At 45.7% G+C, this 71,367-nt stretch overlaps 3 protein-coding genes and 1 long non-coding RNA gene across 8 annotated transcripts in view; 2 read left to right on the top strand and 2 right to left on the bottom strand.

Annotated features, from left to right (window-relative positions):
• AGTR2 (angiotensin II receptor type 2) overlaps window positions 1-755 on the bottom strand; it is a 9,380-nt gene extending 8,625 nt beyond the window's left edge. Inside the window, exon 1 of the mRNA XM_074834654.1 lies at window positions 647-755. The gene's annotated coding sequence lies outside the window, so the exon portion shown is untranslated. The remainder of the gene's footprint in view (window positions 1-646) is intronic.
• An 8,978-nt stretch (window positions 756-9,733) lies between these two features.
• Window positions 9,734-11,250, top strand: LOC141927892 (uncharacterized). Its single transcript, XM_074835262.1, has one exon. It carries the CDS (start codon window positions 9,734-9,736, stop codon window positions 11,018-11,020), a length of 1,287 nt encoding a protein of 428 aa, XP_074691363.1. The 3' UTR covers window positions 11,021-11,250.
• A 6,928-nt stretch (window positions 11,251-18,178) lies between these two features.
• Window positions 18,179-71,094, bottom strand: PLS3 (plastin 3). 5 transcript variants are annotated; one of them, XM_074834648.1, is made up of 17 exons: window positions 71,047-71,094; window positions 40,150-40,236; window positions 32,582-32,745; window positions 30,050-30,179; window positions 29,503-29,635; window positions 28,190-28,271; window positions 27,377-27,542; window positions 26,068-26,210; window positions 24,720-24,746; window positions 24,514-24,609; window positions 23,794-23,989; window positions 23,086-23,164; window positions 22,309-22,423; window positions 22,056-22,189; window positions 21,039-21,162; window positions 20,313-20,437; window positions 18,179-19,492 (listed from the first exon to the last, which is right to left on the bottom strand). In XM_074834648.1, the coding sequence occupies exons 2-17, from the start codon at window positions 40,214-40,216 to the stop codon at window positions 19,360-19,362; spliced, it is 1,914 nt and encodes a 637-aa protein (XP_074690749.1). In that variant the 5' UTR covers window positions 40,217-40,236; window positions 71,047-71,094; the 3' UTR covers window positions 18,179-19,359. The 5 variants fall into 5 exon arrangements, with proteins under 5 accessions (XP_074690749.1, XP_074690750.1, XP_074690751.1 ...); XM_074834649.1 differs by lacking the exon at window positions 71,047-71,094 and adding an exon at window positions 64,334-64,447; XM_074834650.1 differs by lacking the exon at window positions 71,047-71,094 and adding an exon at window positions 51,309-51,364.
• LOC141927567 (uncharacterized) lies at window positions 51,472-52,262 on the top strand. Its single transcript, XR_012624521.1, has 2 exons — window positions 51,472-51,590; window positions 51,964-52,262. It is a non-coding gene; the product is annotated as an uncharacterized LOC141927567 (long non-coding RNA).
• Window positions 71,095-71,367: the final 273 nt, after the last annotated feature.

The raw sequence follows: 71,367 nt of genomic DNA, 5'->3' as shown, positions 1-71,367 counted from the left end.
GAGTCGGGTAATGATCTCTCATTTAACAGAAGGCAACTGATCATTTCAAACATATTTTTCTGTATTAACAGTTGAGATAAAGCTTATCATTTGCTCAATGTAAAATATGCAATATGCTACTTTGAATATACTGACAAAAATTTAATTTTAGTTATATTGTCTCAACAATGAAAATTCAATAGGAGAATATTAATGTACATTTCTGCAAAGTGCCGGTATTTAAAGTCACAAATACTGGATCACAAGCCCACGCTCTGTAATCAAACAGGTCTTAAACAAGAGGAAAGCTTTTTGTTTGGGGATGACGATTCAGGAGAGGGTCTGGAGCCCCATCTCACCCTTAATTCTTATGTTCTGAAACCCTCACTTTAACCTACAGAAGCTGAAATCTCAGAGCTAGTCACAAAGCATTACATACCTGACTTACTCCTAATAGAGGGACCACGCCATAATTAATTTTAGTTACATTACTGAGAACAAGGTTTCATTGACACACTCCCCCCCCTCAGCACACAAAAAACTGGTGGCTTAGAATCTGCTTCTAAACTAGTCATTCCTGCTATTACTTAAGATACAATGAGGCATTTTATCACAAATTGAATCGAATCAATGGAAATTATGTTCTAATAGCAGATAGAAAACATACCTCTCAAAACTCACAATCGTCTGGTTGTAGCTCTAGAATTCTGTGCTCCTTTTTTCTGTTTTCCTTCTAGCGAGTATCACCACCAGCAATCTGCTCTCTCATATCTTCCGTTTTCCCACTGGGAGACTTTAACCTACATAACTTGAGAACTGAAGTATGAATGCCTGCCAGCTTCTTTTCCTTTTGGAAGCAAAACAGTTTGAGAACCCCCCTTTCCAAGGCCACGTGAGCGCATGCAGTAAATCAGGAGAGAGGAACAGACAACTGGGGGGAAAAAAAAAAAAAGAAAAGAAGAAAGAAAGAAAAAGGAAATTCACACAAATATCTCTGCGGTTTTCTACAGCAGCTCTTGGGCCCACATGCAACCTCCTTCTGTCCCCGAGGTGTACATGCAACATGTGCGAGACTCCGTGCAGGGATTCATGCATCTCTGAGGGCAGGGGGATTCCCATGCACTCTATGGAGTCCCTGCACTTGCTAACACATTTGAGAGTGGAATAGGCTGTTAGTCCTGGCAGAGCTGGTCATAATGTGAACACACACACACAGAAAGTGGAGGAACATCACAGCATTCACACCAGCATTGCCCGTGTAATGGGGCTGATCCAGTCTCCCAGTTAATAGGACGGGAAAGCCACTGCTCAATCCTCGCAAAGCCATGCACGCTGCTCGAACTGAGGAGGGCAGCAGGACAAATTCATGTGGCAGAGAGCAGGCTTGGCTCTGAGGCTGCACTGGGGCAGCACACGAGCAAAGCAAGCAGATTGGCAAGGCTGCATGCTCATGTCAACTTCCCGTTCACACAAAACTGAGTTTTTACATCTGTTTATTCTTCATGTCACACACTCCACCTGGCCCCAGCCTCCTCTCCCTGGAAGGAGCTCCAAGGGGACTCCTGGAGAATAAGCACTGGGGCAAAGTAAGCATCCATAAGCCTTAAATATTTTGACCTGATACCTTGAGCGTGATCTACTCTGCAGCAGCAGCCCATCTATTGGGGATATGTGTGCTGTGCTACCCAGGCAAGGCTGCTCGTGCCAGATGGAAAGCAACCACAGAAGTCCATGCCACTGACGCGTCCCTTTGCCCCAGCCAGGTACTGCGGGCTGGCTGTCCATCTCCAACCAGGACTGGACTCAAGCTCATCCCATTCTTTGAAAACTGGAGGAGCCTTGCAGTGAGGGGTATCCAACTGTGGCGACTTGGGGGAGCCCCGGTGTCTGCCCTTGCTCTGGGACTGTGCAGCACATCAGAGGCAACAGGCATCACAGGCTCTATAACCAGCCCTGATTACACCAAAGTGACCCAGAAGAGAAATGAAACAGGGAAAATAGCCTTTTACCAGCATATTCAGAGAACAAAGGGCTGAGCATGTTGTGGAGAACAAATTCACCTTTCTGCCCAGCTTGTCTTTGATGCAGAGCTGCAGAGTGTGCTGGAAAAGTTCATCAGCAAACTCATATACATACCCTGGAGGACAGCACTAAGTCTCAAGGCAGGGAGAGGTGTCCTGGGCAGCTTTTGGCTTTATCTGCCTCTTACCAAGAGTCCCATTTCTGGCATTTTCTGTGCAAAAGGAGACTGAGTTATTTAAAGAAAGGGAATCCCACGCAGCATTTCTATTTATCACAGTGCAGCTGATTTACTGCTTCATGAACACAACAACAAAGTGGTCACTGGTCAGGACTGTCAGGCTGCAAGCACACACAGTGCCTGTGCTTGGGGCAAACACTGGAAGGGAAAGAAAGCGGAAATAGCTCAATGAAATGATATACTGAGAGCAGATAAAACAGAAACAGACCCAAACATCACAGGTATTGTAAAGGAGGGTAATACCAAATCACTGCACAGGATGGGAGACCTCATCTGTCCCAAAGGCTCAAGCACTGCATGTCACAGCCAGAGTTAGACAGCATAAATATCAGCACATCCTTGTTATTTCAAGATATATATATATATATGAACTTCAAGACACATATATTAACAATGCACAGATTCACCCATTCTGTAGATGTTTAGTTTGATTTTGGGGCATCCCTTCCTCTTCCTTTTCCCACTCATTCATCCCCACCCTCATTTGAGGTTGTCATGGAAAAGGCAGAGGAGGAGGGGAGATACCCTGGAACCACTGAAATTTGCATTTCTCAACAAAAAATAAAGAAAATTTGTAAAGGAAACAGTAACATCCATAACAGCTTGGGGGCTCAAAAAGTCAAGACTTAACCAAAAAGCTTTAAGATGAAGATTTGCACTCAGTTCCCACATACTACAACCACCACAGGACACGTTGTTTTGTTCAAGAGGTGTTGAACAGGTGATACACCTTCTAGGGGCACACTGCAGAGACTCTGTTCTTTCTTCAAACCAAACATCTACCAAGCAGGTCAGTAGGAGCACATGGGATGTGCAAGTGCAGAGGTCACATGTCCTACTGCAAAGGAGAAGAAATGCCTTTTGCCACCAGTCCCCCCCATACATACCCTCCCTGGGATCCGGAGGACTGCTGGCTCTCAGGTGAGTGACCTGAGATGTCAGCACTCACTCTGATCCATACCCATTTAATTTTTTACTAACACTGTGTGACAGGACACCCTCAGCCAGGAATTCTTGCTGCTAGTTGCTGCGCACACAAACAGCGGGTGAAAGATCTTGCTCCACCCCTCATCACACATCCAGCATACTTTGTAAGCAGAGGAAAAAGTCAAATGCATGAGAATGTTATCTTTGCAAAGATAACAAACACAGATTGTTTAGATTCAAATATAGTTTTCTTTTCCAGATGCACTTTTGATCCTCATAGATACGGACTGTGTCTATTCTGTTCTATCTCCAAAACTGAAACTTTGTGCTGGGTTCATATCTCTTCGTAGACAAGAGATAGGCCTGATGAACCTGGTGCAATTCTTGCCCCCTCCAAGTGCTCAATGCATCAATTCCTTATCTGATCCCAAGTTCTCATTCTATTTAGCCAATGTAGAAAACCCTTTCCTCTTCTATTTTCCCCACTATTTCTTTCTTCCTCCCACTATTTCTGAGTGTTCCCTGTACACAAATGGCTGTGAAATGGCAGGTACACCCAGTATGGACACCCAAGCTGTCCATGCATAAACCAGCCTTGTGTCATGTAGTGCTGCAGCTGAGCTAATGCCCCCTGAACTTGAAGGACATGTCTGTCCAGCTCCACAGCCAGGCTGGTAAATCCAGCACATGGATCTACTGCGTCACAGCTCAGCACACAACTCGGCACAGGGGCAGAGTCTTCAGCCTTTTTACTGTTCATCTGGCTGCAAAGTTACAAAAACTGGGAGTTTTCACCACAAGAAGACCTGTTTGCTAATAAATGGTGAGGAGTTAGTGCTTCCTGGGACATGTATTTGGGGAAGGATATTATGCGTGTCTTTTATACCAAAAAAAAAAAGATAAATCACAATTAAAGAGAAGCAAGAAATTATGCTGTATGTTCACATGCAGCCCTCAGGTTTACCTTTCTATCCTCAAGCCCATGCACCTAAAGAGGTCACTAGAAGTGTTTAAAAAAGAACCCAAACGCCCAAAAAACCTGAAACAAAAAACCCCCCACACACAAAACCACCACCACTACCCCCCCAATAGCAACTTCTAATCAATTGTGCAAATTGAAAAAAAAAAAAAAAAAGAAAAAAGATTCATGCCATCCAAGTCCTAGGTCTTGGTTTTTGCAAGGAAGTGCTGCTGTCAGGGATGGAATATTCTGAACAGGCAGCGTATCCGACTGCGCCAGCAGACTGTCAGAGCCAGCTCTTGAGGTTAAACCTTGCCAGCCTGCCAAATCCTCAAAGCAATGTGGGATGCAGATGTAGACTGTATTCATGGGCTTGATTTGTTCCTTTTGGAGAAAGCAAGAGGGGAACAAAAAAAAAAGCTCTCATAAATGTGCTCCCCAGGATGCATAACCCAACGTAGGTCAGTATGGCTCTGACACCTTTGGTGGTGATTTACAGAAGGATCCCCTGACTCCCAGGGCTGGCAGCAGGAGCTAGGAATCCAGCGCTCACACACTGCTGGGGGAGCGATGATTTCCATCGTGCTGGCTGGCGCATTTGCCTCATGCCAAACAACAGGCCTTTTGCACACTCACTGAAACCATCCTGCCTGCAGCTGGGTTACCCCAGCTCTCCATAAGCTTTTATATGCATTCCTCCTTCCCCCATTTGTTTGTTTAAGGGTTTCTTTAAGCATTAATTGCTCAGTCTTGCAAATAAGATTGGAGTATCTGTCTACCTCATCCTTCCCCAGGCCCAGGAGAAGACTGCTTTCTCTCAACCTTTTTGGGGCCTTTGGGAGGAGAGCAGTTGTGAGCAGCGACCAGTTGAAAATTGGTGGCTGAGGCAGTGAGCCCTGCTCACACCCAGCATCTGTGGTTCTTGCCTTGGCATGCTGGGTCTTGATGCTGTCTCACATACCTCTGAAGCATGATCAGTTCTGACAGTGGGTGTCAACCCAGTGTTTTGGCCAGAAGGGAGAACTACTAGCATTTTTAAAGGGGAGACCCTGGTCAATGTTTCACTTTCACTCCTGAAGCCACGATTTCATGTGGAAGCACTGAGCAGGCCTGGAGAAAGCCCTGCTTTTTCACTTTGCAGCAGCACAGCAGTGAACACAAGGGCCACACAGACACAACCCATCAGAGTACAGAGAGCTCTGGACCCATTCTTTGGGTCTTCCATGTTGGAAGAAGTCGTTTTTGAAGCAATTCAGTGTCTAGAGTGTGGCAGAGACAGTTCTGAGGGAAGAGGGACACCCTTTCCACCTCCAGCATGCAGAAAAGTTTTCCAAAGCATTTCTTTTATGAGATGTTTGTGTCTAGCCGATGCACTGCCAAGACTGAGATTATCCTCCATGACATTGTTTGTTCAAATAATTGGCCGTAAGCATTTTACAAGTTACTAAAAGTAGTAAAGAAAACAAGCACATAGTGACTTTGAAAACATGCTGCACCCGTTGCTATTAAAGGCAGTGAGTGCACATGCACCCTGGCACTGCTGCCTGCTCTCGGGGGGAGCACCACAGCACGCCTGGCCTTGCTGAAGGCAGGAGGACTTGGCAAGAGCTCCATTCCTGAGTGCTGCACAGCTCTGAGCCATGACCCCAAATAAAGATAAACCACCAGGCACCAGGGCTTGACCACAACAGGCATCGAGCCTAAATCCCGCAGACACTGCTATGACCAAAGCACAGCATTTCAGCAGTTGAGACCTGCTCAGCCAGATGGCAACAGGAACCTACATTCAGCTTTCATAAAGAACAATTTTTCATCACAGGTAATTTTCTCCTGTTCACTTCTCCCAGACCAGTTGCTGTGATGAGCAGCAGAAGTCAAGACACTGATGCTCACAGCTTGTGGGAGAGAGCTCCCTCCTGTCTAAATTCTGCTTTGTTAGTATTAATATATCTGTATATAACCTGGCATTTAAAGGATGTGGGAACATACTTCACATTTCTTTTTAGGGTCTCAAAGTGATTTTTTAGGAAGAGCTAGGACTCTGGCCAGTTTTAGAGAGCTACAGAGTACCCAGGGGGGCTCTTTCCAGAGATCCTTTAAAAATAAAAATCTTCCTTCCTTTGCTGTTTTGAACTATACTCACTGCAAGCATTATTTCCCACTTTTTAAGTATCTCTGTCAGGAATGTCTCTTATGTACCAAAAAGGCTGAGATACACATGAAAGAGAGTTCACAAGCTAGATAAAGCTTTGGGGAAGTCAGAATATTCCTGACATTCGGGTATTCAAACTCACTTAATCCTTCTTTTAATCAACAAAGCTATTAAGTGATTCTGCTCACCCCACCTTTTCTCACCAGAAAGTTTAACGAAAGCAAACCTTGCTCCTGTAACTCATTAGACCAGCAAGACCATCCCAAAGTAGATATTTAGACTGCTTAGATCAAACCTCAATCCTGTAGAGAATACAGTTCCTTAGAATCTACACTGTTAGGCAAAGCTCTTGACATCAGCTACAAACAATTTCCGAAGTGGGTGTGCTGGGCTATAAATCCCAAATGTCAGATAAATCAGTGACTGAAGAAAAGACAAAACACAATTCATGGTCATGCAATGGGTGGAATACATTTTAACAGACGACCTGCAGTGGCTCAGCCTTTCCATTTAACCCAGAAGGATGAGCCACCTCAGCCAAAACACATGATGCGCTTCAGAAAACCCTCCTAGCAGATGGAGTGAGACAACCAAAAATCCCTGCATGCAAAGAGCTGAGCCTGGAAAAGGCAGCCCAAGAGCTAAAGTGCTCATAATTGAATGGACCATAGTGGGAAAATATTTGTTAAAAAAGCAGCTAGAGAGGAAAATCAATTGGTAGTTCTTCTCAAAGACCATGTCTTTTCCTTGTCTCTGCAGCATCCGATGTGGTGGTGACGCTGGCTACTGCTGGCTGCAGCGATGGTGCTCAGGAAGCTGAAGCTGGACAGTCAGTGCTGAGTGCTTCTTCCAGAGGAGCCCTGAGCACTGCAGCACACACAGGATGTACCTGTGATCCTTATCTTGGATCAACACTTAGCCCCCAGCAAAGGTTTAGCTCTCCACAGTGAAGTGTGGAGCAAGGATACACCACTGCATCGCTTCCACCCCAAGGGCAGCTGCAACCAGAGCTGCCATCAGTAAGTGGCCCAGGCAGCAGCCACAGCCAAAATCCTGGCAAGAGCAGCTGCCAACCCCTGTGCATCATGGAATCGTTACAGGGAGCAGCTGGAGTTGCCAAACCCATGACAAGGTGTAAAAAACTGATCATTTCGATACTTTACAGGCTTCTTTGGGCCTACAAACTCTGAAGCAAGGAGCCATTCTGCAGCTGTGTGGTCCTGTTTCACTACTGTGTTTTAGTCCAGTTAAGCAACATGTGGCAATGACGATCTCCAAGAGCTGCATGCTTTTGCCCTCTGAAAATTTCCAATATGAAATCAAGGAGAATTAGAGAGAGCACTGGGCTTAAATAAGGGCTAGAACATGACAACACTGCTGGAATTACAACCAGAAATAAAGCCTGTGGAGAATAAAAAGGACACCAGAGCAAGTGATCCATCTTCTTCAGCCTGAGCTACATAACTTCAGCTAGAGGTGACACCATTCCTAGCAGACACAGAACAGCTCACCATCCTGCACAAAGACCATCAGAAACCTGTCTGTCACAGGGGTGCACAGGCAAAGTCGTGGAGCAATGGATATTCACAGCTGCGTTGCTGCAGGAGGTAAGAGCAGCTATGGAGATCCCAGCAGCGGGACACTCCTCCCAAGTAATGTCCTCAAAGGAGCAGTCCCAGCTGAGCCAGGAATACGGAAAAAGATTCACCCACCAAAACCTTCAGCATAGCCCCAGACGTGAGTAATGGATGGAGTGAGCATCATATGCTTCTATCTTCCTCCAGGGCTCCCAGAACAAACCCCTTGGCAAGGTGCCGTCACTGCTGCTGTCAGGGTGAAAACCAGCTTTTGGCCCCTAGTAACACTGTGGCAAAGCCTGTCTAACTAAATAAATGATGTTGTTTACAGCTGGGAGATGGTCTCCGTTACACAACACAGCCATCCCAGCCAAGCTTTCAGGGAGAAGCTATTCTTTGGGGGGTTGTTGCTTGAAAAAATGAAGAAGAAAACAGAACTAGCTGAAGCCAACACAGCAATTTAACAGCACAGGAAACTTAATCTGCTTCTGCAGAGAAAAAAATGGATCTGCAAATTTGTCCAATTCATGCTTACCATTGGGCATATCGTATATTTGGGGTTTTAGCCACTGTCTGGACAGAGCTGGCAGAGCAGGGGAGAGAAAGGAAACTGAAATCTGTAAAACATGAAAAAAAAAAAAAAAACCTGAGACAGGCTAAGAAATTAAGAGCAGGGAAATGCACCTGAAGGGAGGGGACTGAGAGAAGGTGCTTCAAACGCATCAAAGACAGGAGAACTCCAGCAGAGAGAAGTGAAGGGGAAAACAAAAGAGTGAGAAAAAACAAGACAGGCAACTGTGTCACTGGTTGCCCTGCTGACACATCAGCGGCAAGGCCAGGTCTAGTCCTCTTGGCATTGTAAGCAAAATAATCTGCCTGCAGATTGCTGGTCCCTGCCTGGCAGTTGCATCAATCAGCTCCCCAATTGCACTTTTCCTTTGCACTCTGGATATAGAATAAAAACCAGGTTGGGCCCCAAGGACATGGGTTTTTAGGGACCCAAGCCCATCTCTGGCTGCTCAGTGGTATCTTCAGACCTGCTGGACACAGGCAGCACCCTGGGAAGGGCAGCATGCCCTTGGGGTGCCCTGCATTTCGCCCACGGGGATCAACTTTTACAACTCAGAGACGGCTCAGGGCTTATCCCAAGAAGAGGTTCCACCAGGACACAGCACTCCCCCGCACATTCCCGGCTGTCAGGGAGCATGAGGCTCGCCCAGCTCCTGACAGTCCCCTGCAGAAGAGTCACAGCCATCGATTGACAGGGCTGTGCTGAGGGCTCAGTCACAGCTTCGCTTTCCTCAGCATCCAGATCACAGCCTGAGCCCAGGGCATTGGCCAGCATGTGCAGCCACACCGGGGTGAGACCCCCCCATCTCACATCCAGACGGCAGAGCCACTCTCAGCTGCCTTTGCTGAAGCCCTAACTGGAGAAAAGTACAAAAATCTCTCCTCAAAACAGTTTTTTTGAGCAAACTGCCAAGCAGATTCTGAGAACAGTGATCAACCCAGGAGCAGGACCCTCTCCCAAACAGATCCTGAGGGAAGACTGCTACCTGCTGCTGTTTGCAGAGGGCAGGAGGTGGGAAAAACCACTGTCTGGGCGTGATGCTCGGCTGAGAAATCTCCCTGCCTCTCAGTAATACTCTTCACAGCAGGGCAGCACTTAATCGTCTTTTATCTGCCTAAGGACTTGATCCCCATTGGTCTGCAGCAGGAAGAACCAGCTCATTTATTTTCACTGTGCACTAAAAGAACAGCCCAACTGTCTCTGCAATGCTCGCAGTTCACCTATCCAAAAGGTACATGCTCTTTTTCTTGCCTTCTTCTCTACTATCTGTCAGGTATTAGATGTGGTGGCTGACTTGTGGCTGGTCATGTTCTTTCTTGTTATGTTTATATTTATTTGTGCAGCAAAGGCTGGGCTGAGTCTGAATATCTCTGATTCATGCCCAAGCATGTGCAAATGTTCACCTGAAGATATTATCCACTGTAGCAGAGCCGGACTGAGAGCCCTCCCTGAAGAAATAGCAGCATCTACCATCTCTCTAAACCTCTCCAATAATTATTTGCGGATTCTCACCACCAACACCTTCAGAAACCTGACTTTCCTCCACAGCCTCTGGCTAGATGGAAACAATCTGACTTTCCTGTCCCCAGGGACCTTCCACACTCTCAGCAAGCTGCGAGAGCTGCACCTCAGCAGGAACTCACGTCTCACCTACCTGCACGCAAACACTTTCAGAGGACTATTAAACCTCATCAGCCTGGATTTGTCCCACTGCAATATCTTCGAGATCCACCCACTTTTATTTTCACACCTGTCATCTTTAGAAAGACTCAATTTAGCCTCCAATAACATGCGGTATTTCCCACAAGCCTTTAGGAACCTCTCCAGCCTCACGAAGCTGTCCCTGGAGGGCAACCACATAGAAGCCATCGGCAGAGATTCCCTGAAGGACCTGGAAACCCTGCACGATCTGAATCTCAGGAAGAATCATATATGGATCATTCAAAATGGTGCTTTTACAAAGCTTCTCAGATTGAGCATGTTAAATTTAGGACACAACTTCATTGCTGATTTGCCTAATCAGCTTTTCGATGGATTGATCCAGCTCAAGACCATGCACCTGGAAGCCAACAGAATCACTGCAGTCAACTGCACCTTCAGACATCTGCTGAGCTTGAGAAACTTGTACCTGAACAACAACCAGATCTCCTCAATCTCAGACTCTGCTTTCTCATACTTAAACAAGCTGCACTTCCTTCACCTGAGCAAGAACAACCTCAGTTCCCTCTCTATCCACTTGTTTGCTGAACTGCCAAAACTGAAGTACGTGTTTTTATCCCACAACCCCTGGAAATGCGACTGCAGGATGCATTGGTTCTGGCAGTGGACCACAACGCACAGGGGAGTGATCGAAGGGCTGGACTGTGACTTCCTGGGCCCTCACAACATGACAGCGCTTGACGTCCCCCATCAAGGGGACCTGACAGACTGCACAGTGCCACCTGAACTGGCAAGCGAAGACAAGTGCAGGGTGGTTGAAACCAGCATGGCTCCCAGGCCCCCTGCTCTCCCCAGCAAGGTCATCCTGCTGGCACTTGTCTGCCACGCATGGTATTTTGCAAGGGGATGGGACACCTCTGTGGTCACATTTTGACAATGTTTAAATTATAAAGTGCAGGCCACTTATTTTCTCACTATTTGTTTGTGAACAATGATTTTCATTACAGGTGGGTTTTATATGGAAATAGAGGGATTTTATTAAATAGGAATAAACGCTTTCATCATGGGCAATGCTCAACTCTGAAATGCTAATATCAAAATTCGATGTAAAAGTTCACACGCAGAGGAGAAGCTCACATTATCAAATTAAGGGCTGGGGCTTGTGCTGGGTGACGTGGGGCCAGGAAGCATGGCCCCACCACAGCCTCTGTCCTCTCTGTTTCCTGACTGACCACAGCCATGTGTGATCTCTCGGGGAAGTGCTCAGCCTGCACTGGGGATATTGTGAGTACTGCTGAAGAAGGAATAAATTGCACATGTTCCAGCACATCTGGAGTCCCTAGAAAAGGCTCAGTCCATCAGCATCTCTGTGAATGTGTGATAGCTTCCCACAGCTGGCACAGGAGGTGCTTTGCTGTTAGAATATAGGACAGTGTTGGAGGAGTGGGCAAAAACGTCACCAAGTAAAACATTTTATCATTCAGCTGCTCCTCACAGTATTAAGCCTCAGCTAACGTGGCTCTGCATTTACCCCTGCAAAGAGCTCATTTATCTCGGGGATGGTCTGTATGAGTTGTGTCTCCCTGCATGTTGTTGACGAGCTCTGGCATGGCATCACACCAGTGCCATATCCCCCGAGTCACCCCCAGCTGCTGGGAGACACTGATGGGTCATCATGATGCCTCCATCATAGTGGCAGTCACCTTTCTTTTCTCCCTCACAAAGATTAGCCTTCTCCATCCTCCCAAAGGGAATTTTCCATTTCTGTGGGTATATTAAAAACAGCTCAAATCCTGCTGCGGACTACATGATGCTCCATTAGAAAGCTCTCATGCCATCCATGTGCTGCATCAGAGCCATGAGCAGTGACATGGCCAGGGATGAACTTAATTTACAGTAGTAATAGTAGTATAAGAGCCAAGGTTAAACTACACCCCTTTCTCTTCAGTGATTAAACACTGATCTCCATCCTCACCTTCCTCCTCCTCCACACCATCACCTGCACAGCCACTCCAAACATCCCACTCAGTTCTGTTAAATTGGCAAATAAGCGTCCCGTGGTGGCACACCAATGCAGAGAAGTCATGCAAGCTTCAGCAGCACAGGTTCAAAGGCACAGCCTTCCTCAAGCTGGTACAGAATCGTAGCATCGTAGAATAGTTTGAGTTAGAAGGGATCTTTAAAGGTCATCTAGTCCAACCCCCCCTGCAATGAGCAGGGACATCTTCAACTAGATCAGGTTGCTCAGAGCCCCATTCAACCTGACCTTAAACACTTCCAGGAAGGGGGCAGCCACAACCTCTCTGGTCAACCCGTTCCAGTGTTTCACCATTCTCATCATAAAAAATGTCTTCCTTATATCTAGACTAAAATTTACCCTCTTTTAGTTTAAAACCATTACCCCTTGTCCTACCACAACAGGCCCTACTAAGAAGTTTGTTCCCATCTTTCTTATAAGCCCCCTTTAAGTATTGAAAGGCCGCAATGAGGTCTCCTTGGAGCCTTCTCTGAAGGCTGAACAATCCCAACTCTCTCAGCCTGTCCTCACAGAAGAGGTGTTCCATCCCTCTGATCATCTTTGTGGCCTCCTCTGGACCTGCTCCAACAGGTCCATGTCTTTCCTGTGCTGAATGTTCCAGAGCTGGACACAGCACTGCAGGTGGGGTCTCACCAGAGGGGAGTAGAGGGGCAGAATTGCTTCCCTTGGCCTGCTGGCCCCACTTCTCTTGATGCAGTCCAGAACACAGTTGGTTTTCTGGACTGCAAGTGAACATTGGCAGCTCACATCAAGCTTTTCATCCACCAGTACCCCAAGTCCTTCTCTGCAGGGCTGCACTCAATCCCTTCATTCCCCAGCCTATATTGATACTGGGGGTTGCCCCAACCCAGGTGCAAGACCTTGTCCTTGGCCTTGTTGAACCTCATGAGGTTCACATGGGCCCACCTCTCAAGCCTGTCCAGGTCCCTCTGGATGTGTCGACTGCACCACTCAGCTTGGTGTCATCTGCAAACTTGCTGAGGGTGCACTCGATCCCACTGTCTGTGTCACTTACAAATATATTAAACTGTCCTCGTCCCAGTATGGACCCCTGAGGGACATGACTTGTCACTGATTTCCATCTGGACATTGAGTGGTTCACCACTACCCTCTGGATGTGACCATCCAACCAATTCCTCATCCACCAAATAGTCCATCCATCAAATCTGTATCTCTCCAATTTAGAGAGAAGGATGCTGTCGAGGACCATGTCAAAGGCCTTAGAAAAGTCCAAATAGATGACATCTGTAGCTCTTCCCTTGTCCACTGATGTAGTCACATCCAGAAATATTAAGTATTTTTGGATGCTTTTTCCTTTGAAAGATTATTGACTTGCAACATGTTCCTGGCCAGATGGCACACCTTGCTGGGCTAAACCTCTGTCTCACACAGAGCCCCTTGCAAGGAGAAATCCATCTGCTCTGCAGGAAGCACTTCTCGATGCTGGGTTGCAGGAGGAGCCCCGCAACTTCCAGAACCAGCAGCACCATTTGCTGGTGCTCAACGAAGGTGTCTGGTGTTCACAGTAACAGCGATGGCAAATCCTCTCCTTCAGGCGCCAGGCGCAGTCAACGCTGGCTATTTGCACTTGCCACATCTGGATTTCCTGCAGAGATTAAATTGCACCACAGGTAGAGCGAGTAAATCTGCCTACGGAGACCTGTCCTGCAGAATTAACATGGTCTTCCCTTGGCTTTGGCTGTTAGTGCACAGAAGATATGATCTGCACAGACAGCATTTGTGCCTCACAGTGTCTCTTTGTTTTCCACCTTTGGGAGACTTCAGGAATTTTGTAATTCCTAAAGCCACAGTGAGCAGAGCCCCTGCCGACCACAGCTGCCTCCTTGCTCTGACCTTGCCATCAGCCATGCAGGCTGGTGGCAGCACAGCCAGGTCTAAGGAACATTGTTCTTTACAGCTCCTTGCCTTTTTCTCCAAGATGCTTTCAGTGATTATTTCTCATCCGACTTCTAAAAGCAAGAACACCTAGATAACATTGCAGAGAGATGACCAAATTTACAGCAGTTATCACTGTATAAACACTTGCCACAAGATGTGCCCAGAGGTTACTGAGCTCTCGCAGAAGGAAGCAACAGAACATGCACCAGACACACCACATCTGTCCTTGTACTTAGAGGAATTATCCCAAACTGGTAAGAGGTAAGAGAGAAATAAGCCTTTGCTTAGTGCTGGAAACACACAAACCAGCACATTTTGACAAAGGGAAACCTGCTGTGGAGTGCAGAGTAAGACCAACCTTTGCTGTTGCACCAGTGAAGGGACAGACTGGGGCTGCACAACAAAACCACACATGCTGTGTCCCTGGCTTTCAGATGTGTGATTAGATTTGTGATTAGATTTGTGAAAAGTATTTGGTGGTCGATAAATTTTAGCTTACATTTTGTTTGTGTTGTTTCACCATTTTGTTTGTGCATTCAGCACCATCCTTATTCTCCTCAGCTTCACATACTTTGGGAGGTAGTTGAAAAAATCTCCAGTGTTTCTTGCCTTTGCATTCCTCTCTGCCATCTATCTGCAATACAAAAAGACAGAAGTAAAAAACAAGCAAACAAAATCCTCAGCAATTTTTAAAAGATTTTTTCCATTGAAAAATATAAATTGGTGAAAAGTTTATATGAAGGAGAGCCTTGTCTCCTCTGGTGCTTGCAGAAAATATTCCTTCCACTTTTACGCCACCACCTGGTTAAACACTGAACAGGAGCACAACTAGATTGCTTCTGTGCTACGATGATGCAGCGATAGAAACACTTAACAAGTTGTACACAACACACTCGGGAAGAACATGTAGTTGCGTTTTTTATCCAGAAAAAATGAAACTTGCAAGGAATACAAGAAAAACTTCCATCAAAAAACCACAAGCCTGAGGAAGCATTCTGGGCTTAGAAAGATATTTGAAGGCGATCCTTGAGATTAAGGACAACACGCACTCACAAAGGCAGCTGCAAACTCAGCTGTTTATAAAAAATAAATTTCAGCATGAACAAAGATGAGACTGCTAAAAACCCTTGGAAACAAAAGCATGTAATTGAATAAACAAAACCAAGTAATTGAATAAATGAAACCAAACAACTGAATATGAAAGAGCAAAAATACTTGCAGGAATAAAGAAATATGCTAAAGCTTCTGTTGGAAACTTTAGAGTGTTTGACAAAACAAAAACTAATTTGCAAGTTTGCTTGCCAGGGGCTTTCTTTTCAGAAATCACAGAGGTTTGTTCTGCCTGCCTTTCAATGGACCTTCACTGCGAGATCTCTGCTTTCCTTTGACCCAAAGTTTTTTGTTGAGTTAGCACATTTCTTAAATACATTCAACACAAGAAGGAGATGCTTTCCCATTCAGTAATTGAGAGTATCCATTTTTCCCCCTTTAACCTGGCACCAAGAGGCAAAAGAGGCAAGAAAGGGCAGATGCACATGGTCACTTCCAAAATCCAAGAATTTTGATCTTATTTATATCATACCTCCAGCCAGTGCTATAAATCACTAGACCACAGTTTCAGTGGGATGGATGTGACTCTACTTACGGTATATCGCTCCATCTTCAGTGAAAAAATATGCAATATCCTGTGGGAAGCTTTGTTTACATATTTTCTTATGAAAAAAATTGTACCAGTGGAAAGTTCCCAGCTGGCTGTATGTGAGGCTTCATACAATAAACCACTGGGAGGGTTTGCTGACACTGCCAGCACTCTGAGCAGTGAGTGCTCCCAGCCAGTGCCATCGCATCCCATGCCCTGACCCCCGCAGCAGGCAGGACTTCTGCATGTCTCCTCCCAGGTGCACCAGCCTCTCTCCAGCTCTCTGCCAAAATTCCTCCCTTTCACCTGCACCAATTTCATCCCCTACATCCAAATTAAATCCCTATCACTCAGCTAGCCCTCACATAAACTCATCTCTGAAGCCCACACAAGGCATAATGGTACAGAGGAAGCTGCTGCTTCAAATAAACATGTTCCTCCTTTGCTTTTAATGGAGAGTTCCCAGCAGCACCAACCTCTCAACACGCTTTGAAGGACCAGCACCTAATAGCAAATTTACATCTGGCCATTAAAGATGAGGAAAGATGGCACATGGCACTGCAGGCCGGAAGCAGCAGGAGGGGCACAGGAAGATTTCTGAACAGAGAAGTGAGGCTGAGGAGGCAGCGGCATCTCACTCTGACTGCCATTTTCAAACCAAGCAAGGAAAATTGATATATATGTAACATTTCAAGCGCTAAACCCAAAAGATTATCTAAGAAGCTGCATCTCCACACTCTCCTGTCCCAAACTTATAATTCCCAAAGCATCACGGCCCTCCACATTTTCAGGCATTAGTGATTGCCCATCCTCCACACTGCAAACTGCCCCCACTGGCCTCCCGACCCTGAGCAGGTCAGCCCACACCCCAGTACACACAGGGGCACAGCCTGGCCTGCCCTGGGGGCAGCCCTGGGGCCAGGCTGTAGTACTGAGCACTTGCCCCTGGACCTACCACTTGCATCCAGCCTCAGCCTTCACTCTCTTGCTCCTATGTTAGACACATTCACTGCCTGCTACTGCACAGGGGACCCACGCATCTGGCCACTAAAAAAAGCTCTCATGCGTTGGGAGCTTCTACGGCACAACCTGTGTGTTTGCAGCATCACCTGCACCCCCGGGGACTCATCAAGCACCCACAGACACCCACACCACCCCACTGCGCTGACCAGGCAGAGCCTTGTGGGCCTCAAATAATCTTGCTAATATGATTACACTTCATTACCCAAAAAACCCAAAGAGGGGAAGAAAGGAAAGCCATGCGATTCTTACCATGGGCTCCAGATGATCTGTGTAACATCTGCTTCAACAGAATTCCAGCAGGATCCACTTCTGCAGTGATTTCTCATGGAGGACAAGGTCACAGTAAAAGAGGCTTGTTTTTGTTGGTTTTTTTTTTTTTTTTTCCCCTCATTGCTTTAAAAAGCAAGGATACAACCATGTACGTGGTTCAGAAGCACTGACAACATAGCATTGGAACAGAGCTCCTTCACACCATAGGATGGTTTGGAGCATGGATGGGGAATGACATATTTGGTAGCTGGGTTCCCACACACATCCAAACATTTGGCTTGTGGGAATTTTGAAGTGACTTAAGCCCACAGCTGTGCCACCTTGTTTGCCCAAGATGATGCCCAAAGAGAAGGCCGTGCATCAGCCTATAATCTGGGTTAATGCACAAACTCATCCCCATTCCATCAGCAGACAAACTTCAACATGCCTCTTGCACAAAACACACCTACCTGTTTTCACCACTGAAAACAAAACAAAAAAACAAATCATTGCAGACAGGTCAGGAGGGGGACAACCCAGACCAGGTTTAGAGTTAAGGTCACAGAAGCTTGTTTATATGACACCAGTCTCACACAAGTTGTTCTTGACTTCTGTGCTGTCAGGCCAACTGCTTTGGCAAAGCTCACCAGACACCCAGGCTCTCACCCATGGGTTACATGAGTGAAGGAATTGGTGCGTTGGGATCACCACGTCCCTCCAGCACCCACAGCCCTGTTCCAACCTTGCTGGACACAGCAAGTAGGCAAATCTCCCCTGCAACAGCCAGGGGCTGCTGGGCATCCCCTCTCCCCACCATGGCACCCCAAGACTCAAACCACACCAGACTTGTGTCAGCTGCCACTACGCTCCCAAACCTGGGGTTTCTGGAAATGATCCCAGATGGCATGTCCCTGCCACAGAGAACAACTGTTCTTCCCCCTTCTGGGTTTTGCCCTAACGGGGCTCTTCCCCTATACTCACAGACACCATCTCTGGACATACAGTAAGACTTCAATAGCAAGGTTTTACAGAAGCCACCATAAAGGCAAAGCTTCACCAAAACACAGGTTAAGAATAACTGCACTGCCAGTGCCCATTTTGAAAAACAAGAGCTCCTCAAGCACACCCCAATTCTAGGGTATCTTACAGATCAGTGAACCTCGTGCAAAAAAAGATCAACCAAAGCAAAGCTAAAAGCTGACAACAGGCTGCCATGCTGGGTCATTGTAAATAAGGAGAGAAGCACGTATTTAAATGTTTTTATTTCAACTAATGCTTTGCCACCATATTACATCACTTTGAATAGCTTGGAATAGCAATATGATCTCAAAATATAGCAAACAGCTTGCCAAAGCAAGATAATATTAAATCCTATGGATACAGCGTCTTCCTTCTTTGGCGACAACGCTTCCTTTTATCTGTAAAAATAGTTTTATGTTCCAGCACATTTGCTGTTCAGTTTATTGAACCCTGCTGCTTTTAACATTTGCCTCTTCCCTGCACAAAACCTCCCCACAATGTAGTATGGTTTTATATCCAACAGCATTTTAAATAAAAAAGTTATATTTTTCATGCAGATTTTTGTAAAAATTATTTTCTAGGTGCACAGAACTGAACCAAGATGCATACAAAAATGCATTCACTTCCATTCTCAGGTGTAAACCTGTGCCATCAGCAACATGATATCATGTTATTGCGAGAGGTCCAAGGATGGTGGTATTCTCATATATAGTAACTTTAAAAAAAAAACCAAAACAAAATAACCAAAAAACCCCTTTTTATAAGCAGCAAGGGAAAAACCTGCCATGCTTTATCTGTAATCAAAATAGTTAGATGTATAAAAAAAGCACCATGTACAGAGAATACCAGAGGAAGATCCATCTTCCTAATTACACATTTCCCATTTAGCATTGTGAGCTGGCCTGCAGGTCCCAACTTGTACTGTAGCTTTATTTGCAAAGTAAAGGAAGTGGTCAAACCTAGAATATGCTTGGACCATATGACAGAAATTAAACTGGATTGCAGAGAGAAGTTAGATTTGTTTCCATTACAACTCATACCAACCATCTTGTAGCCCTCAGGAGTAAAAAAAACACGCACCAAGTATCTGAGAAATAATGGAATGAAAACAGCTCCAGAGCAGTATTGCAAGATGCAGGTCTGTTATGAATGCATTTCTGTGAGCTCTTGGCAAGTTAAAACTTTCCTTTGGGAAAAGAGCATGTCTGTTGGTTAAAACTCCTCTCCCTGAGAATTTTGGTAAGAGTTTGTCTTGCAAAGCAAAACAAAGTCCTTTAAACTTCAACAGTTCCTAGGTCAACAGCATTTCAACGTGGTCACAGCTGTTCTGCTACTCATGCACCCAGGGTGGCAGGTTGGGTTTTTGTTGCATTTCGGGTTTTTTTCTTTACATGGATCAACCCTTTTATACTCGCTTCATTCCTCTGCCCATCAAGCAGGCAAACACGGTCATGACCATCTTCGGTTTCACCTCCACAAGATCTTCTGGAAGAGCATAAACTCTGGCACCAATTCTTCTTGCCATGGACACAGCATACCTGTTCACCACCAAAAGATGAGTGGGTCAGCACCGAGACTGCTACCAATAAGTGACAAGTCAGTTCCTGCCCTATACAGCACAATTTCAGCTATTATCCTCTTAAGATTCAAGATGTGCAGAAGTATAATCACACCACATTTGTTTGATTTATAAATGCTTTTTTGAACTTTTGTTGTATTCCTTTTCCACAGTAAAGTGTCTTTAGTGTAAATTGACCTTTGAGTGTCAATTCCCCTTTAGCCAACAGTTAAAAAAAATTGTATTTGTTAGGGCTAATAGCCAGCATGTACAACCAAGGATTAATCAGCTAACAGTTACATTTCCTCTTCTGTTTGCTCTTTAAGAATAATCAAGTAAGACTATTATCTGCGAGAAACTTTGCTGACATTCTGCCACTGCAGAACAGTCACAGAACATGCATTTCAAAGGCATGTTTTAATAGGCATACTTTAAACTTGACAACCTATTGCAATTCAGTGAGACATGAGACATACAAGGGTTCAATTTCAAAACCCTGAGCCACCAGCTGAGCACTTCATATGCCTGAACAAACATAAGAAACAGAATATCATTGCTAAGAAATGCTTGGGCTGTTCTGCATTTCTCTCAACAAGCAAGAGTCCAGCCAACTACTCCCTCCAGCGTTACGGGTAAGGACAGCAATTAGATTTCAAGAAGTGCTGCCTGTCTAAAAGGTATGGTGTCAAGAGATTGAAAACCACAGTAATAAACTGTGGTAAAAACACTTGTACCATGAGGCCCGTGCTTAGAAAGTGCACTCTTTCCATGCAAAACAGCTTCTGAGATAGCAAACTTACTTAGCATTATTTTGTTTGTCATCTTCCGATAGATGACCAGTCTTTACAAGGTCATAGTTGATACAACCAGGCTGTATAGCATCAATTAAATCCACAACTGCCAAACTCGTGCTGATAGTCTTGTCCTAGAGATACAAGAACAGACAAGTAAAGATGAATGTCTAATCCTTAAAGCATACTTCTCACCTCAATTCAGCTGCTCTGCAACATGCAACACAACAAGCTTTAAACAAGCTATTTCAAAGCAGCAGTGTTGGTGATTATTCCCAGCTGGACCACAGGGAAAACCAAACTGCCGCTTCTCCTCTGGTAATAGCACAAGATTATCACTCCAATTTACTGCAATTGCTCTGAAAATACTAAGCAGTAACCAATGTGGAGGCAGCAGGTCTGCCCTGCTGACCAGACCCCAAGGGACAACACTCACCTACAAATGCTCGCCAGCTCCAGCCCCTGTGCTTGCCAGCATCTCAGCCCGCACCTCTGCCCCAGAGCCCAACCACCCTCCCATTTTCTGTCACCCCATCAGCTCTCACGTCCCACCACTACACACCACCACAGGCAGTCCTAAGAAGTCTCCTCTCTGCTAGTTTGAAACAACTTTGTTCCCAGCACAGACTGAATCCTGTCCTGTTTAAACCCCTAAGATGCCTCTGCTGTTTCTCCAGCCAAGGAAATACTTTTTGGGCACCCATCTCCTTTGAGATGCAAGAGGGGAACCTGCACCTTGAAGTTCTGGATGGAGGTGGACTTGCCAGCTTCTTTCAGGGTCTGGTTCACCCAGCTGACTATAATGTCATCATTAGCTTTCTGACCATCACCCAGGTCCTCGAGGACATTCAGCGTGTACCTGAGAACCAGCAGAGAGAAGATGATTAGGCACAGAGTCTGGGCAAAGCCCTGGTGAGCGTGCAGTCAGGATGAAATGTGAGCCCAGTGCAGCTTGGAAAGTCTTTACATAAGCAGAGCTCAGACTTCAGACTTTTTTTTTTTTTAAAAAAACTCCTTTAGCAAAAAGGAAGAATCATCTATCTTACCTGAAGTGTGATTTCTGTTAAAGCATTAAGTCTTTCTTGCCTTTCAAGTCCTTTAATATGAGCTCATAAAATTGCCTGGGCTCAGGACTCTTGTTAAACTATTTCACCACTGACTGTTTGCTCCACAGGGGTAACACATTACCCACACAAAAGTGTGAATCAACTCACAAGTTAGCATTCTGAACTCTAATGCCAAAGAAGGAGCTACCATACAGCTATTTTGCAGATATCTATTTGCATCATCTTAGAACTCTTCAGAAATAAGTAAGAAAAAGGACGGTCAACTTTATCTGTTACTAAGTTTCTTCTTTCCCCCATTCCAACGCAGAAGGGGGTTATAAAGCAGCCCTGGAATGTTTCTCTCTCAATTTCCAATTAAAAATTAGAACATGAAAGTTGTGTAAATGTTCCTGACTAGGGTTTCTGCACGTAGACCTGACTTAAGCAGACGAGAGGTGATCCTGGTCAGCAGGATGTTCACATATCCACCAGCGCATTCTTTGGAGGTCTCTGCTCCAGCCTCCCACGTACAGCAGGAAGAGCTCTGACACAGTTTTGTCCAGCTGTGTCTCAGAAACCCCCCAAGGACAGAGCATTTACAGTCTTTCTGGGTGACCTCTTCCAGCACTGCAGTGCTCTTGTAGCAAAAAACTTTCCAAACTCTGTACTCCATTCACAAGTTTTACACATTTGAGACAGGTCCTACCTTCTCATCAACTGCCAGACTAAGGCTAGTGTCAGCGTTGGGTTTCCATCATTCAGATCCTGTCCTCCAATGCCAACCAGCGAGAATTTAGCTGGATGCTTTCCCAAGTCTACAGCATAGTTACAGTTTTCTAGCTGCACAGGAAAAAGAGTTTAAACAGAAAATCATTCACAAATACACTCACTTGACTGGAAGCCTCAAACAGGAATTTTTGGTGTCCATGGCTCCTTTTAAAGTCTTCTGAAATACTCACCTTTTTCATATTTGCTCCAAGCTTAGGGTACGGAGGCTTGTTAACCTTATTCCAGTCAACAGGAACTTTGATCTTTTCATATAATTGTAGTATTACCAGTGCATCTTGGAGATCGCTGAAATGGAAAACATTGATTAAACATTGTTTCAAGGTTTAAATGCACTCTGACTTTGTCACACCATGAATAATTACTACTCTTTACAGGTTGTTGCAATTTCAACAACCCTAAAAAGAAAAAAATTCAAAACATTTTGTAGTTTTCAAGGCAGGAGAAATGCTCCAAGCTTAATATCAGCTAGCTACTGAGCTAAAGCACGTTTTAGCATGGTAATCAGCAACAGATCCATGGACAAATTTTGCTACATAAAATCCAGAGATAGACAAATCTCTCCACTGACTACCAGGACCCAGAGTATCTTGCTTCCTAACTACCATGTCTTGGTTAAGCCCTAAAATTAGGTGACAGGGAATTTAGATCCAGTTGCTCTAATGCAGTCGCTCAAGCAGATCTAAATGTATTGGGATCTCAGGGTACCAATTTACACAAGATAGGGGAAAATAAACAGTCTTCAGCCCTTAAAGCCAACTGCTGGTGTGCCAAGCGCTGGCTCAGAAATCCCTAAACTACAGAGTGCAGGAAGGGTACAGTAGCATCTCCCACTCCCTACCATCACCGTTTCTCGAGCTCTTTGCTCAGTACTGTGGGCAACAGGACACTGGTGTGGGCACATCCCTAGTCTGCTCTAGTCAGGTCTCTCCCAAGAGCCTAATGCTTACCCGTAGAGGTGATTTACATGGGGGTTCACGCCAAGGGAGTTCATCCAGTTGCGGAAGGTCCGTTCCTCACGTGTCTCTCCTAGATGAGAGAAAACAGGTTCATGCAAGCTCAAAGCTACACAGGGTTTTCCACCTTGCAAGGTAGGGAGCTTTGAGCAGCATAGCTCATTGATTAGGTTTTCTAGCAGAAAAAGGATATTTTTTCTACTATAATTTTTGCAAAGGAAGAGGGTTGCCTTGATATCTAGTTTTGGATATCAGTTTGATTTCTCCAGGTCTCAGAAGAGCATGCCTTTTGCACTTTCTGCAAGAAAAAGTAGCAGGAAGGTCTTTCACACAGGTGTTGGCTATCTGGAAACCAAGCAGCCAAAGCCCTAATCCCAGTTCTGCCAACAATTAGTGCTGCGATGAACAACTTGCTGCATTAATGAGGTGCTCCTGCCCATGGCAGGAAATAGCAAAACTGGCATGGGGACTGACAGGCTGCTGGCAGTGCTCTTACAGGTTCAGGCTCCACATCAGGGTCAGAGCAGCTGAACAGGCTGGCAAGTAGCCTTCTCATCTGTCCCAAACCACTGCAGCACTGAAGCCTCAAATCATAGGTGTTAATCCAATGGAGATACCTCCACTGGGCACAGCCTCTTGTGACACAAGTGTTTACTTTAGATATTTCTCTCCTGCTCATTTTGTGACTGATACTGCCATCACCTTCCAGTAGGGTCCAGTCAATGTCCTGGTTTTCCGGCTTGGTAAGTGCTGGGTACTTGTTGAACAGGTTGGCAACGAAGGCCAGGTTCAGTTTGGGATTGCCACTGACCACATCGGCCGGTGTGACGAACTGCCGGCAGCCAAGCCGATCTGCCTGCTGAAGCATGTACTCCGCTCTCCGCAAGTCATCCTTTTCCTGCCAGGAATGCAATGGACAAGGGCTGTCAGGGAAGAGACAGGGCTACAAAGCAGATGGGAAACTCCTGACTGGGACCTGGGGCAATGTCACAACTCCACCCACCTTCATTAGGCATCAGCTGTTAATCAAACAAAGGGATGAAGCATGCAGGTTAATCCCTGCTGCTGTGGATAATTGTCCCGGTTTGTCTTGATATTTTTCCTAGCACGGTACTTTCCAAGTTTATATACTTTCCAACTTCTATGCTTTTTGAACTTAGTGGTTCAAAAGCAGAAGTCAGCATGCTCCCAAATGGACCAAAACTACAAATGATTTCTCAATCATATGTGTTACTTGGTGGGTAGTGATCAGGCCTGCAACAGCCACTTATTTAGCACATACCCAAGGTGCACACATGCCCACTGACACTTTACATGCTCTAGAAATAAAGATACCAGGTTACCTAGATGTCATGGGGCTATTATAGGGTACAGGTAGTTCGTGACTGTACAGCATGAGGACATGACAGCCTGAATACTTACATTGAAACCTGACATGTTAATATCGATTTGAGGCTCTCCTTCTTTCTGCCCTTTAGGTGCAATTTGATTGAGGAGGTGGAAATAAGCTCTGGAATCCTGAAATGGATGAAAAAGATAATTCAGGTCTCCCATAACAGTGGATACACCATAACAATTCATTTCAAGATCATCTTTAACAAGTCACTGTGCATAATTGGTTTATGTACCTTTACTGAATTACCAAAATCTGTAAGCTTAAAAGAGAGCATAATGGCAGAAATCCAGGCAGCAGAAAAGAAAACAGAAAGGAAAAAGGTTAGAAACATTTAAGATTAAAACTATGGGTTTTAACTGTTCAAAAGCTGCCTTTGCTGCAGGCTCTGGTGTCACAGCCTTCTCTCCAATGGCTGGAGGAGGCAGTGACTCCATGCTGCTCACTCTTATAGCCCCCACACCCAGATGCCCCAAGACAGCTCTAATCCCTTAACAAGGCAGTCATTCCTACTACAGCAATGATGAAAATGGCTTAGCAGAGACAAAGTCCAGGCAAAAAGCTGATTACAAGAAGTCTGAACGTTTTCTCCTGTGCTTGCCCATTAGTTAGGACAGCTTAAAGAAGGGAGGCCAGGGATGGTCACAAACTAGGAGGAGCAAATAGCCACAGTAATTATTTACCAACTACAAGTCCTTTTAGTCCTCAGCACTAAGAAGGACCTCAGCATATGGGTTGCACCAGACAAGCCAACAGCTATCAGCAAAGCTGTAAGTAATTTTGAAGTTGGAAATAAGACTGACCATGTGTGTGTGCTGGGCTCCTCCATGCACCTCAAATATTATTTTTTTTTTCCACCTCAACAGTGCTTTAACCTGGAATCCACTTCAATCCCCTTTCTCCTCCTCAAAACTGCTGGCCATGTGAATAAGCTCCAGAAACCTGCTGAGACCAGTGCCCCAAAATCCCATATTGACCAGGAGTTGCCACCCTCCATTTCTCACTAGTTCTGAGAGAAGAGAGCCACCCCCTCAGATCTGAAAAATAGCTGTAAGACTACCTGCTCCCATTTCTACTCAGCCAAGTGTAGAGAGTAAGAGGTCTTGTTTCCCTTCCTCTCTCCAACCCATGACGTTTTGGATGAAATACTATCACCTGCCAAGAGTGTGTGGAAGTCATACACTCTTCCAGGGATGCAGTTAAGCATTTTATCCTGCCTGGCCAAGCTGCATGCCCTTGAAAAATTATTTCCATCAAAAAAGATGGATTAAGAACATTTGAAAACACATGAGTAATACCGGTTTCCTACTTGATTGAAACATGCATTAGCTTTGCAGCAGGATCTCACTAGCACTGGAGGAAACAGACAGTTCAACACTGGGCTCAACCTCATGGCAAGAGAGAACAGCACTGCAGTACCTTAAATATACCGTCCATAAAGCCCCTGTTAAGCCCACTCAGTGTTTTAAGGTTAAGTAAGGTCCTCTCCACGGATGAAGGGCCTCATTTACACATGCAAACACAGCCCTGGCCTGCTCCCAGCCTTTTCCCAGGCACGTGCAGGCCAGGAGAGCTCTCAGTACCTTGATATCTGAGCTGAAGTTATTGATTTTGTGCCAGCCTGCGTTTTCCAAATGGAAGTTGGCCCATCTTAGGAGCAGCTCTTCTGGGGATAGTTTCATAAGGTCCTCCAGATTTTCACCATCACGAAGTAAGGCAGCCAGTGCTAGAACAAAAATGCTTGTGAGGGGAAGGATGGAGTTTTCAAGAGGCAAACCTGCATGCCAGAACTAGAGCTGCAGCAACATTTCAGGGGGAGAAGGGAGGGGACAATACCAACTACTGATTAAATCAAAATACACTGGTTATTAGTGGAGTTTTTCTGAATTTGTTGTTACATAGAGAAGAGTATGAATGATGTAGAAAACTGTGTGTAAAAAATACTTTCAAATTTCTTGTATAACAAAATTCTCTGGATTTTACATGCAGTCTTTTAAGCTGATGACAGTAAGCTAAATGTAAACATACTTCTATCTCAGTGAAAAAGTGTTTCCAAGCATTTTCGTAGGCACTGTTATAAAAAGCCAGAGAAACCAAGATAAGCACCCTTTCAGCTGGTCAGTGCTTCCTTTGCCATGAATTTTCAATCTAAGCCAATCTTACCACTTCATGATTGGGAAGTTTAAAAACACTGAAGCCCCTCCATCCATCTGGGTGCTCTGACAGCCCATGCAGGAATAACAGAGCTCTTTGAATAATTTGAAAAGTTTAAATTTTGGAGGCTGTCGTGCAGGACCAAGCAAGCACAGAGGGAGACTTGCAGCACCACTCTCCCACTGCCAAAAATGAAGCAAGAGCTCAGCCGCATCACTGACAGTAGCGAGGAGGATTTCAGGAGAACCAAGTCATTGCAAACACATTCCTAAAGGGCTGAAGCCCTCTTTTTTTTTTTTTTTTTTTTTGAGGAAAATGTGCAGTTGTCTACAATCCTAAAAGGATGCAAGCAGCTTTTGCCCCCTCCCAGCACCGTTATGCACCTATGGCCAAAGCACACTGGGAAAGCCTGCCCAGCTCAAGGCATCTCAAAGCAACATGCTCATTCACACCGCAAGGCTTGAGCCAAGATACATCTCGACTTACAGACCTGTGCTCAGCCAGTTCTCCAAGGCTGACACATGTTACCAGGATGGCACAACCCACCTGCCTGAACCTGCTTCAGAGCTATACACAGGCTGGAGAGCACTCAGCTTGGCACATGCCCTGATGAACCCGAAGGCAAGCACCCCCCTTTCAGAGAGGAGGGGAGGCAAGAGGCAGCAATGGGGCTGGAGGTGACAGCGCAAGCAATGCAGTGTTCATGCTTTAGAAGTACTCATTTATAGTTTCATTTACCTTCATTTCTGCTGAGCTCGATGTCAGCGAACAAGCCGATCTTAATGATCTGCCAGAGAAGCCCAAGGACCAGGTGGGGTTTCCCTTCCCTCAAGTCCTCTGCACCAATATTGACAACATGACACCCGATGGCAGATGCAGAATTCAACGCCAGGTTCAAGTTCTCCTGCAAACAGCACAGCCGAGTGAGACACAGCCAGGGGAGATGTTGCTTTGCCTTTCATCCAGCACCAGCAAGGGTATTTCCCCGCCTCGTCCTTGCTCCAGCAGCAGCAGCTCAGAGGAAACACTCCTGGCTGCTCTCTGTCTGAAGTTTTTAACAGAGCTGTGGTGGCAGCAGGCTGAATCAATAAGAACTGAACTAGGCACCAGGGTTTAATTTCAGCCTCTGCTATCCAGTTTCAGCCTCTAAGTGAGTCACATCTAGTGGTGTCAACAAGAATAAGGCTAGAGAAGTGTTAAGTTATACACACAGGCATTCTTGCAAAAACAACCTGTCGTACTATGAAATGACGCATAGATAGCCAACGCCAATAACCATATTGTTTAAAAAAGACAGTGCTGTATATAATCACTGCATCAATATCAGGTGTGTGTAGCATTTCAGCCATTTTACCCATTTTGTTAGCATTTTTATCTTTTGAACTCTACCCACAGCACTGCCAATTATGCGCAGTACAAAACTGCCTTTAATAATTAAACGCAATTTATAAAACTTGCTCCTTTCCAGAGTTCCACAATAACCCTCGAGCCACCATGCCGTTTTCATTAATTCTATCTGAATTTCTGCAAAAATACAGAAATGTATCATACCTGAATTATGAACGGTGTGAGTTTCTTCTTGTTAATTGCTCTTTCATCAATTGTGTCCGGAACAGAAAGATTGATCATTTTGCTGGTAGGAAGAAAAACAATAATATTTGAACAACATTTAGTATTTAATCTCAACAAAACTCAATGCATTGTTACAATACTCACCACAGTACATTTCCTTTCCTCTGTTTGGTTTTGTGTATTTTTTTTTTTAAATCAAGGTTGTATAAATCAGAAATTAATATTTATGTTATCAAGAATGTATTTGTAACTAATAGCTAAAACTGAAACCTTAAACATGTTACTGGCCACTACTGATCTCAGCTGCTGAAGCAAAAAGAGCACATGAATTATTCACAGCACAGTCACTGAACTAGTGAAGACTCATTGCTCTGTTGACATCCACTGCAGATTCTAGTAAGACAATGCGCTTCCTCCTATCGTAAAAGTGTACTACGGCTGGCAAGAAAAAACTGCCCCAAAAAAGCGCAAACACTTTGAGAGCTCAGTGGGGAGCATGTGAGCACAACGAATTTTTAGTCAACAGAAAACATGGCAAGTTTTTGCTTTATATTATGAACTACTTCCTACTCAGTTCAGACTTTGCCTGTTAAAGAAAACAAAAAAAGAAAAGAAATTAAAGACAATGGGCAGCCCACTAAATATCTTCTGTGTATTAATACAGAGTTACTGAAATTCCAGGCTGAACCAGTTCTCCACTATATTAATTCACTTACATTTAAAAAACAAACCAAAACCACAAAACCAAAAGAAACCCCATACTTAGAGGATGGCTGGCATTTAGAAGCCTGGGATGCTTTCAGTTTTCAGCATGCAGCAAAATAAGTTACTTTACTAACTCTGTGCAGCCATTATCAAAAGCAACAAGAGGATTCCTGGAAAATCCATTTTTGGGTTAATTCATAAGGTCACTAACATTCCCAGAGAAGTTATCATCTGTCTAAACATCCAAGAAAATGGGCTATTTAACACATCTGCCCTCCTCCAAGCTACCTAGCATCAGGCTGAGTTTGCACCAAGACAACTTCTGCTCCCGCAAGGCACCTTCTCCCCCTTCAGCAAATTCACGTCTCAAAAACACCAGCTTGTGAAGCTGGCATCAAAGCTGAAACAACACGCAACAACAATGAAAGCCTGGCTGACTGAGCCCCTTTTTATACATGCAAAACATTATGCACACACACTAGTCACAAAAACAGTCTAGAATAGAATAAAAATTCCCCAAGTACAGTTTTGGGAAGTGATTTTGGTGATTATTTTTTTTTTTTATTTCAGGAGCCATCATGACTTACCATAGCACAATCCCATCTCCCACAGCTTTGAACAGGTCATCTGTATTTGGGTTCATTGGAATAACGTGCCTACAGTCGGGATCATTTTCCAGGGCTTTGTTTATCCAGTTTACAAAGGCATATTTTTCTTCCTCTAAGATAACCAATTGTAAATTTAATACAGGCTTTTTCATAACATAGCAAAGATTTTCCCAAAAGAATCAGTGTACAATAGCCCAGGGAAATAAAAGCCCCACTATCACTGCCACACTATTTTATTAGTCACACAAAGTTTAAAGAGATATCACACTCACTTCCAACTACCAGAATAATCCTGTTATTTACTCATTTCTCAACAACTTTATCATATTTAAGTGTAACACAAGGACTTCTTCAGCAAGCAGTTAACAAAACAAATAAGCATACATTTAATTTACACACTGCTAATCTTGCATTACCCTCTAATTCTGTCCTGCTCACACAGCACACGGCAGGGCAGTAGAAGTCTACTACGTTTGGCACATGGCCTCCACTCACCCAAGAGAGGAGCTGAAAGGCAGAGCCATACCTGAGTAGGAGTGCTGCGTCCCCTCGCTGGAGAGCTCCGAGGTCCCCCCGATCGCACAGATTCCTTCCTTCCTGTTAATTGCTTTTCTGAATGTTTTAGCGATATCACTGCTTTTCACCTCTTGGAAAATCTACAATTGAAAGTGCTCTGTTAGACAAGAAAAACTTGTCTTCATAAAATGAAAGGACCACAGAAGAAGCTATTTCTTCTTGGCTTTAAAGCAAACTTTGTAGTAAAATCACCAAACGTGAAGGGCCCAGCAAGGATGTAGTGGTATTAAATCTAACATGTATAGTGGGTAGAGAGTCATTCCACTCTCAAACACATATTGCAAATGCCTCTTGAAACAGAAGCAGTAGGCATGAAGTACCTCACATACATTTACCTTTTGAAGTAGATTTCAAGAGATCACAAGAAAAAAAACGTGAAATCTTCACAGCCTGTGAGCAGGTACACATGCAGCAGTTTCCACAGGACCAAAGTTGAGAAAGCCATTGTGCAATTTTAACCTTTCTGCATAAGCCAGATGCTCAGGTGACTGTGACTTCAGTTCACACAAAAGACTGTCCACAACCCAAGAAACAATTCTCTTTAAGTGTATAACATTGAAATCTGCAATAATATGTAACAACGAGCGCTCCAGGTAAGGATTCCTCCTCCCCCAACAGTAGGCTCGGGCTGACAAAACGCCCTCACGTTTGAGGGCAGAAGAGATGCTTTAGCACAGAAAGATGACACATGTCATTTGTGCAGGCTGTATGTTACTATTAGTGGCCCTGAGGTCCTACAGAACTGAGCAACTATTAGAAAAAAAAAAATATATTCAACAGCTTGAAAGCCTACTGTAACTCCCTCAAAACTTAACCAGATTAGTTTCAACCACACTGAAAACACAAATGAAACGTATGCAGGTTCTCTAAACACTACCCAGAAAAAAGCAGTGAAACAGCCCTGTAAAGCAGAACAACAAAGTGCTTCTGTTAAAAAGGGGGGGGGGGACTTGTCCACCTGGCTGCAGAGGTGTCACCACAGGGCCAGCCTGCTGGCTGTCACACCTTACCTTCCCCATCACTTAAATACAGGGAAGGTGGCAAGTCAAGATGATGATGCAGTGCGGTTAAACCATCTCCTGATGGCATGCAGAGGTTTTGCTCACCCCAGTGATCAGGTAGAGCTGAGTGAAGACTCAAGAGCCCAAAAGTTTTGGGTTTTCTGGTTGGTGGTTTTAAACAAAGATTTTGATACAGATTTATTTATTTTAAAATTTGCTGGACTAATTACTTCTTTGAAAACATGTGCTTTAAGGCTGAGGTACCACTAAGTCACTTGGCCCCAACCTCAAGTGAGTTCATGTCATCCTTTGTACCATAAACCCCAGCACAAGTGCTCAGAGTTAGAGAACAGCAACGGTTCTGTTTGTAAAAGTCCTAAAACTAACCATTGCTTCTACTGTATAGCTTAGTTGCCCGTAAGACGTTTCATGTTTACTTGATCATTGGTACCATTCAAATGTGACAGAAGAGATTTATTTCTTTCCTCCTAGTGCAAAGTTAGAGTTATGGACCAGCTCAAACCAACAGCTGAAACATGCCCCCAGCATGCAAGTGTTCACAAACTGCAAACAAACTCCAACTTACTAGCTGACTCCGAACTCAAAAAGTTCAGAGGGTCTGAAAACAATTAAGGAACAGAAGGGGAAGATAAGGTGAAACATCAAGAAAAATAGTTGACATGAAAACAGCTCCCTCAATGTACTGTACTTACTTTTATTACTCTTTCAGCATTCCATCAGAGTATAAAAAGGATGAAGGAATGGATACTGAATCAGTACCTCAGAAGTGTGCTTTTGTAAAAATAAAAAAACCCACCTTCAAATTCTGACCTATTTCTACCAAAAAAAGGCTGAAGGTTAGACCCATCCTCTAGCTTATCCTATCTCCTTACTCCTGTTCTTCCCTTTTAAGGCAACAAATAGATCTGAGTTTTCCTAGATCAGCATCTAGGACTAATCTCCAAGTGTGCCTTGAAATGCTCTCTCAGGTCTTTAGCAAATACTTGTAGTCCCATTAAATTGAGAAAGGAAATTATACTGCTTCACTGGGAAAACAAGCATTCGTCTATGTGCCTGGAAAAAGTGAGTAGCTTCCAGTCAATACTGTAAGCTTGGAGAACTGGAAGTCTTTTTTTCCAGTTGTCACCTCATGTGGAAATGGTCTTTTGGCCTCTAACAATGTTTTCAAATAGGAAAAGCATGTGGATTCTTTTTGGTTTCTGTTTAAAAAACCAACATATTTCCCCTCTGTCTAAATCTAAAGGCTGGCAGTGACAGCACAAAAGACTGATCATATGCAGAGATCTGTACAAAGAACTGATTTTTACGTGGCAAGTCCTCAGCAGTGATCAGTTTGTAGAAAGAAAACTAGGATGAGGGTAAGCAGCTGAGAAGCCAGGTTCAACCTCTTCTACCCGCTTCCTTGGCTTCATCTAAAGGGGGTCCCCCCAGGCTGCTGGAAATTCAGAAATATCACTTACATAGACAAACTCTTCAAAACTAATCTTCCCATCTTTATTCTTGTCGCTGTCGATCATGAGCTTCTGGATGATCTCTCTCACTTTGTACCCAGGGAGAGGCAAGTTGGCTTCCTTGAAGAGCTCATGCAACTCGTAGTCACAGATAAACCCATTGCTGTTGAGGTCTGAGGAAGAGAAGGAGCAGGAGAAAATTTTAGAAACATGCCAGTACCTTGTCAGGACCAGCCCCAGACAACAGCAGAAACACAGCCCCCATACTCAGAAGTGCTTTATGGAGAGCAACCTACGCACTAGGGACGTCCACAAGACACGGAGGTAAGGAGAAATCTCCTAGCATGGCCCATCACTGCATACTTGTTCTGGGTCCACAATGCACAGCAGGACACACAGCAGGACGCCCACACCAAAAATACCAAGCCCAAGTAGTACACAATTCAATAGACACCACCGAGAATACGCCAGGAATCAAAAGCATGTGCTAAATACGCACAGTGCATCCTCAGAGAGGGTCCCAGCACAAGCCATGAGATCTCCCCAGCTTTGGGCAACGGCAGCTTTGAAGCAGAGCTGACCAGGATGGCTCTCAGCACACAGGACAGTCTGGTGTAAGAGCTTCACAACAGACCATCTGTGTTTTCATAAGTGATCTCCAGAACATTTCTTTTTACATCTAAATGCAGCTGGCTTTTGCATGCTAAAAATAGACAGTAATGAAACACAGCACTTCTTACTTTCTGAACTGAAAACACTAAGCCAGCTCTGCATTTACATTTTTTTTATCATGTTGATAACGATGTTATCCGTTTATTGCTGACAGAAAATTGCAGTCAGATATTTTAATGCTGCCCAAGAATGCTCTGTGAGGACATTTGCTTTGACAGTCAACCACCAAGCCACAGCAGCACTGCAGCTTAGTGAGACATTATCGCCTACTAGATTTGGGAAGAAAGAAAACCAGAATCTAGTGTGAATCTGGAGCTTTTCACATCAACAGATCCCAACCCCTTTGGGGACATCATCATATCTATTAACTGCACAGGAGGAATCCATCAGCCCCAGTCTTTCTTTAGGCATGTGAGGTTCTGCTGCCACCATGGACAGGCACAGGCTGGGTGCTTCCTTCCTCAGGCTAACCAGGATGAGCAGAGTTCACAGCACAGCTGGTACCTGGCTTTCAGCACAGCTGGGTCCATGAGCACCCAGAGCATTTAAAGCAGTCAGACAGCCCAGATTCACATCCCAAGACATAAGCATGACCCTCCAGCATGTTCGGAGAGACAGGGATTCAGGGCACGTTGTGCTGTTACAGGCTCAGTAGTGATGTTAATCCCTTTGCTGCAGGCAAGTGGTACAGACAGCCCAGGGAAGTTATTTCAGTGCCCGAGCTGCCATCTCCTCCCCAGGGCTGGGGCTGTGGGGAGATACCAACCATGGATTGCTGCTGGTGAGGAATACACCTGGATGGGCTGAGGAATTGGGGGTTTGGCAGTCTCCTACGATCATCCTTCAACCACAGGCTCAGCAAAGTCGACACGCTGTCTGTACTGAAGACATCAGCCGAACCCTTTAAGGCTAAACGAGAGCAGTCTCCACATTTAAGCAGCTGCATTACCTTCTCCCCTGCCTCCAGAGCTCCTGGCACTGTGACAGTGCACTGCCAAGTGCAGCTCGTCACCACCAGTTGCCAAAAGCAGACCGTGCTGCAAGGCACCCAGCCCTGCTTGGTTTCACCCAGCCACCATTCTTCCCGTATACCACACAGGAGGATTTTTCTGCTATTTATAAGGCAGCAGCTTCTCCCTAAGGCCACAGAGTTAAATTCCACTCAAGCAACAGCTTGTGCTGTCCAAACACCCTTGCAGACTGCAGGCTGCTGCCGGCTCCCCAGGCTGCGCCAGCCCCAGTATTTGGTTTTGCTCAAGAGGAAATCCCACACCACAGCCACTGGGATCAGTATTAATGCTTAGAGGGAGATACTTTCAAGAATAAAAGAAAACAATCAGGATAGCTCTAAAGTCCATTTTTTTTAGCAAAATTTTGAAAGTCAATTTACTTTTAATGAGGTGTCGGTTGTGGTCTTTAGGTTTTATTTCACACCAATGTTCCAGCAAGCAGTATGTCCACACCACCACTCCAATCTTCCTCATTTTCTAGATCCATATGGGATTTTAAAATTGTTTTTATAAGTTAGCAAGAAAGTGAAATTCAAATGCTTAGTGGCAAACATCCAGAGTAACACAGAGCAAATCTGTACTCCCTTCCTACACCCCAGTCCCTAGATCTCAAACTAAAGAAGAGCATCAATTCCAGTGGATCAATAAATACATTAAACTACTTTACGAAATGTCAGTGTTTACAATAATGCTGATGAAATAAAGTGGTTTGGGCCAATGATTAATGATAGCAACATACTACTGTCTGGCCTTCAATTTTAGAATTTTATTCCAAAAAATTCTAAGCTTACAAAGGCAAGCTTTATTAAACAGTCCAGCCTGAGATGTCATCAGCAAACTATTTCCCCTCTAGATAAATCACAGTTTCTTCTGTTACAGTTTTCTTCTTATTAAATCTAACTCCACAATAAGCATCTTTTCCCAGCCTCACAGCCACTGAAGAAAATCAGACAAGAAGGGATTTGGTAATGTCCAAGGCCTATGGACCCGAAACCAAACTTTGCTTCACCCTCAGCATGCCCACAGCCAACACCCATTGCCTTACCCTGTGCTTGACTGAACCGACCACAATCCTTTGCCAGCCTGCCAAATTAAGCAGGTAAATCCAGAAACACCTGTTTATCACTTCTTCCAATCAATCCACCACCTAAAAAACTAAGTTTTACATCTACCCAAATGTTAGTAGGCAAAGGACAGAGAAAAATAAGACTTCAAAATACATATCGTATCCTTGATACAATCATGGGTGTGACTTTGATTCGCATTTGATAAAGGTTTTCCTCTTGATATGTCTAGCTTAAGCATTCAGAAGTGTTTCTGAACCAGGCTTGCATGTGCCATGTCTGCACCTATTCAGAAGTGAAAGGAAAAACACAGTATGTGGTATTTCATGAGGCAAAAGCCTGCTGGGTGAGACAGCAGGGAACCAAGCTCCAAAGTCCCTGTTTCTAATACACTGGAAGGATGCACAGGTAAAATGATGCTTAAACCTGTTTAGAGCTCAGTTCTACATATGAAGCCCTCCACGTCTTTTAAGGGTACAATCTAGTTCAAGGAATTAATCCCCAGCCTTGCATTTATATTGGTTTGCTTGCAGAACAGAAACTATAACTTAAAAACACTGAATGAAATGCAACTGAGGAGTTAAGCCTAGGCCATTGTCCGGTCTATCCACACTTGCTCAGCAGACCTCAATCTCAGCCTGAAAGCACCAAACCTGGCTGCAGGGCAGATATCAGAAATTTACTGCAGTCTGGGTCAACATTGTTCACCCCTGCAAAGCAGCATCTTCCCAGTTCTCCAGGTGTGCCTAGTTCAAAGAAGATTTACCCTCTGCTCACTGAAAAAAAAAAAGATAGCAGCTCTGCCACATGCTCACACGTTGAGCACATGCGACTCGGGAGAGTGGCACCCGGAAAGGTGCTGCCCCTCAGGAGGGGCTGCACACCAGTGGTTTTCAGCAGCTGCACTGGGCTCAGACAGACAGCACCTAATTAAATGTGAAGGACACACACTGTTGAGTAACACACCATAACTCACTCAAAACCCTTGGGTCTCAGGACCTAAGTTCTTTCAACTCTTAACAACATCCCAAACACCCACCTGTAAGAGTTACTTTTCCATAGTATCCTGGGAAAAAAATTAATCACTGATTTATTTCATATATTAAAAGGGCATCTATGTCCCAGATACTTGGGGAGTGGGATTTACAAGCAAGAGAGGTCTGTTGGTTCAACCGCAAGGCCCCACACCAAGTTACTGGTTTTGCAGTAAAGATGCTCTAATTTCAAGTTTTAGCTTGTTGGCCACAGAAGGGCAGATTTAACCGTTAAAGCTTGGTGGATGTGCCAGTCCCCATGGTTTTGTCTTGGTTGAGTAACTTAACAAGTGATTGATAGTGTAGTGGAATATGGACCCATTCTTCTCTTAACATGTCAAAAAGCCTTTAGCCCTGTAAACATGCCAAATAGGCCTGAGACCCCTATCCCACAGGGCAGCTGCTTCCCCTCCTGCTGTCTCTGTTCCTCCTCTGGCATCACAGTCAAATGTACAAAGTAGCAGCATTCACTGAAAAAAGTAGTCACCTTTGCAGCACCAGCAAGTTACATAATTATTTCCAGCATTACTGCAGGTCCACCATATGGTGCCTTGCTGGATGTCCTGCTACAGGGCCAGACTTCAGTCAGAAGGTGGTCTAAAAGCCCTCTCTAACAAAATCTGAAATGGTATTCAACAGCTGAAGAGACTGTCAAAATAGAAGCTATCCCAAATTAAATCCTTCTGCATACAGCCCGGAATTACTAATGGAAGAAAGCGAAATTGTTTTAACAGACAAGCTACAGCCTGGATTCATTATAATCTGCCTGATGGAAAGGAAACTACAGCACATCTGAAGTTTCCTATTTCTACTGAAAGATGCATGCATGCCAGCATACTAAACCTGGGAAAGGTCACTGCAGTGATGTACGGCACCATCTTCTGCCCATATGCAGGTGGCGCAGCAAAGCCGCAATAAACAAAACCCAAAAGCTGCTTCAAGCTCTGGCTCAGCTTCCTCCCGACAAGTACTTAAAATAGCTTAAATAACAGGATGCAAGAGGGGAAAGTAACCCACACGTTTCCTTTTAAGGATATATGCTCAGCAGGACACACTCTAGCAGGATCACAGATCCCTATTTGCCTTAAGCTAACATTTCAGAGCATTGTTTTACCACCTTGCAGCAGCAAACAAAGTGTTCAGCTGGGTTACGATTTTTAAGTACTTCATGTTTCCAGAAAAGACGCTTATCTCTGCTATTAGAACCGGGCAGAAAAATAAACAGAGCACCTTTGCAGACTGTGTTCTGCCATGCCTCCCCTAACGAAGGGCCACAGTTTGGCCAAGTACATACATACACACACGTGTTCTACAGAACAAATTCAGAGATCAGCTGAGATTTGGAGCAGCCTGCTCTTCTCTCACTAACCTGTGGGTCATTCAAAGTCTAGACAGTTCTTATGCCCCACTTAATTACTTTTTTCAGATGTTAAAATGCTTTTTTCCCCCACTACTGTTTACCACTTGGATCGCTTCCAATACAAATACGTGGTTGTATGATGCTGGGAGCTGCTTGTCTGAGCTGTGGCTGACTTTAGTGCTAACCTTAAACCATGATTTCTCACCCGTGGACTGCTTCTAGTAAGCAGTAGGTAGTCTATGGGCCTCTTGCCTTTTGGTGGCTGTCAGAGAACAGCACACCAGCTGCACAGGAGAGAGGGGATATGATAACTTCAAGTAGCATTGAAGGCAACTGGTGATAGAGTACATAGTAACACACCTCACTGCCTTCCAGCATCACCAGATGTCTTAATCCAGTCCAGCTGCATATAGAAAAGCTGGTCAAACACACACCTTTAAAGTCCCATCAACCTACAGATTCAGAGCAACAACTTGCCCCATGCCAGAGTTAAAGCTGGTCTCCAGGAAGCCCATGCAGCTGCGCATTGGAGAGGGACACATCTTGGTGAGCAGAAACAATCCCGTGAGACACTTCTCCCCACATCTCCTTTACGACATCCTACAAGCCAACAAGCTGAGCTTTGCTATAGCCATGCTTCTCAGCTGCATGCCAAGTCTTCCAGGTAGCTTGGAGATGAAAGAAAAGCTTTATTTTAGACAGCAGCCTTAGTCCAACTTTTCTTCATATTCCTAGAGATTGCATTAGAAGTTCCCAGTGAAAGTCACCCAGGTAGTGACTAGTTCTATATCCCAGGGCAAATATAGCTCCTTTAGGCAAGAATAAAAGGAATGAGAGCATTAAAGACACTCCTGACAGGTATGTCCCACAGCAATGCTTGGGGGCTGTACCATGCCTAAAGCACGCAAAACAGAGAGCAGCTGAAAAGAACTAGCATATCCCATCTCACTTGTGGGTATGTCCACCTAATTATCACATTTCTGAATAATACTTCAGTTTTGACACTGCTTTTATAATTTAAAACCAAACAGGGACCCACCTCCTGAGCAGGGTGAGCTGGTTTCCTAAAACAAATCAGGATTTGACTTGTGTTTCTCCGTGTTTCCAGTGCAAAGGTAGCCAGACAACATAATCTCAATAATTTCCCCCCACACTAATGACAAAAAGCCACCACATTCCAGCCAGGTTAATCATTTTAAATTTATCCAAGGACAGAATGGGCTGCCTGCATCCCAGCCTTATTAAGGTTTGTACTCAGAGGCACATTAGGCAGTGAGAAGCACCATGGTCACTCGTCTCCCTCTGCAGCTGCTGGAAAAGTCTCAGGAAGAGCGAGACAGGAGAGGGAACTGACTAAAATGCAACTTGCTTCAAGTCCGAACAGGGAATACTACTCCATGAGAACCAGTTGTCTTTGAAATTCATATTTTTCTCTGCAGATTGCAGATTTAGAGCAAGTGAGAGTTTTAAGAGTCACCCTGCTCTAGAGGGCAGTTTACCCAATACAAATACAAGGCAAATACCAATTTATATTTATAACCAGTGCTCAAGCGATGCTGATGTCTGGCTCTGATCACTTGTGCAACTCATTCCCGGATGGTGCCAGTCCCGGGTGTGGTTCCCCAGCTGCATACACTGACCTCAGTCCACACTGCTGTGGTTCAGTTCCCATCTCACCCCTCCCTGGCCCTTCTCTGATCCTCCAGTAAGCCATATCAGGAAACTAAACCAGCAGAAAACAATTTCCTCCGTGATGTCAGTTTTCTGCCCATTTCAGCTTCCCGAAGCAGCCTGCCAGAGGCTTCTGCAATGCCAGCGCAGGAGGAAAGCTGGAAGGCAGGCAGGGGAGCTTGGGCTGTTAGGGAGGTGAGAACCAGAGAAGAAACAGAGCCACCAGAGGGCAATGCACATGCACCACAGCCGCAAAGCATTTTATTATCACCACAAGTTGCTCCGTAAAGGCCAGGTAAACAGACACTAATTAGATTTTGCCTACAAGTTCACCAAATGTGGTGCCTCAAATGCACCCGCACAAACCAGAAATGTAGAACCTACACTGACCATCCGCACAGCGCTGCCAATCTGCCAAAACCGACATCATCAGAACCAAGTGCTCTGCAAGCCCTGAAGTGCTGCCTGGGCCAAAGTAATGCAATATGTGTTTGGATATTTCTTCTGCCATCAGGAACCAACAAAGACGACCCTGGCAAGGCTGTCTGTCAGTGCTCAATGACAGACAGGAAGCCCATATCCCTTCCTCTGTGCTCCCTGGCTAGAAGTGTCAAGCCAGAAGCAACAAGGCTGCCAAGGGACACCTTGGCATGGAGAAGGTCACCACAGCCCACATCCTGCTGGCACTGCTGCTCGCAGGGGTGGGATGAAACCATTTCAAATGTACAGCAGACAGGACCAAGGTGCCCTCCTCACTGTGACTTACCAACTTTAGCAAAGGCCTCTTTGAGTTCCTCCAGCTCATCTTTGGAGATTTGCGTGGTGTTGGCCATCTCATGAATTTAGGGAGTACCTAAAGAGAGAAAAAGGACACTCTATGAAACCAGGCTGCTTTCAAATGCATGCAGTTTTCATCAGCAGTATAGCAACAACCAGTACCAAAGTCACTACAGTTCTCAAAGCCACATTTATCTTTCCACTAAGAAACCAGATGTGTGAAACTCAGAAGATGGGAAATGCATCCCTTAACGAGTCAAAAATCCCATTAGCTTTGTTAATATTTAGCTCTGTGTATTTATTTTATGGGCTATGCTGTTCTGCACACATTAAGGTAGCTGCTACCAGTGTGTTTTGTAGGTCAAAAAAGCTCACATCTCCAGGGATTTTCCACAACTTTGAACAAAGTCAGAACCCAGAGTTAAAATACTAATGCAAAAGATACTGAATGCTCTGCCTGCCTGTCTGTCACCCAAGAGCACACAGCTATCGAGCCCAAATAATAAAGATTCTGAACAGTACCTGAAAAAGGTCTTTTTGCACAAAGTAGTATACCTGATACTGTTTGCAAAAAGGAAATACTCTACTTTTCTACAAGAAAACTGTTTGAATAAACACCTGCTTACTTCCCCAGAGTCAGTCTCTCAATAAGTCATGTAAGCAACAGGCTGTTTGCACTGCCACTGACCCCTTCCACCCTCCTGAGCAAGACACGGCAGGAACACCGCCAGCAATTGCAGAACAGCAGGCATCAGCCACGCTCAAACACCAAGTACACAGAAACTCCACGTTGATCAGATCTGCTTGGTGTTTAAGAAACAGAGAGGATGAAGCATACAGTTCCTACACCCATCTGTTATAATCCTCCTTTCCAAGCACTGATTAGGTGCCACCCAGCCAGCCTGGACAGGAGGTATCACCATAAGGATGGGAAAAGGACAGTGACCTGTCCATGTCCCCATCCCAGGACAACTGTGACAGCAGCATCAGATGCCCTGCTGGCATTTTGGCAAATATGACCAAGAGAGATCAGCTATTGATGGAACAATGCAAACAGGGCAATCAATCCCTGTGCATGAACAAAAAGGTAGGCACTGATTAGCACATTCTAGCACATGTATACACTAGTTCTAGCTTAGAGTCTTTAAAAATGGGGATCTGGGCAGGATCAGCACAACTTCAAATGAGATTTGCATCCCAAGATTTTCCAGCTCCCACTGTTAGCTACAATTGCTGTAAGTTCAGAAATAAAAGGTTCCTCCTCCGCCTATGGGAACAGACACAGCTGCCTCCTCCTCTGTAAGCAAAAGGATGAGGGGTGAATTCAGGTTTACAGACTGTCAGAAAGCAGGATCCTGAACAGGCTGGCTCGCCACTGAAGCGACAAGAGGCTCAGTTTCACAAATGCCTGTGTTCTGATTAGCAAGCCTCTTTTGTCTGAGGCTCCAGCTGCCTTCACAAGCACTTGTTAGCTTAAGAACAGAAGTTTGCCTGTAGCTGTAAATACTCATTTTCTGTAACACTTCACTCAGTCTGGAAAGAACAAAGTCTTAAAGATGAGAGCGATGAGCAGGTGTGGCAGCCTGGGAAAGCAGCTCAGACAGGTGCCAGCAGCAGAGAAAGTCAACAAGAAGTTGCATCACTGCAGAGACATGAAGGAAAGCACATCAGACCCCACCTCCCAGCATCTGCAGAGCTGCCAGTGGACACAACAAGACGTTCAGCAGTCAGTAAAAGCCACCAACACCAAGACGGCCAACTTCATCACTGGGGTCATACTGCATTGGGGCAGGGGGAGGAAGTGCAGCAAAGCTGCATCAGGGAAAAAAAAATTCACCACAGTAAATTTTTTGTATTGTTTCACAGATTACAAGTTAGGCATTACCAAGGAAATGCTATCATGCAGGTCCTTGCAAGGTGCAGGAATGCTGTGTGCAGCACTGCCCATCTTGCTGGATGCCCAGTCTGCCAGTCTGGGACCTACCCCCACTCCTGAAGCAGCCCCTTCCCTGCAATGCTCCCACAGGTGCTCCAGCAGCCCAGCCTCAGTGCCACCAGAACCGGGCTGTTATTTCCAGGGGATAAAGGAGTTGCTCAGCAAGAAAATCACCTCTGAGCAAGCTTGGTGCATGCTAGAAGAAGTGGATTTCACCACTGGCAGAAACTCTTGGGAACACCATCGGGAATAGAGACAGTTTTGGCTATGCAGGCAGGCTGGTGGCATGAGCTACTGGTCAGGAGAGGCCAAGCTACAAGACTAAAAATTCAGCCAACCCTCCTTCACAAGTTCTGCCTTCTTCCTAATCCTCATTTGCACCAATTCATTTTGAAACCATGAGGATTTCCCTTAAAAAGGGATTTCCAAAAGCATCATTAGCTAACCACTTCATGGGAATTTAATTTGCTGCTGACTGTCTCTTAACATGTTTAACACCAAAACAAGCAGCTAACACCACGATAAGACAAGAGTTTCTAAAAAAGCTGCTGTTTGACTTTATCAGGGAAATATCAGGCTCTGGATATGCCCTGCAGTTGTTTGTGTGGGATTTCACTTAAAAAAAAAATTTCCCTTCCAGCCCCTATGCTGTTCAGCTCAGTCAGTAAGTCTATAAAACAGGTTTTCTTATTGCTTCTTCCTTCTGTTTCTCTGTTTGAGAAGAGAGAGAGAGAATTTGAATCAACAGAGAAAAAGCAGACACCTGACCTTATTATGGCTGTCTGGGAAGTGGAAAGTATGTTATGATGTAACAAAACAGTATAGGAAAAGGTTAGTGGGCCGCAAAATTACAAGTTGACAGGGTCTGCCAAGCTCCCAAAGCAATTTCAGAGGTTTTTTTGCAATGGAGAGGTATTACACCAACATTGGCACACTGGGCCAGGGGGGCAGGGGAGCTTTACAGTTTTTTGTTGTGTGGGGGTTTTTTGTTTGTTTGTTTTTTAATAGCTGAGCCTATGGCATTCAGAATCATGTTTTTCATTCAGTTGCATTTTTAAACAAGAGGCTTTGTCTTCATGGACATAAAAAGCCCTTTTATCACACTGGCATTGGGATCACACATCAGCTGCCTCACTCGAAGCCCTGTGGGGACGCAGCACCACGCCGCTCACGCCTCACCACATCACATTCACTTCTACCACGAGCAAAGTCTCTGCCAGGACATGCAATGACAGCCAAAGACAAACTCACATTTAAAGTCCCTTTTTAGAGAGAATGAGGAGAAAAGAGGAGACAGAAGTGAGCTAGTGATCCCACACCCATTTTATACCCTGGTGTCAGATGGTCCATCGGTCAATGCACACATCAAGTGTGTAAGGAAGCAATTCCTGCTCCACATCCCTTTTGCTTGTGTCTTCATCCCTCACCCTACAGAAGAAAATAAAGGCAGCTGCATAACACACAGATGCCTGACAGAAGCTTCACAGAAGAGTGGCTGGCAGACAGTGCAGCCCATTTCTGCCCTCTGAAGACTTCATTTTATGCTGCAGATCAGAGCTGCTTTAAGCGCATCTCAGGTTTTTGAGTATCAGCTTCCTTCCTAGAGAGGGACTATATAAAGTTTCTGTGCAAACAAGTTTTATAGCTTCTAAACACACTGCAGTCACTGAATCAGGGTTAGTTTATTTGCTCTCCAGACAACTGCAATATGGGCAGGTCAAATAAAGCTGCCCCAGCCTGTGTGTTTTAACATCTGTAAGCCACCTGGAGACACGCTGCTGCAGCAGGGACTGTCACCAGAGAGATGCCTCCACTGTGGCACCCAGCACTTCCAGCATAAGTGCCAGAAGCTAACCAGGACATTTGGGTAGATTAACTGCTCAGTCAGCAACTTAAAAACACTCAAGCCCTGAGAAAAACTCCCCAAGACTCTTCCCCAAGAGTGGAAGCCCTGGGAGCTGCATCCTGCACAGAGATCAGTGGAAAATGGTGAGGGGAAGGAGCATTCAGGCATTTGCACAGCTCCTTGAAAGCTGGAGGATTAATTCAATTCTGAAAGTACATGGCAACCAAATATTTCCTGACAGCCACTTGAACACTTCCAACAGAAACAGAGCTGGAATTTGCTGCTGATCCAAATGGAAGAATTTGCTTTCTTAGCAGCCCCACATTAGTTTGAAAACCGAGCTGCTTCGTCCCTCCCAGACCCGCCCTGCTTTAATATCTCTATAACTGACTGATTAACAGCATCAATTTGTTTACTCAAACAGGGAAACAGAGACACATTAAAGTATCAACAAAAAGGTATTAATATGTCCTTTTTCTATCTGATTAAAAAAAAAAGAGCAAGCTAGGCCTAGTCTGGAGCACTGACTCACCCCGTATGTATTCCCCTTTTCAGAGGAACCTGTGGTTTTGCTGCCTTTTCATGACAAAGGCTCCAGACATGAGAAGGCAAGTCAGTTGGCATTAGCCAATTAAAAATACTTCAAAACCCACGTATCTCTGACCACTAACCCAGCACATATCAGTCTTGCTTTAGGAATAACAAGCCGGACAGCCAGGCACTCAGTACCCCACAACCCACAGCAAGTGCCAGAGTCCCCAGGCTTGCAGGACAGGGCACTGACGCAGCCACCTCACTAATTTGGAACTAATTTGGAGGGAATCCTGGTGATTCAGCTGACGTAGGATCAGGCTTCCTGTGGCTCACCCCATCCTCCTTTTCCTCCGTGTTTCGAAGGTAAGGCTGGGCCCTGTCAAGAGCCACATCAGAGAATGGGGTGGCTGTCCACACTGCCCTGCCTCCCCTGCCCCACTGACACCCCCCACCTGGCTCCTTTTGCAAGATGTGTGAATCTTGGTCACCACAAAGTCCTTTCTAGCCCTCTGCTGCAAGGGCCTCTCCCCCACTGCCACGCAGACTGCCTCCACAGAGCCAGTAGCATCGTGCCCATCCCAGCATGGCTGTGCAAGCTCCAGAGCTGCTGGGCCAGCCCAGGGCAGGCACTCTGCTCAGGGCAAAGCAGTGAGGGAAGCGAGTCACTGGTGAGGGCTGAAAGCCTAGGTTTTCTTTGCACCCCTTCCCAGGTGATTGGGATGCTGCAGAGGATGCTGCAGGGATCTCCTGACTGCAGGAACCCTCCTCCTCTGGCACCGGCCAGCCCTAGGCTCACGCTGCATTTGGAAATTCTTGCAGGCAGGAGGGCACACATACTCCCCCCTGCACTCCATCATCGGGCGCACCCAGCAGCTCTGCTGGCTCCTTTTTCAGGTCCAGTCCAAGCAAAGCCATCTTCAAACGTGACAGCAACAGGAGGAAGTGAAAGCTTGCGATGCACAGACTTGGTCTGATGAGACCTCCAAGATAAATACTTACTGCCGCTTCGGGGGAAGACAGGGAAATTCAGAGATTGATGGCCTGTGAATGAAAACCTATCATGCAATCCATCCTCTCCTGCTCATAATCACTTTGTGTGTTTCAAACAACATTTTGTTCATCAAATTCCTCCAAGACAGCACCCACTCATTACATGTGGTTATTAGCAAATACCAGGCTGCTAGAAGCACATGACCTTTTATTTGGCAATTACCTTCCAGACAGTCACCGGCCACAGGCACAGTCTGAAACCAGACCTTTGCCATGCTTTTGTCTTTCCACATGGCAATAGGTGTCTTCCTGATAAGAGCAGTGATTAGGAGATGCTACCCCATCCACAGAGACTGCACCACCGCAGTGTCTAACAATTTACCAACATTGTGACGCTGCTACAAACCACTGTCCCCCAGAAATTACTTTGCTGTTGCTCTTTGCACGAACGTGGCGCTCACGAACACAAGACACAGAGATGTTCCTATCAACTCAGCTGTTTCCCCTCCCTCAGGAGGAAAGGGGCACATGAAGATTTGAGCAGGTATTTCTTTGCTGTGCCAGACTTGGCCAAGTAGCTGCATCTCTCATCTGTGGTTCTTCCCTTCAACCAAGCTTTCCCAGCCCCATGCACATTGGGCTCAACACCGATGAAACTACAGCTTTGCTCTCAAGGTCTTCAATGCTTTAACTATTGACAGCACTGGGCTGTAACACCTGCAAAGCAATCACTCAAATCTAGCTTTATTTCATTACTTTTTTATTTCATAATCCAGCTTTCCTTGTCCATACACAGCACCAAACAACTCACGTCAACAGGGCAAGGACCAACTACACACAAATTCAGCTTTAATACTGAATTTCTTTAAACTTGTCTTGCTGTTTGAATTGACTGCTTCCCACCTCCCAGTTCTCCAGCTTCCTCAAGCTACTACCTTTACACATAGTACATCCAGTACAGAGTACACACTTTGAGTTGTCCATACTGGTTGTGTAGCCCACCAGCTAATATACAGCCACTTGCTGCATCACAGGGAAAGGACACAGGACCGCAGATAGCGATTCCCACTGCACAGGCACCTTACGGCTCACTTCTTCCCAATCCCATACAGAGATTACCTCCAGCTGCTGTTTCTGAAGCATCTCTAAATCAGCAAAAGTCCCATTAAAGGGTTTTGCTTTATATTCTTTCAAGCCCCTGAAACTGTCATGCTGGGAGAGACAGGCTCCCTGCTATGCTTATTTTCACCTGGGAGCAGACTGTGAGACTTTGCTCCCGTTGTTACACAACTCGCTGCTGCTGCGGGGGAAAAATCTGTCAAATCCAACATGAGCGGAGACACATGCTGAAGTTAGTCACTGCACTTGGCTTGCCAGTGGCTCTCCCTGCATTTGGAGGCATGTCTCTATGGGGTATCCATCTCTGGACACACACCTTCCTCCAGCAGGTCCAGGTTACAAACCCAATGTCTCCCAGCTAAACCAAACAATGCCAGGGATTTTTCTGAGCAGCACTTGGGTAGATGCCTAGCAGGGATCTGGGCTGCACAGACGCAGGATCACTCCAACAGTATGGGAACAACTGCAGCAAACCAGTTTTCCTATACCTTCTGCTTAGACTTTAACCACTGCCACAACATCCATGGACAGCCTGGACAACCTGATACTTCACTTTCTGCATGCTGTCAAAGTGTTTTCTCTCCCTTCAAGACAGAACCAGATTCACTAGCTTTGATCATCTTAAAACCTCATTAAAAGCAACTGCCGACCCATCAGCCAATTCACATGCCTCTGACTCCTCTGCACAGTCAAGGAGGTTTTTTGGGGTGCAGCTAGGCCCAGGTAACAGTCAACATATTCAGCACCCTGATGCAGAACAGAGCTGTAGCAGGTACCCACAGAAAACCCAAAACCAGCATCAAACCTGCTCACAGCATCAAATAGGAATCAGCCCCTTGCTAAGAGCCCAGGAAAGCCATGTCCTTCAGGGCAGCATCCAGAATACTGAAAGCTGGGGATAGGACACAGAAATTTGTAGGGATTAGAGCACACAAATCCCTCTATCTCACAGATACAGAAAACAGAAGGACAGCAAGCAGCTGAGGACACTCGGCCACGTGATATCCAGTTGCCCAAAGGCTGGAGGGGAGCACAAGTCAGAGTAACACAAATGCCTCCACTCCAGCTGCACATGAGAGGTGGAATAAAAGGTTTCCCAGTCCTCAGTGCAGTCAAGCCCAACACATTCCCATCCAGCCCTAAAGGACTATGAGCCAGAGCTGCCTCTGATGCACATTAAGGGGCTGACAGGCAATCCTGGAATAGAGTAGATGGATATTTGCTTACTCTCATGACCCAGCATTTACTACGAGGAGGCTGAACCAACAGAAACATAAAACTGGTTTGGAACTCAAATGGAAGGGAGAAGCATAGAAAGCTTTCTGCAGACCTACACTCTTCTCTGAAGGCTCCTGACGTGGAGAACCAACTAGATCGGATGGATGGTCAAAGCAGGGGCAGTGCTGATTTTCAAGGAGGAGAGCAGTTGCCTGCTAGATCTTGCAGCTGCAATCACACACCCCCATCATGCTGCAGGCTCACAGCTACAGCATACCAACCACCTCACTGCTCCAATTCTATTACATGTATCTACAGAGTACTTATAATGTGCAGGGCACAGTAGAAACCAGATAAAACACTGCTCAAGGCACCAATGAACAAGCCCTTAAAAGCCTCTTTGCTAAATACTTCTCCTAAATGTTGCATTTTGGCACACCTCAGGTTTTAGCAGAGCAACTACTCCAGGCTTAGAGCACATTTGAGATCATAACCTGCTAGATTGGTTTAACTCACTTTTGAATTTCTATAGTTCACATCAGTGGAAACAGAACAGCAATATTCTCCATTAACTAATTAGTACATGAAACAGGTGATCCTTTCAAGACCTCTCAGGAAAGGAAGAGCTGAACGCTCATCCTGCCTGGAACTTGCAAAAGCAAGTAACATTCAGAGATAATTTAAACCTAAATGTAAGAAGGTAAATGAGAGGGGGGCAGGGGTCAGATATCAGCTAATGGACTGAGACTCAAAACGCTTTATTTAAATTCCTGGCTCAGGTACAGAAAAATCATGCTAACCTCTCAGGAGATTCTTATACTGATAATAATTCTTATTTCTTGTATAGTCCCCCAAATAAAGAGCAGCATTAAACTCTTCCTTCTGCTTATTCTGTATCTTAAACATAAATAACTCCAAGAAAGGACCCACCTCTTACCACTCATCCCAAAACTCATCATAAAATGAGGGATGCCTTGTGTCCAGACTCTCATGGCAATGGTGGGAAGCCAACATTCCCTGCCAGCATAAGCGAGGAGGGATGAGGATCACAAGGCTGAATTACTGCAAACTTCCTTCCCCAGAAGTGACTGGGACCTGCTTGCTAAGACCTGCAGGTTGCCCTCAACATGCTTTAAGCATGTGTCTCTCCATTTCCCAATATTCAGCCCACCCTAGTTCCTTACTAGGGTGAGCTGCAGACCTCTCAGCCTGTGCCCGGGCAGCTGTATAAAGCCCTCCAAAGGCCGAAGGGAGTTGAGACCACGCAGCTCAGACCCATCTCTATCCCCCCCCCCCCGCACCTCCAGCCTCCGCTCTCAAGTAGCACCTTTGCTTGGCAGGTAAAGCAACTGATATTCAATATGCCATGATAAAGCAAGAAGCATTACTCAGTCTGTTAAACTTCCCTCCCACCCAGGCAGAGGAATCACTCGATCCCTAAATTAAATCACAGTACAGTCACTGCTTTTTCAATGCCAGCAAACAAGCTCCTGCAAGCCAAACACCCAGCGTGACGGTGCCGATCCCTGGCGAGCTGGACAACAGGGAGTTTCAGCAATTAATTTTGGGAGGGTGGGTTTCGTGCAATCTTTTAGAAGGTACAGCTGCAGTCAAGCGATTTTGCAGACTGTTTTTATCAGTTTGAAGGTAAACAGAGCTGTCCTGAAATGGCACAGCCAGGGCTGAAATCCCGGCAGTCCAGCGACTGCTGCCCAGATGATAAACAGTCAGAGAAGAGTGTCAATGAATGTTTTCTTAAATAAGAAACAAAATACTAGAAACTATAAACCATACTCTAAAGCACTGGAATGATGTTTCAAAAGTCTCTTAAAAATCAGGAATTTCAGTAACTGATCTCTTACTAGTAAGAGCTACTGATAAAAGGAGAAAAACCTTTTCCATCCTTCCCCTGCTGCCTGTAATCTTGTCCAGAAAGCACTTGGGAAAAAGGGAAAGAAGTCAAAATAATTTGATTCAGAGCAAGAAAGCAACACTAGACTGCAATAAATCAGTGCCACTGCATAGCTGTCCTAGCAGCTTCTGGAAGTAGAAAAAAGCCCTTAAATTCAACACTTATTTTCTCTAGAGAAGATGGTACAGATCCTATCTACCCTTAACAAAAGCAGAAAGATTAATCTCAAAGATTAATGTGAAACAGCTACAAGAGCAGGAAAGCTGCTGTCTTCGCCTCCCAGGAGGCTGCCATGACAGTGAAGTCACGTTTACTCTGACAGCAGGGTGTTCCCCACACTTCTCTATAATTTAACTTAATATGGGGAGTAGCTATGGGGAGCAAAAGGTAGCAGTCACCAGTCCAGGATCAGGCAAGCTCTACTTCATGACACTTGGATTTTTGACAAGCATTAATAATCTCTGCAAAATGCACCCTAATTAGCAGGTTTCAAGGCCTGGCAGGATCTCCAAGACACATCCAGCACACTCCTGCAGCCAAGTACTAACTTCTCATTGGGTCCCTTCAAGCTGCTTTGCCTCCTCCCTTGATTTAGCAGCTCAGCCAGTGCCCGATACCCCTAGGACAAATGTAGTGGTTAAAGAGATGTGTGCACTGTAAACAGCACACAACCTCATCATTAGTCCAAATTTCAGGAGGGTGTGAGAGTCCTCCAGCTGTGGAAATCATTTTTTACAGCCAGATGTTTTGCAGAATAAATGCAGGAAGAGCAAAATATAACTAAGCAAAACCTCAGAGCAACACATTCAGTATAAACAAAATCAGGACATGAAGAAGCTACCCTAGATGTGTTTTACAGGTTTCCAGTCACATTAAGTCTAAGATTTTCAGCACAAAAAGCTCAGCATTTCAGTCTCCTACTTAAAAGGACTTGGTATGTAAGTGTTTTAGCCAGTAACAACTGCTAAAGCATCTGGAGAGGGTTTACACTGGCTCCCAGCACCAAGTAGAGCCAGTCTTCACCAGAAAATATACCAAGCGAGATAAACTTAGTTGGGAAACAAACTGCTGCCAGGCTGTGATGACACACACCATTCCCACCAGCATGGCAAAGCCCAGCCTCTCCAGGCAAAAGACCCCACAAAGTGAGGTAGTCGCCAGGGCCAGCAGCCTACAGCCATTTCCCAAAAGCACTCAGTGCTCCTCACACTTTCCGCAAGGCAACGGTTTAAATATTTAACACTTCTAACATGCAGGTTTAAGCAGTTCTGCTTTTTAAAAGCCTGCTGCAGATTGAGATGGGGTAAGATATGCCCCAGACTGAGATTTCTGGGGAGGCACACCCTCAGTCCTCACTTGAAAAATTAACTTACTCGCCGATGCAAAGCCAGTCGCAGCCCTCGCCGCTGCTCAGCCAGAGGCGCAGATAAATTCCGGATTTAAAACGCATTAAAACCCGAAACGAATCTTTCCGATCCGCCTACGGCTATTCTCCTTCCCTTCCTACAGCATTAGGCATCGCCAGACGTTTTGCGGAGAAAATAAAAGCAAAAGGAGCCGCTGCGGGGCCCTGGCGCCCGCCGTCGCCCTCACCTGTCCGCCGCGCGCCGGGAAGGCGAATCCCGCCCGCGCTCGCGCCCGGCCCGAGCGCTGAAGAGTCGGCCACGCCCACCGCGCGGCTGCGAGAGGGCGGCGCCACGCCCACATCCCCGCCCACCGCCCGTCGCCCCGCCCACCGCCCGGACACGGGACGTTCGGAAGGGCCAGGGCCAGGGCCAGGCGGGTCATGGGGAGGGGGGGTCCTCCCCCACCAACCAGCTTCTGTTCTACTGCTGGGCCCTTGGAACAGGAGGTAATAAGAGATAACGCTTTCAGGTAAGCAAACTAATTTTTTAACTTTAAAAAAAGAAAATCCAACGTTTACCTTTAATGTTTTAAATTAAATGCATTTTGCTTTGCTAGCTCTCGGCTTGTCCAGCCAACCAGCAACGTTGAGTTTGTATTTTATGTACTTATTTTATGGATGTCTCTGAAACCACTAGGAGCTCACAAACAGAACAATCAGGATCCAGACCTATTTGGCCTCAGTCCGCACTGAAGGAGGAGGATGCCTGCTATTTCACTGCTGTTCCTCAAAAAAAAAAAAAAAAAAAAAAGTGGTCTGAATGGGTAGTAAATACAGAGTTCAGAGCTGGTCCATACTGTAATATATTGCATTACCTCAACAATTAATCCTTGTCTGCTCCAGACAGAACACAGACAGACATCTGCTACCAACCAGGAATACACAAGCAACAGAAACATCATGTACTACGTGGTTGCTGATGCAATGCACAGGAGCAGAATCAGTCACCAAAAACATGAAGTGAGATTTCCAAACTATAATCACATATTTCAGAAACTTCTATTCCTGTTGAGTCTATAATGTTTGAGCCCTCCTATAGCTAAAAGGAAATGATGTCACTTACTAATAAACACAATACTTGAATTAGTGAAGAATTTGAAAAACCCATGACCGTTCTAAAAATTAAAAATACTTGACCAATAGGGTCATTGGTTTTTTTGTTTCTTTTTTAAAATTACATCAGCCAGGAAAGCAAGTCATTGCTTAGTTCCATTTCTTGGGTGTCACCTGAAAATTTAGCTTCCAGCTGTAAAGCTTCAAAAGAGGTATAAAAAACCAAACCAAAAAAAACCCAACCCAAAACCCACAACTTGCCAGCTTCCTCAGGATGGTAAATATAATGGAAATAAAAATAGAGGGTTTTATGCCCAGAACTGCAGCTGCAACTTAAAAGGAAAGATGTTGGCTTGAAAAATACTTCTGCACTCCACCATGCATCAGGCAGGGTTTAGGGGAGAGCAACTTTGAGTCTGCTCCGACTTGCATCAGCAACTGGCTTCAGCATCACATCAGTCCCTGGGTGCAAGGAGCCCATCTGAGTATTCTGATCCAAACCAGTGACTGCATCCAGTCTGCGAAATCTTGGGGCAAACATCCAACAAAACTGAAGCAAAACTTATTTCAGGAAGTTCAGTCCCTCCACTTTCACTCTATGTGTGAGCACATTTCACAGTATAAATTCATGCTATAAGGCTTAGGAAGTGCTGAGGATTTGGGGCTTGACAGGTCCTGGGGAGAGCGTGCCAAAACCCAGCTCCCAAACTAGGTTGTGACTTCTATCATTGCAGGAGCAACGTCTGCTTTTGGGATGGGAAAGAAAAACCTCTTCTTGTCTCTGGCACCCGTGTTGCTGGGATAGAAAAGCAGCACCTGCAGGTGTGCAGGTGGCAGATTCACACTGCAGAAGCAGACACCTAAAAGCTACCAGCCCATGGGTCTTCAACCTCTACTTACTCACTTTTTTCAGGCAAGTGTAATGCATCCTACAGGGCTAACAGCTATTACCATTCCCTCTGCCGGGAAGAAAAAGGGCATTGCTACCCACTGTAGTCAGTCAGCACAGATCCTCAGTGGCTCCACCACGAGGAGAAGTTTAACTGATGCGCACACAGTGCATGTGAAACACCTATCTTTCACATTTGCAAAAGATCAGCGATAGCCAGTTTTTCCACAGCTTTAAGGGCACTCTGCTCTCCGAATACTCCAAATCCAGTCCTGTTGGATCCAACCTGCAATTACACTCAAAACTAAAATAGCCCTTCGGCAGTGCCAGCACCACTCATCTCCGCGTCATGCCCCAAGACCCACTGTGCCGGGGTGCGGTGACAGCAGGCAGCGGATACGCAGCTCCCCAGCACTCCCAGCCCACTTCCTCGAGCACAGCTGGTCACACATCTCTTCCAAAATAGAAAGTTTTATGGTTAAGCCAGCATACCAGTGTATTTTCCTCTTCCTTCCTCTTTAAGAAAGCCTTTTAGGGAAGTACAAGATGCCCAAGGTGCTCAGAAGTTACTCTACTCAGGTGACATGTCTGCTCCCCTGCACAGAGCATTAGGATGGAGGTTTACACACAGGGAGGACTTCCAGCACCGACAGGATCCCTCCAGCACATCATTGCGCAAGGACGCATCTCCTCCCCAGCTCCAGCTGCCAAGTTTCACTGGGAGGCCACTAATACCTATTTGGCCTCCAGAGGTTACTCAACTATGGTTGTGGGAGAGGCAGCTGCTGCCTTCCAGGTGACAAGGGAGCAGAGAGGGTAAATCCAGGAGTCACCTTGTCCCTCTGCTCTCACCACTAACCCTCAAGAATAGACACTGTGGCAAAGCTTTGGGGGAGGGAGAACATCCAATGCACTGACCTATAGCTACAGTGGGCTACAGCCCCACTGCTCTCCCCAGTGAGTCCCACTGCCCAGAAGAAGACAACCACCAGCTCTTGGACACCGGGCTTTCCTGCTCACTCCAGAAGTAGTCTTTTTCACTCCTAGTTAGCAACGCCAAGAGATGCCATGCTAATATTGGAAGCTGTACAAGACAATGAATGAAACCCATGGCAATGCACAAGTCTCTGAGCATGCTACACCAGCCCTAGTGATTTCTGCGAAGGGTTTTGCCTGCAGGCACCTACAGCTCCTGCCTGTAAAAGCTGTTTGCTGGGATATAGCCAGCTCCACTGTCATCCAGCCAAGGTGGTGTAGGGCATGCTGGCCCCCTCCATCATCCCCATGCTAGAGAAATCCCCATGGCCAGAGGGCTGGGCCACACCAGCCCCAGCAGATCCCAGAGCCAGCAGAGCATCAGTGGACCTGAGTAGGCCTCTAGGAGCAGCAAAGGTGGCTCAACCTCCTGCCTGCGCCCAGCCCTGCCTGCTCTGGTGCTGCATATCAAGCATTTTCAGGAGCATCCCTCTCCTTAAGAAAAAAAAAAAAAAAAAGGGACAGGGCCAAACGAGTAATTAGCTGGAAGAGAAACGAAGTAACCTGAATAGTCTACTCCATCAGAAAGAAAACACCACACTTGATGAGCCAGGGCTTTAGAAAGCAAGGCTGAGTGGCCAGCCACCATCCCATTTTGTACTGGGATCAGTGACCATTTACCATGTGCCAGACACTCCCCTCCTCCAGTTCTGCCCACATTCTCTTTTAAAGATAAGAATTTTAATGAAGTTATGCACAGATGGATAGAAGCACTCTCCCCTGTGCATTTTAATACAGATTGAGGTTTTAGGCTCTTCTTGCCTTTACCTTCAGTTGCGACCAACTGCAGAATACATTCCATCAGTGTAAACAGCTATGGAAGGATTTGACAACTGAGGAGCAAGCATTTGACCTTAACTCCTCAATTTATCAGTCTTTTTAAAGAAAAAAGGATCAGTCTTTGCTAGATTTCCCCTCTAAAAGCTTCCTGAGGTGCTCTTTCAGCGAGCCTGTCATCAGGAAGAAAGCAAGACATTAGTCAGGCTCATGCTTATTTAATAAAAAACTTGCATATGCAGTAGGGACTGAAAGTTAGTCTTTATTTAAAAAATACTTGCAAGCTACAGTATGATTTTGCAGTGCAAAACAGATCTGAGGACTCACCCGATTTACCCTGTGCTCCAACAGCGCTCAGCTTAGTAATTGTTATTCACAGCTTAGAGCAGGGAGCCATGCAGTCACCAAAGAAGTCAGCAAAGTATGCCCAGAACACCGTGCAAAGGATATCTCATGTCTCGCTATTTCATAAGGAAATCAGAGGCTCCACTGATGTCAGCTCCAGGAAATGAGCCACAGGCAGATGATGCCGGAAGCAGGCTTTATATTTAGTACTGAGTCACCCACTATATTGAATTCGAAAGACACAAAAGGTGGGTGTGGAGAGGGGATACGTGGACAAAAAAATGAACAAGTTCTTCCCTTGAGATCATGGGCAATGGGCAGTCTAGGGTTGGGTGGGGTTTTTTGTAAAGGGAGAAAGAAACTAAAGATAACCTGGGAACTCTTTTCTGCACTTTCACTGGAAAAGCAGTTGCCAGATCTGCTGCACTTCCCAGAGCAGGAGCCAGCGCCAAAAATGCTGCAGGAGTTTGCGGTACCATTGGGGTTTGCTCCAGTCAGTCCCTCTGGCAGGTCTCAGGCCTGAGCAGGGCACCACCAGTTCTGAGGCACTTTCCCATCCTTTCTGCTACATCTTCTTTGAGCCAAAACAGAGGCTGCTGGAAGGAACTTGAAGCAGAGAATACTTTTAAGCCAGTTTTGCAGCTCCACCTAACCCACTATGAAGTGCATCTTACACCCATCACGCCCCAAAGAAAACACTTTTCTTTGGGTGATTACAATGGCCTAAGGAGAAGGCTGATGAAGACTGAAGCATGCAAAGAGGAGCTGACCTGGAAGGCTGCATCCAAGTAGGGCAGACATCACTGCAGTCTGCCATCCAAAGGTGACCCTGTCCTTCTCCTCCTCCTCAGCATTTCAGTTCCCCCCCCCAGCTCACTATGGGGTGAAATGGACATAAGCACAGAGAAGGAGAGGCAGACAGAGAGGGACCACCCTTGCACGGCACTCCAGTTAGACCACCTCAGCTACACCACAGACCAGGCCACTGGAGAAAGGGTCTAGTTGGAGGGTCTGGCAGGCTCAAATATATTTTTCTATCTTTCACCTCAGCTGCCAGGTCTGTCCATCACCCAAGCTAGTCCTTGACATGGCTTAGACAATCCTCTGCAAGAAGATACTCTAGACAACTATCCACCTTAAGTCACTACTCAAGGAAATAGTGTTTTATACTAGAATTGCACTATTGTGGAACAGAAATGACTGCCCAAGATTTCTAAACAGGGAAGCTGTTCTGATCCATTTTCTGGCAACATCCAGTTTAGACACATTTACAGCTGAGAAGTATAAAGCAGTCACATGGACTGCATCCTCATGGAATAAACTTCACATTAATTTGCAAATGCTGCTATTTAATAGGAATGTAGTTCTTTGTACTAAGGTCTTTTTGACATGCAGAAAAAAAAAAGTTTTAAGAGACACCAAAAAACAAACTGCAGATTGTACCACAATACAAATGTCAGGAGTAGATTTGTTCACAAGAGTTTCATATTTTCATGCAAGTCCGTGATGAGCCTTTCCACTTTCTGTCAATGATAAATACTCTGCAGCCTGAGCAGCAGCAATAGCTTTGCAAAGTTTTCAGCTACTTGAGCCAGACTTTTCCCCTGAGAAGACTCACTTCCCAAATACTGAAACATTAACACTCTTACCAAAGCCAAGCACTGTACCTCATTTTGATTTAAAAAGTCAATACCAAACAAGAGCTACCTCTAATGCCAAAGCACCACCAGCAACTTGCCTACAGAAGCAGCCTATTAGATTACTAATAAAATTGGTGTAATCTTCAAAATAAGATTACAACAGCAAAAAGGATGTGGCTTAAAAATAAATCCGTGGACTGTAGCAAGACTAGCAATTATGCAGAACCAGCAGTCTGGGACTGCTTAATATCTTCCACCTATACACAAGAAGAGGTTATATCACAGCAGTCACAGTCTGCTCCAAGGAGCAAATAGACAATTAGCCAACGGTTGACCACTGTCCAGACCAGTCTGCTGCAAACCACTGCTGGCCTGTGGGGAGGCTGTGGGAGACTGCCACTGGGTGGCTCTTCAGTCCCACACAACTCATCTGCAGGTGACCTGCCACTATCAGAAAGGTTTCGGTGCTGGGGAGTCAAGGCAAAACTGGTACAGTCACAGACCAACCTAGGCAGCACCCCACATGCCCAGCCCAGCCTAAGAGGATCTTTAAGGAGTCACTGGTATCTCATCTGAACATCCTGCCAGATGCTGGAGGTAGAAGATTTTGGCACATGGCTCATCATGTTGTGCAAGTGGGCCTACAAATTCAGCTGTGTTGAACTAGTCCAGACTCTCATCTCAAGGGACCTTGAAGCTTTCCTGGTATTTGTCTCATGCCTGCATTTGTTGGCTTCCCCCATAACTGCTCTTTTTGTCTTGGACCCCAACAGAAAATCTTCTGTAGGAGGGACCTGCGGAGGTTAACTTCAGGGGCTCCCACAACTACTACACTCTTTTCAGATGTATAGAAAGGTGAGGTAGAGGCAGGTTACCACTCACACATACACTGCAAGTTGTCACCCATCAGGTCCCTAGCATGCAATCTTCACCATACAGCTCATTACACTGTTAATTAGTAAGCTGTCTCACATTTTCCAGCCCATAAAAAACAGCCACTAGTAGCAGACTGATCTCTATGCCACAAAGCCAGTCTTTACTTTGCAGATTTCTTATACTCTCAAGTCTGTTGCTGCTGCTGAGTTTAATGCTTTATGAATTAGTATTAAAAAGAACCCCTCATCCTCCCAAATTAAAAAAAAAAAAAGGTATCTACAGGTCCTACATAAAGCCAAGACTAAACAAGGCATATCATTTGATAGAAGGCATGAAGCAACTTTGCAGCTCAGGTAGGAGGGCAAGATCTATAGCTGGGAGAAGTAACCCCACAAGGTGCTACATGGATTGCACCAAAGAGGTCCAAATGCTGATCAAGAATACAGCTACGAGTGTTACACATGAAAGGGCAATGCACTAAAAGAAAGTGCAGTACCTTGCTATGTGCCAAGTTGATATCAAACCAATGCACAAAGCTGTAATTGCTAAAGTGAATTATTGACCAGTACTGGTTGTAAAGGCTCTTGCATAACAGGGGTTTCAAGGCCATTAGCACAGGGCAGAATCTTACTCCATTTCATGGCTTTCCAAGACCCCTTTATATAGACCTTCAAAGGCAGGGAGCAAAGGGACCGACTAAAACAACCCTATAAAACCCAGAAAAAGGGTCTATACCCCTTAGAAAGGGGGAGGGAGGCATAAAAGGTCTTGCCATCTAACTAAAGTAGGCTGGGCGCTGCCATAACCATCCATCCAGGAGCATCTTTCTGAGCAAAAGCAATGTAAGTTTTTCAAGTTTTCAACAAGAAGTCTGACTACGCTGCCTTTGCTTGAGCATTTGGTTTATATAAAACAGTGGCAAGAGCCCAGCTGGAAATTAGATCAACAAGAACGTTACAAAAGGGTGGGCAACAGAAGGGCAGGGGCAGGATTGCACTGGAACCTCCCATCCGTGTCCCCAAGGAAAGCTTAGTCCCAATCTTGGACAAACAGTGCAGAAAGGAACAGGCTAAAGTTTAAGTCAGACATTATGGCCACTTACTCAAAATATTTTCAGAAGGCCCAGTTTCCCCTCTCTCCTTATGGAAAGGTGAATTCTACCAAAGTGAGGATTCAGAAACATACACCCTATGTATTCCCCAAGTGATCTTCCTCACAATCATTTCTTGGAGGCAAAACATTTTGTGCAGAATTCAGCAAGAAAAAGCTTAATTGCAATATTGTTTTGGAACTCACTTCCTTTATTTCCGTGACCAGCTGGAGACAAGCACTTTGTTCTATGCTGGGTCAAGGAAACATTTAACTACAGGATTTACAGTGGAATATATATATATATATGCATATACCACTGCAGCTCTGCAGCTGCTCAGCAGTTATAGCAGAAGACAAACACTGTTTTAACCCAAGGAAAACAGCAACAGGCTGGAGCATCAGCCTGCTCATTAGCATCCTGCTGCAGAGGCTCCAAGACAGGAGAGCATCCAAGCCTGTCCCTAGGATAAGACTCAGCATCCTGGAATCTCAAAACCACAGCACTGCTCCAAACCCAAACAACGCTCCCCAGACCGTTCCCGGCTGATGAGCAGGAAGAAGCACAAGATTGTGATGGCAGTGTAAACAAGGACCCAGGATTTATGATCTTTCAGATGTTTTTTAGCAAACGACACAGATGAAGCACTGCTTCACAAAATACGAATGCCAGTTACAGGGATGGTAGCTTAAATTCAAGTTTCCACTTGGTTAGCACTGTTCTGGACACACTAAGAACTTTGGTGTTCACAGAGCAGTTTTGCTTGCCAGGAGGGGCTGTGCTGAGCTCTCCCAGAAAAACAGGGGCAGCAACTGTGAAAATGCATGGGACCTCATCCACAACTCCCGTCTTCCCAGCAGGGCAGAGTCAAAGCCAGAAAGTTCAGTCCTACTGTTTGTGAAAGTAGAGCAAGACACTCTTCTACCTTGTGGCACTGGAGAGACAGTGGGAAAAGCAGATCAGCAATCCTCCTCCTCTCTTATTTTGAGCACAGCCCATCAAGCAGAAGTCCTGGCACCATGGGCTTCTGTAGCCAGGGCTGGGACAGTACCACATACACTAGCAACATCACTGGGGCAGAGACCAATATAAACATAAAAAAACCCAAAACCTGATCAAATTTAGGAAGAGAGAAACACGTTGGTTTGAATAGGGTAACCCAAAGCACTCCAGTCTTCAGCTTCTCTTAAAAGCTAATGGGTACATCAGAGGTGGGATGCTCTCGTGAAACAAAAACACTCATCTCACTACTCTATGTTGGCACAAACTGCATCACTCATAGCCACTGTTTCTGGCACTAACAATGCAGAGCGTTACATGGTACTTCCAGCATGCAGAAGCAGGATCACACCTTGCTCGCCCAGTCAGCTCCTGCGATGCCAAGCTGCAAAGATATTTTGAGAGAAAGAGCGTAACAGGTGACCATGCAACCTTGTTTCAGTAACAACCCACTATGCATCACCTTCCATCTAATCCAGACAGCGTACAAGCTTCTGTTATCCAAAGTCTTCTACCTGCATTTTAAATATCTTGTGCATTCAGCTCTGGAGAGCCCTAATTTAATCCCTAGCATATTGGCAAAACATCCGTCCCATATATATAAATTGAGTGCAGGATCACATGCGTTCCTATTTTCCTTCTAGTATCAAAATACTTTTCATATGTTGATCTTCAGAAAAAAAAAGTGATGGAGAACAAAGGGGATTTTTCTTAAGCTTCATTTCCACCACCTCAATGAGACATAACAATTTCAGTAGGAATCCAAGAGGATGTCCCTAGAGCTCTGCAAGTAATTCAGCTTTTTTCCCCTAGCAAGACAGTCTCCCCATCATCTGGAGTCAAGGCAACAGAAGCAGTTCTAGCAAACAAAACTCTGGCAGGAGCTGCACTAACAGGACGCAGGTCAGGGGCTGCATGCCAAGCCCTCTCCAGCTACTGCACTAGCAGTCACTGACACCTCCTGCAAAACACAGCATCTCCCCAAAGCACAACCTCATTCAGCACCTGATATTGGAAACACCGATACAGGACAGCAGCACTTCTGATGTTATTCAGCCTGTCACATCTCCCAGAGATTCTGATTTTCTTCTTTATGCTTTTTCACAAATTGGTGTTTTGCAGGTTCTTCCTTGTCTTGACCTGACCCTGCAGTGGGCAACAGGTCACATTGCCTTGTTTAAGTTCCTGTATTTATACAATTTTTAAAAACAGCCTAGCTAGCATTTTTTTCAAGAAAAATTCAGTTTCCTCTAGCAAAAAAATGTCTGTAGTAAAGGCATAGCTGCAGGAGTCAGTTTTTCCACTTTAAAAATTTGAGATATGAACAAATAGCCCCTTGACTCGCAGCTAAAGTGAAAACATGCAACTGAGACAAAGGCTGAAGGCTCTGTCCCTAGGCTTTGGGAAAAACAAAATCCTTCTAGTGTCCTTCTACAGCCAGTTTCATGACTGTTTACAAAGGTTTTATGAGAGACGCAATATTTCACATTTTTAAGTTTTTTTTACAGTCTAGTCTAGAATAGAAGAAGCAGAAACAGAACAGGCCAAGGCGGAGTCTAACAAAAACTGAAGAGAAGAAAGCATTTCAGAGACACATTTGTTCAACAAGGTCACGTAAACCATTCCAGGCCCACAGAGCACACTAGTCATAAACAGTCATAGAACAGGCAATGGGCAGAGTCTCCCTGCCCTCCTCCCATCGCACTGCCCTGCTCATTTATTCCCACCCCAGCCCTAAACAATCGCAGAGGCTTATGGCGAAGCTGGAGGCTTCAACTGCTAGGCAGCACCGCCTGCTTCCACATCCCGGATGAGCCACATGCTGCCTTCCCCCGCAGAGCGGGCAGGATCCTGCAAGTAGCTGGCATCTGCTACCACCCTGTAAAACAACTTACTGCCTCACAGAAGCATGGCCAGGACAGTGGAAAACAAATTAAACAACGCAAGAAGTCAACAGCTGAAGTTCACGAGGCAGAGAACAGATGCCCAGAGCAAGGAGACATTCGACTCTTCCCTCCTGCTATCCCATGGCCAACCACTCAGACTTGCCTGAGAAGTCTTGGTTTCAAGGCCTGTCTTTTCCAACAGGCAGTGGGGAATGAGATCACCATACCAGATACTGGTCAACCTCTTGCCCTTAATTTTTTTTTTTTCTGTTTTATAAGAAGAGGGAGGAGTGTGCAGCTGAGGTCTGGACAGACAGGACTGAGCTGGAGACTGTAGGGCAGGAGCAATCTTCTGGCCCTCATACTTCCCCACAGCACTTGAGCTAGGACATACTTAAACTGGCAGCCTAATGCCTAGTGCAGCCCCAAAATGTTGCTGCTGTTCTTGTCGGGCATCAAAACACCGGTCAACATGAAGGCAAAATGATAAAAGGCTGTGGTTATAGGTCAGGATTGCTATCTCCTCTTGAATGCATGACCTCCAGCCATCAGAGTCCTTTCTCACCCAACTTCCTGCCAAGCTCATATAACCAGGTAGGAAGCACTTGCCTTCATTTTCAGCTGGCCAGAGCTCTGTCCTTCCTTCCTAGAGCTAGTGACCTGTGAGTCTGCTGGACCTTCCTCCATGAAAGCACATCTCCATCCAGGAACCTCTTCCACCCCTAAACACTCCCTCAAGGGCAGAGCCGCAGGGTCCTCCTGCCACCTATGAGACACCTTGCTATCACACCAAGATGTTACCATCACAGGTAATGAAGCATAAGAGCTTCTGCTAGTGTTTTCTTAACAACTGCCTAAGCCAAGGTAGGTATTTAAGGAATCAAATGGCTTCCTGCCCCTGAGGCTCAGAGATACAGCATCCATTCACCTCTATCCCATCCAGTCAACTCTCTCCACTAAAAGGATGAACCAGGGTTTCTTTCCAGGCTGCTGGACTACAGAGCCTGTGGTCTACAGTTTTCAACTCTTTCAGGTCCTGCAAGAAACACAACTAAGACTTTACTAAATATCTACAATAACTACATAGCTGGCAGTTAGACACTTGGCTGTACACCACTCCGACACAGTCACCTTAGCACTTTTGGATGAATTAGCAGCAAACATATTTTCTGGGGTATTTTATAGCTGAAGGGCTTCCCATGGCAGCCAGTGCCCCAGAAACCAAGACGTGAACATGTTGTGCACAGTTTTCAGCCTGCTGAAAAGAAAGGCTATTTTTAATCCAAGCCTACGTAGGGTGGGGCTCAGTCTCCAACCAGGCCAAAAAGCCACTATAATCCACAAGACCAATGTCTGGCAACCTTTGCTTGCAGGCTGATGTCTGTTCTATTTTAGGCATGGGAGGAATTTAGAATAAAAAGATATATAAATTAAAAACAAAGGAGTCTATGAAAAGTGAATAGAGGGAAGGGCCAAACTTATCCTGTGTATTTTGGTCTAAAGAACAGGGCTCTAAAAGAACACAAATCAGAATTACTTTATTTTCCATTTCCTACAGCAGTTTATGAAGTATCATTTATAACATGGGCTGAGAAGACTACAGCTCCAGTATATTTTGTACAGGAAGAAGAGCCAGCCTGTGGCTCCTTGCACAACAGTGAGACCCTTGGGAAGATGAGGCAGGAAAATGGTCACCAGCCACGGACATACCAGCAGGATCCTGTACAAGAAAGTTTCCTATCTCAGACACCAATACAACAGCTATTGGGACACCTTGTTGTTTTGTGATGTTGGGACTGCAAAACAAGGCAAAGCAGAGCCACCAAAGTGACCCAAGGATTGGAAGATAAGAGAAGTTTTGCTTGTTTAGGGTTTATGGCCAACAAGCAACCAACCCACTCAGAGCAGAGGTGTTCTGTATGCTCTCAGCATCTAAAACTCAAGATCACACAGACTTCCTACATAAGAATAACAGTAGGTTTTATTTGTCACAGGCACCATCTCCACTTGGCATTCAAGCCAACTCAACACAGCCATTTACTTCGCCATATTAACCCCACCTTCCTTACACTACATGGGTCATTTGTCTAAAAGAGGGTACATATAGATTCTCTCACTGTCTTCAGATGCCCCTTTAACATCCATCCATCCATAAACTGTAAGACACTCACATAGGCATCAGCATCTCTAGGACTCCTTCATCTGACCAGAGCTGGATTATTAACCCCACTACAGAAGTCTGCAATTACTTGTCCGAATGCAAAAAGGGCAGAACAGAAGAGACAGTGCACTGTGCTAAGTGGAGGACCAGCAATGATGAACCTCGAATCTCATGCACTGCTATCATTTCAGTCATGGACTTCTTAAGAAAAAAGCCAACACCTAAGCAACACTTTGGGTTGAACCCAAATTTTACAAGCATAGCAGCAAGACTGGATGCTGAATGCCTCTTAACACTGGATAATATGTTCATGGCAAACATTACTTTTTCCTTCCTTGTTCCACCCATAAGTGACAGCACCTGCTCTCTCACTTCCATCACTAAGGGCAGTATGTGATGGGAAAACAATAAATGAGACAGCAAACTCTCCTTGCTTTAAAAAGAAAAAACGAAGAAGCTTACTTCAAAACCTTATCTTCTCTTGAAGATCACAGCAATAGTTTCTCTTCCCCGCTATGCAGTAGGGACTCCCAGCATCTGTGAGCTGTCACTCTTTTTACGGGAACAAAAAACCTACTGAAGAGGCAGGAAAAACAGCTGTAAGCATTTCAGAGAAGGAAATGAGACAAGGAGACTGGTTAGAAGCATATGGCCCATATGGATTGACATGGGCAATCGGCAGCAGTCCTAACCAGAGCTTCCCATTTCAGACAGTTGTCCTGCTCCCCACATCCTCAGATGCATGTCAAACCTATAATAATTTTATTTCTTCCATACTGATTCCCAAATGTCAGTTCTGCACAGGCCACCACACCCTGTGGGGACAGTCTGGATGTTACAGGAGGGGCTAATTCACCCCCTGGGACATGCACATCTCCCCACAGCACAGGGTGTTGGAGAGCACGGACCAGCCGGCGCAGGGGGACACAAGGAAGGGGACCCAAGGCAAGCAGCCCACCTGCCAGGAATGCTGTATTTCCATGGGCAGCAGTCGCCCTCATGGCTCACAGCTGCTGAAAGATGGAGATAAACTAGCAGGAATCAACAGGCAAAATAAGCAAAAGGGAAAGAATGGCTCTCGATAGCTCTGTCTCTGCTGATAGCAACTCTCCTGGGGACATAGAGGCTACCTCTTCATCATCACACCACTCACAGGCCCAGTGACAAAACTAGCTTTAAGTAGCCCAAGCATTAACCCACAAAACCCAGACGTGAAACACTAGCTGTTAGAGGAACACAGATGATATAATTCTTCCAAGCGGGCCAGACAGGACTTGCTTGTCATTCCTGGCGTTTTTAATCTATTACCAAAAAAGCCAACAGATTCCAGATTCCCAGGAGACCAGCAGATGCCACAGCAACCGAGTGCACTGGCCACCACAGCTCAGCACCCTGTGCAGGGAGGTCCACACCCCTCTGATGGGAACAGACCTGCCAGAAGAGGGTAGACCGGGCCAAGCAGGCAGTGCTGCTGTCAGGGCTACTGTCAGCACTGACGTCAGACATGCCCACCACCAGGAAGAGCTTGATTACCTCCAATGCCACCACCTCTGGATCAAACAGTGTGGTATTCGCAGAGGGCAGATAGGCATGTCCTCTCCTCCCACCCCACTCTCCAGCCCGTTTAAGTGGAGACTTCGGTCTTCCATCTCCATCAATTCATGTTTTCTTGCTCAGCTGGTACAAGAAGACAGGTTGCTCTTCATGTAGCTGGCAAATAACATAGGATACATAACACCTTATCACATAGGGTCACACCAAATACCTGGAATTTCAAAACACAGCGGCTGCTGCCCAGGGTTGGGCTCTGCAGCCACAAACATTCATGAGTCCCACCTTTTGGCTGCAATCAAATCATCTCTTTGATCATCAGTTAAAAGGGTGGGCATCCATCACCCTCCACAGGCAGCACGTACTCAGTGCTGCAGCACACCTACCCCAGGAGGTATACTGGTGTGATGTGTCAAAGGAGACTGGGTAGGCTGGAGGCTGCAGCACAGCAAGATGGGGCAGGAAGATTTCTGACAGCTGGGATTCCCTGTCCCCAAGCTGATGGCACAGTGCTGCAATGCCACCCAGACAGGCTCATGCTGCTTGCTGGTAAAGCAGATGAAATCTACACCCGACCTCACCCTTCACTTGGGAAAGGGATCTGCACAAACCAGGAGACTTCTCACAGGCGACACTGCAGCACTCCAAGTGAATCTCACAGCACAAAACATGATGGAGAGGCATTATCGAAGTCTCCACTTCATGAAAACCTGACCTAGAGGCAGGAAGAGCATCCAGGGCAAGAAACACTAGGACAGGACAAGCCTGACCCATCACCTACAACTTCAGCATTGAAGAGTATGAAGTAGGCAGCTGCTAAGACTGAAGCTGTACTAAATGCTGCTGTGCCTAAGCACCACCCACCCCATACCTGCTCCCAGCACAGACCATGCCGGGGATACCTCCTTTAATTCCCTGCCATCCAATAAATCCAAGAGAGACCCATATGAACACTCAAACTCAAGTGTGTGGAGCAGAGGATACAAGAGTAGCACATTCATGGGCAGCAGTCACATGGCTGATAGCAATTACAGCCACTGTCAGCTGAGCAGCCACTGCTCAGAGGACCTCCAGAATGGCCAGTTAGCATCATTTCTCCCAGCCACACCATCCAGAGCCCCAATGTTAGACCATCACCCAACTGCCTTCAATCATGAGATCACACCTCTCACCCTTCCCACCTCTGGGAAGGTGGTACAGCAGGTACCTCCAGGCTGGAAAAGGGCTTTAATGGTGCAACCAGGGAAAGCTGATTCTATGTTAGAGTCAGAGCAATTCTCTGGGATGGTCAGAGGGGAAACAGTCCTTCCACGCACGCCCCCACCAGCAGCGCTGCAGGCAGAGCTCAGCCGAGACCTACTCACCACAAACACAGTCACTGCTGCTTGTGCAATAATCCAATTCCCAAATTGCCAACAGGAATGTATGTGCAAAGATCTCAACAGATGTCTATCGAAGGGTTTGAGGACCCAGGATAGGAAAGAGAAAGGTGGTGTTGTGACATTCATCAGAGTAACCCAACAAATACTGATTTAATACAATCTTGCATCACCCTCATTAAAAGAGTTGGTCTCAGTTTTGCAATGTACTTGAAAAGATATTCAGGAATGTTTTACTCTGCATACACATTAAGGTGACTTGGTAAACTTTTTAAACTCAGTATTTAACTTTACCTTTCACACAGATCTGTTGGTAGAAGTTTCTGGATTCATGTTTGGCTTTTTTGTTGCAATTAGCAACTTTAATTACTCCATGAGCTCAATGTCCAAAAAGATACACAAAATATTTAATACACAATAATACTTAGTTCAAGAAGTGCTGAGTATGCGAAGGTCAGTTAATAAATATTAACATATCGTATTGTGGCTATTCCCAATATGACAAGGAATTTCTCAGTAGTAAGTAAGTTAAAAATTAATATTTGTGATTGCACCATGCTGGTTGATAGCTTGTTAGTCACGTGTTTAAAGAGCTGGCCCCAAGAGATGAGAATCTGCTTTTCTATGCTGAATTACTGCTCTAACATACATGGAGGCAAAGGTAATACTCAAAGCCTGAACAAAACACCAACTTAAACCATGCTTCTTTTGCTGTTTATTGCTACTCTGTGGCACACAGACAAAAATGAAGTTGTAGCCACATAAATTTCACCTGTCCAACTCTCTGCAAACTGCAAAGCAACACCGTAGCAGGTGATATCTCTGTCCTTCCTTCTCCACATTTGCTTTCTGACTCTTTTCTTGATCAGAAGCATCACTGCGTCCCTGCACAGGGTTAACCTACCTCCCAACATGGCAGGTGGAGAGCAACCCTTAAACACCATTGTGGAACACCAGTAGTGAGCTGGGACTGCTTTGCAGGGCACCACTGGATCTATACAAAACCCCAGAATAATGCCAACAGGCCAGATGCTGCTTTACCATCACCTCCTCTGGCACAGGCAGTTCACATGCAAGAAAATCAAGCTAACAGACCTGTATATAAAGAGGGACAAATGTCCCCAGAGGATTCTGGTCCACAGCATTCAGCATTTTAAGAAGGAAAGAGATGCAAAACATTGTAACTTAAAAAAAACCAAACAAACAAACAAACAACAAACCACACCTGAAAAGTTTGCTATAAAGCAGAACTCACTCCACCTTTGGTTTTGCTGAAAACACAGCCTCTTTGTGTTTCACCACCTATCATTTAATGCTATGTAAAATAGGTTACCAAGAACACAGATAGGGTGTACTTGGGCAACATCACCAAATGAACTATTGTGACCTGAAATATCACCACCAAGACAATCTCAAGAGCTAAATGAAGATCTCGTAAGTGATCAAGTGTACTTACTACTGACCACTACCATCTGCTTTGATAAGGAAGTGGATTAAAATGTCTATATAGAAAGATGATGGGCACATCCTTCCTAAACTCACTGCCAATCATGTAAAGAGAAAAGCATTTCTCTTCTCCCAATCCATTACACAATACGCATTAGCAAAAACACAACCCCTGCCCTGATGCTCCAAGAAGTGGAGCACTTGCAGTTTTACTACACAAAAGACAAAACAGTATTTCCAACGTGAAGTTTACCTGTAAAGCTATCCACAAGACACTTGGATCACTTAGATCCCTGGCAGCTGCTTAAGCAAAATTAGTGAATTACTGTCCCCAGCATCCTTTTCAATCAATCACTGAGTAGCATTCTCATCTGCTTCCTTCAAGTCAAAACTGTTGTATTTCCACCTCTCCAAAGCCAATTAAGTGCTGAACTAGAGAGCCCAGTAAACACAGGAAAGAGTTACTAGAAGATCCCGCATGAGTGGATTCAGCAGCAAACCCATTCAACAAGGCTGCAATTCCTTCTCTCACCATCTTAATCTCACAACAATTGAAACCCGGAGTAGAGAAGTCAGTGAGGGAGCCCCAGGGGAAGGAGTTCCTCTGCATTTATCCCAAATCCGAGCATCCATCAGCCGAATACCTAATGAAGGCGACAGTCCCCAGAGCCCTTGCCACTGTGAAGCTAATCTAGCCAAAACCAGTAAATAGATTTCTGGAGTTTTGGGCATTCTTTAATCTGGGGAGATGTTTGCCTACTTTATAGGAGGGGAAACTTGGTCAGATTAGTTTTGATAAGAGAACAAAGTCCCTGGTTAAGCATAATTCTTTATATCTAGCACTAAATAACGGAGTTTAATAATCACATTATGATCTCTTAACCCAGACAAAGAATGAGTAATTCATCTTTCACAAGCTGAGAATTCCTTCGAGGGAGCTTGGTTACAACCAAGCAACATCCTCAAATTGTTAAACTTTTGGCAAGATTAAAGGGCTGTGATAACAGCAGTGTTTCGAAAAGATTTTTCTTAACAAATTATTTGATAACATACTTTTTTAAAAAAAAAAAAAAAAAAGTCTTTCAGATCAAACCAGCAGATCTGGTATTTAAGTTCTCTGCATGCAACACCCCACAGAAGGCCATCAAACACCCCCAGGGCAGAAATCAGCTGCAGAATATTGCACCCAGGGGACTCGCCCTGTGTCCACTAATCCCCCGAAACACTGCTCTCCACTGACAAACTACCAGCAGCTCCTCTTTGCACAAGATTTCTTTTCAAAACAGATTGAATTTCTATACATCATTATGCACAGCACTAACATATGTTGATCTCTGTAACTATTCCCTCTTTATATCCAGGTTCCAGCTGTTGTCTTTAAAGTTACTCTGAGCAAGTCTCCCAGCATTAAGGAGTTTTTCTTCTCAGATTACCAGGCTCACCGGAGAAGTCACAAGTGTTACCGGTTGAACAATGGCTCCAAGTTCTCATGCAAAAGCAATTTATCTGAGATATCTATTATCTTTTATAGTCTCTTCTACAGACTGACCAAAAACAGGAAGCCCAGCTCTCGTGTGCACACGCATTCCACTGGGATTGTGTAACAGCAATAACAACCTCGGAGGCTGATTCAATGGCATTTGCTCAGAGCTATACCAACAGCTCTCCTGAAAAGAAATAAATGAGCTCAAGTGATGCCCTGCTTGAAAATATGGATGCTATTACAAAGTAGACACATGTAGCCCATCACGAGGAAGCACTAACTGGAGGTTAGACTCCCATCCACGTGTCTCACTGCTATTTCCACGTAGATAAAAACTTACCACTGGAGAACAGTCATGTCCGCAGAGCTTGTTACCTCTGCGAGCAGCGCGATGTGATGCTATCTATTAGAATACTTACACCCAGTGCCAGGGTGCCCCAGCCTTTCCCATGCAAAGGAAAAGTCTAAAGCTTCACCTCCTGAAAAATTCCCTGCTCTTCCCCTTCGCAGACTCCCAACAAGAAGCCATTGTTCGGGGGAGCAGGGTGACACTTCCTCTCCCAGTCCAAATTAGAGATGTATAAAAATAAACCCATACAGCTGTCTCGCTAATTCATTTTATTTCACCCCACTTCAATTAGACGAGAAGCCGGCTCCAATTTTCTCACTTTTTCTGCTTTTGGGAACACTACCTCGCACAAAAGATAAAAGGGAAATGCAAACCGAATCCCCTTTTCAGGGCTGCTCTGCGGGAACCCGCAGCGGGGAGAGCAGCACCTCCCCTCGCTGCAGGCGGGCTCCGCTCCCACCAACTCGCACAAAGCCCGAAGTTTCGCCCAACTCGGGGCTCTCGCTGCGCGCCCCGCTCCATCCCAGCGGCGGAGCCCCGGGCCCGGCGCGGCCGTACCAAACCCGCCAACCCGGCGCCGGGGCCCGCTCCGGCTCCGCCCGGGGCTGAAGTTTTCCAGGGGAAGGGATCAGACAAGTGCCTTTTCATCGCCGCGGGGAGGCTGGAAGGGGCGGCAGGAGCGCTCCCCGCGGATACTCACTCCGCGTCCCGGCGCGCACCGATGCGCGCTGGGCTCCGCGCCCGCCGCCCCTCTCCCGCTGCCCCGGGACACCCCCCCCAAGCCTCGGAAGGGCGGCGCGGGCGGGCGGGAGCGGAGCCGGGCGGCAGCGAGGGCCGGGCCGGGCCCCGCGGAGCCGCTGGGGCCGGTCGGCGCTTCCCCTCCCGCCGCCGGGATGCTCCGCCCGCGCGGACGCCGGCAACTTCCCCCAAGTTGGAGCCGCGCTGGAAGAGCTCCGGGAGCACTCACCGCCCGAGCCGCGCCGTACCGAGCCGCGCTCTCCTGCCGCGCCGTGCCCCAGCCCCGCTGCCCGCGCTCGGCGCGCCCCGGCCCCGCCGCCCCGCCCGGATTGGGCCGCGCTCCTGCACATCACGGCGTCCCGGCGCGGCGATTAGGCGGGCGCGGAGTCACTCAGGGCGGGGGAGGAGCTGCGGCCCCAGCCGGGGCGCGCCCCCCTCCCCGCCGGGCTGCTCTGCCCTGCCTTCCCCTGCCTGCATCCCTCGTGTCCTGCATCCCTCGTGTCCCGCACGTATCCCACCTCCCGCCTGCCTGCATCCCACCTCCCGTGCA

Source organism: Strix aluco, chromosome 10, assembly GCF_031877795.1.
Source record: "Strix aluco isolate bStrAlu1 chromosome 10, bStrAlu1.hap1, whole genome shotgun sequence".
NCBI classification, from domain to species: domain Eukaryota; kingdom Metazoa; phylum Chordata; class Aves; order Strigiformes; family Strigidae; genus Strix; species Strix aluco.
This window is presented reverse-complemented; position numbering and strand designations above follow the sequence as displayed.

Bases quoted from the DNA above. Each gene is read 5' to 3' on its own strand.
- PLS3 (XM_074834648.1), bottom strand. From the start codon at position 40,216: ATGGCCAACACCACGCAAATCTCCAAAGATGAGCTGGAGGAACTCAAA. The intron at 28,272-29,502 runs GTAAGTCATGAT...TCTTCCTACCAG, and splicing joins GGAGATGGGATTGTGCTATG to CAAAATGATCAATCTTTCTG. The intron at 23,990-24,513 runs GTAAGTATTCAG...CATTCCTGGCAG, and splicing joins TTAACATGTCAGGTTTCAAT to GAAAAGGATGACTTGCGGAG.
- LOC141927892 (XM_074835262.1), top strand. From the start codon at position 9,734: ATGTTCTTTCTTGTTATGTTTATATTTATTTGTGCAGCAAAGGCTGGG.